At 33.6% G+C, this 72,089-nt stretch overlaps 1 pseudogene; it reads left to right on the top strand.

Moving 5' to 3' along the window:
• The first annotated feature begins 11,757 nt into the window (after positions 1-11,757).
• On the top strand, positions 11,758-44,341 carry LOC149562430 (uncharacterized; annotated as a pseudogene).
• Positions 44,342-72,089: the final 27,748 nt, after the last annotated feature.

Below are 72,089 nucleotides of genomic sequence, written 5' to 3'. Positions count from 1 at the left end.
CACAATAAAACCTTGGCAATGAAGTTTCCTTCACTTCTACTCTACTCTACTCTACTTATCTTTGCATTCCACTCTTTGTGCTTCTTATAAACATTAACATTCCTCTGTACATGATAAAGGAAAATTTATTTCCTTTATACTAAATCCATAAAACAATTCTTTGAGTCATTTTTTACACCTTTTCAATCAATTATTATAGAACCACATTAAGGACATGTTACACTTAGTGATAACATTAATCTTTTGCCTTACAACTTGAATAAATTTCAATAGACATAACATTATGATCAGCAAGCTTAGCCACATTATCACCAACATGTCTTCTTCACATATTTAACTTTGGATTCTTAGAATAATAGCTCTACTAAGAGATATAACAAGTTCACTAGAACATGCCTCTATAAAGTCTATCTCAAAACAATCTTCACTGAAACTTGAATAACTTTTTACAGACTTAATATCTTATGCTTTTGAGGTTAGCTACATATACTAGACACATAGTATAATCTCCCTTCAACCTTGCTACTAAAATTAATCAATGATCTATCCATACCAACTTGATCTTTACCATTATTCTTTTGTTAGATACCACAAAAAACCACTATGGTGACATCAATGACAAACACAATCATGAATGTAACATGTCATCATGATAATGATCTAGTCATGTTTCTACAATACTCCCCCATAATAATATCATTAGCATTCATGCTTCTAATAGTAAAATCCCTGTGTCAAATGTGTTAGTGAATCTGTTATATTTCATATTTACATTTCTAGAGAGTTTTTTTGACCTAGGACAGTAACTTGCAAAGTTTAAGTAGTATATGATCTAATGGATGCATGCATGACAAGGTTTTATGGATATGGGTCTACTAAGAATTGAAATTTTTTATTTATACATCTAGACCTTGGATAACTTATTCACCTGCCCCCCCGCCCCCCCCCCCCCCCCCCCCCCCCCCACCTCTCAGTTATTCTAAAGAATTCCAATAATTGGTATTAGAGCCATAGTGCTTAAGAGGACTAGTTTGAAGGCACTAGAAGAAAAAGATCAAGATGTCTAAAAGAGACATACCCAAGGAGAAATTACTTGCATGGAAAAACTTGATGAAGCTACACCTAGGAGGTCTTGGAGACCATGTACAATATACCATCACCACTAAGCATGTTAAACTTGCTAGAGTCCTAACTACTGATGATCTAAAAAAGAAGAAAGAACATAATTAGGAAATGTTGGAGATTGCCTCTACCCTAAGTTATTTTAAGTTTGATGACATCAAGGGTTGTGATAGTGAAAAGATGTGAGATGCTCTTCACACTATTTATGAAGGAGACACAAATTTTTTAAGAGCCAAATCTAAAAGTCTTAGAAGTAAGTTTGATGACATGAGGATGCAAGAAGGTGAGAAAATTATTCAATATTGCTCTAGAATAAAATATGTTAGTAATGCTATAAGAGGAGCTAATGGTAAGATTGATGATGATACTGTATTGAGAAAAGTATTGAGAACACTATTGCCCATCTATGCTATTTGAGTTTTTTCCATACAAGAATTAAGATGTATACCAGTTTCCAATCTATCTCTTGAAGTTTTAGTGGGTAGGCTTATTGCCTTTGAATTCTGTAATTATGAAAACTTCAAATTTGAGAATGTTGAATCTTGTTTCAAAGCTAAATTTTCATTAAAGGAACATAAAGAGAAGAAGAAAAAAGTAAAATATGTTTCTAGTGATATAAATGAGGAGGATGTAGAATAACTTGAAGTACTACTAGAAAGGAGATTTCATAGAGGCAAAGGAAAATTAAATGTTAAGCTACCTATCATAGGTTTTAATTGCAATGAGGTTGGTCATATTGTTGCTAGATGTCTAGAGTAGAAGAACAACAAAAGTCAAGACAAATATACAGGAAAAAGAGATGAGGACAATGTTGGTATATAGATTATTCTTTTCTTTTACTCCTTGGATGCCCAATATTTGTGAACAATAACTGATTAGAATAGTTGTGAATTTATTACCAAGTGACTAACCTCCCTTTGAATTCTTAGGCATAGCTCTCTTTTGTATTTGTAATTTGCAATGAATTATGTTTGTTCCTAACTCTAAATGGGGTGTGTTCTTAACCCCAGAATAGGACAGGTGAACCAAGCTAGGCCTAAACTAGAACTAATGTAGATGAGGATTAGTTAAATTGTTGGATTCACACATCTTATAAACCCACAAAATTTAAAGATTCTACAATGAGTACTATCTACAACTAAATTGATATTAGTAAGATTCTAGTTCTAGGAATGGAAAAGATTTAATTTGAAAGAAAGCATGGAAAAAAATCTCTCTTGAACTTCCACTAACAATATTATTATCTTCAAATCATTGTTTTGGTATAGGGGAATCAAACTCTATTAATTCCTTGATACAATTCAAACCAAAAGAGAAACATTAAAAAATAAATAAAAAATGAATGGAACCAACTCTACAATATCAACTATTTCACACCAAAAATTAGCTGACCTTCTATTAATCTTTCAATTAGATACATATAGGATTTTGAGATGACCATTACAAAATAGGATTCAAAATGGTTTGTCTCCTCAAAAATTGACAAATGGCAAGGAGCCACTTTTTAGTTATAATCATTAAATCAAAACATAAAAGGGCAAGATAAGAATAACTTATCCTTCTTTCCTTTCTCCAACTTCACCCTATAGGCTTTGGTAGTAATAATGATTGGGGTCAATTCCTCATGTCTATAAAAATTAATGTTAGTGTATCTCAAGATCCACTTGGAATGCTCTCTTGCTAGATCTTTGATAACATTCAACTGCTCTCATATTTCCTCCATAGCTGCATGTACACACCCACCAAACTTTTGGAGTTCTGACACTCTACTTCAATGATTAGAAGATTTCTATGTTAACATATCTAGATAATTGGAGAAATTATTCTGCATGATAGCCACTCCAATTAACCCTTTTCCTTGTCCACTAGCTTGGGAATTTGTATGTGGACCTCTTAACAATTTATAATCTCTATCATGATCCTTTTTAGCTTTAGCTTTGGATTCCTTCAATCCTTCTTCTTCCATTAGGATCATTTTAGATTTGAGTTGCATGCTTTGTAACCATTCAAATAAGGGCTCATCTCACCTAAGAATATTTTCCTCTACAACTTCCTTAGCTTTCATGTGAATGATCATCTTCAATAAGGAAATACAATCTTTGATCTTGGCTTTCTCTACTGGCAAGGTAGCTTGATTAGTTGAGATATTATCTTTCTCTATTTCAAGCCTTAGTATTACATTTCCAATTTTCTCTATGATTGCAAGTCCCTTAGACTTAAGTTTTCTACTCCATTCCCTACCAATTTGTCTAAAGTTCTTGTCTTCCTACAACTAGGAGATAATAGTCTGAATGTGAATGGCTATAGGATCACTGGTGGTTGATATTCCTAAGATGCTTGCCAGTGGAGCAACTAATTGTCATATGAAGCATTTAAGTTCATGAATCTCTTCCTTAATTCTAAATTTATCTAGCTTAAGGCTCTCAAGTTGTCCTTCTATCACATAATTTTTTGACTTCCACATGCCCACCTTAATGTCATGTCTAACTTCTACAAGATCCACAAAATGCAAGGTGAAATCTTCTATAAACATGTCTTCAATCCTCCCTTCTTTAGTGAGATTAGCAATCTCTACAGTCAGATGCCCCATGTCAGGATCTTGTCCAAGAATTGATAGTGTCTTCTACTTCTTGACTCTACTCAATGCTGATCCAAAATGAATAGCTAGAGATTAAAAAAAATTGTTGTGAACTCCCTCTTCTTTCATCTTCCTCTTTATGTCCAACGTGTCTTCTAACCATGATTCTATGCCAATCACCTTAGACGTAGTCCCAAGCATTTCTATACTGAACATCCTTTTTTGGCTGGGGTCAATGTCTTCATAGTTGAGGATAAAGGGTTATTAGAGTCCTAGGAATTGAGTTTTGAAGCTTCAAGACCTTTCTCTATTTTTGTAGTCTTCTATGTGGCTTTGTCAAACTTAGTAGACTCGCTTTCACTACTTCCACTATCTCCAAGGTCCACCACTTATACTTGGGAACTACTTGGTGGGAGTAGTGTAGTACTCATAGATGGGATCAGACTACTATGAGGTGAGAGAGCCAATGTAACTATTTTACCTTTCAATTCCTCTATCTTCTTCTTCTCATCCTTTGTTTCAGTTCTAATTACTAGTACTGAACCATCCTGAAAATTTTTATTAAGGGGGATGTTATTTTCAGGAGGTTGGTCACCTCCACTAGCTAGTTGAGCAGGCCATTGAGTGATAGGAAATATTATGCCTAAGGCACCACTTTGGGAAGAAGATGTTATAGCTACATTTGGAGAAGCCTAAGTAGATGTGCCTTTACTCTAACTTCATCATGTCATGGTCCATTTGACCCACTTTCTATTCCTCTTTTAGATTCAATCAATCATTACATTCATCTCCTCCCTGACATCTTCATAAGGATCTGAGCTTATGGGTGTGCTTCTAAGCATAGTTAGGTAAGTGTTACTATATATATATTGGTCATCATCTTCCACCCCTTCTACATCAATGTTAACTTTTTATATCTTCACCTAATCAATTCTTAGTCTCACAAAGGCTCAATCATGACTCTCAAACTCATCCTTATAGTCAACCTAGTAATCTTCAATGGTGGTGATATGTTTTATCATACTTCCTATCTACAAAACATCCCTAGCATACCCATTTGGGTAGAACATGGGCCTCAAGACTTCATACATGTCCAACTTATACTTATTCTCAAATTCATTCAACATGTTCTTGGCATCAGAGTGGGTGTCACAACTGAAAGCACCCACCTTCATGGGAAATTTGTACCCTTTCTTCTTCAAGCTTCCACTCAATATGTTCACTTGAAGGGCTTTCTGCACAACCTTGATCAACACAAGCATGTCACTAGGATACCTTGGTACTTCAAGGGGAATCCATCGAAGTCTATAAGATGCAAATAAGAGAGGGATGAGAATTGAATGAGATAACTCCTAAACTAGCTAATAGTAGCCATGGCTCTAGGGCTAAATCTCCTCTCTGGGCATCCTTGTATTTCCCTACAAATCCTCATAGTAAATGCATCATTTACTTTCACATACCCTACATAACTATTCTATAATTGTAAGCATGGATAAAACTCATAAGATTTCACATCATCAGGAAAACTCTCTAGTCTTGAAAGGCTTGACCATATTTGCAATGAAGATAACATATAAATCAATAAAGAAGACATATAGAATGTATTATAAAATTTGGCTACTCAGAGAGCATTGGATAGAATCTCACTTATCTCTTGAGCCCAAACAATATATTGAGTGTCAGATTAAATGACTTGTACTAAAAGCAAGTATTGCTCAACAAAATTCAAAGCTTCTACCTCACCTTTCAACCTATGTAGGAGAACTAAGCTATCAATGATCTCTAGTTTGAGGTTGGTCCTAAATAAGGTTTTAGGAACTTTACTCTTAGCACCCTGTGGTTTCTGGAACCATGTTTGCATGATTTCTTTCCTCTAGATCATCTTCTTTGTAGAGAACTCAGAAATGGATCCCCCAAAGGTCAAGTCTAAGAATTCTTCCTATTCTAGCATGTAGAAGCAATTTACTATAGTTTTCCTATCAATTGAAATTAACACTATGTCATCAAGCAGCACAATCTACCTTGTCTCCAGGTTGTAATGATGTATGCACTAATAAATCAGCTTTGGGGTTTGAATTAAAATAAAAAAACCAATGGCTTTAACTAACCCATATCTCTAGAGTTTCTTGGTGATGGGGTGAATCCATTTAGACTTTACTCTCTTTTGAAAATCCTCCATGTCGTATAAGCGAAGAGAAGTATTTGTGAAATTCTACAATTGGGATTTGATTCTATTCAATCCATCAAAACCCATGAACCTAGTTGCCATGATTTTGAGAACAAGATTTGAATTGAAGATGGTGAAAGGAATAACAAATGAAAAAATTACTGATTTTTCAAAAGCTATACATGTTAACAAAATAAAAATTCAAAGAAAAAGTGGTAGCTCATTCAGTTGTTTATGTTTCTATAAATGAGAGCCTTGATTTATCTATTGCTCTTCAAAATTCGTGCCACAGAGATAAAATTTAAGGAAATACCCATTGAGTAGTAAATGTGAAAGCTCAACAAAACTTTTAGGAGTCTTTTCACTATTCTTTTGAACTCAATAGTAACTTTCTATAAACATATTTCTTACTTTTTCATTTTTCTTAAGTTTCAAAAAGTTACCATTAGGGTACCCTATGGGAGAATGTCTACCAATTGAGATACTGACTATCATTTCTTTTCCATAATGGTTTGATTCACTTTAGAATCATTTCAAGATGTTCTAAATATGACTTGTTAATCCAACCTGATCACTATCTTGATTTTCCTTTGAAATTCAGGAAACTACCCTTATGGGTTGAAAACCTGCCGAGGAGAAGATAGTTTCCATTTCTTCGCTATTACTTCCTTTTTCATTTGGATTTTGGACAATTTCCTTTCTTGAAGTCATAAATGTCTAAAAGAGTTGCAAATACCTTTTCAAGAACCAATTAACATCCCTTTTTAAAACTCCAAAGTACCTTTTCATAAAACTAACTTCATGAGTTGAAAACCCACCGAGAAGTTAGATTTGAGTTTTCTACTGAGAATGATTATGTGGGACACAAAGAATCTAAAACATATTTGGGATTCGTAATCATAAATCAAAACATAAATTTTCTACATGATGCCTTGTTACTTGCATGTTTTTGATACACATGCATCATTTGGTGTCCTTCATGAGAAATTGTCCTCATGGGTAGGAAACCCACCGAGGAGAAGACAATTTCCAAATTTCCACTAGCATTAGTCTTTCAAATAGTGATACACCATAAAAAAAATAGAATGTAGTTTATCTTTGAATAAGTAAAATGAATCTCTATTAGACTAGCCACTAACCTACCCATAAGATCACTCAGTAAAATGGAAACCCACTCGGCTATGAATGAGGAGAGGGAGAAAAGAGAAAATCTGATAGAGACTTTCCTAACTTAAAGGGACTTAGACCTAGATTCAAGAAAGACTAAAACTACCCTCTTTCACTTATATACAAGAACTCACTTTTTCCAATTAGTTAGAAAGAAAAAAGTGGGGAAATAGACAACAAAGATTACAAATATATAGGCAAGGAGTCTTGCAACATTGTAGAAGATAAAACCAAGGATGGACCTAATGACCATGATGATGAAGTGGTGTATGTTGCAATGAAGGATGATTCTGATGAGAATGAGGCATTTGCACTAGTATCTTATGTAAAAAAGAGTGACAAATAGATCATTGTTAATGGGTGTTCACATAACATGACTAAAGATAAAATTAAGTTCATTACCCTAAATTATTATAATAGAAATAGTGTAAGGTTTGGTAATGACACACCCTATCTAATAAAAGGTAGATGATCTATCAAATTCATATAAATGATTATGTGTGATAATGCTTATTGTGTTGAAGGACTTAACTATAATTTGTTAAGTGTGTCACAACTGAATAGTTGACATTGCAAAGTTGAGTTATAGAACAAGATAGAAAAGATCTATGACATTAATAGGAAACCAATGAGGAAAGGTAATCAAATAATAAGAAATCTATTTTATCTTTATATGAATGATCCTACTTGTCTTGTTGTAGAATTTGATTAAGTGTGGTAATGGCACAAGAGGTTATGTGATGTTAACTTTGATAACTTAGTTAGTATAAGTAACATGAAAAGAGTTAGAGGTTTGTCTAAATTGGAGAAACCTAAAAATATAATTTGCAAACAATGTTAGTTAGGAAAGATGACAAAATCTAGTTTTAAGAGTAAGACTCACACCTCTAAAGAAATTTTGGAGATTGTTGGTACTGATTTGTGTGGACCAATTGATGTGAAAAGCTACAAAGGTGACAAGTACATTATCCTATTTGTTGATGATTATTCTAGTATGATGTCAGTTATGTTTTTGAAACAAAATATGATGTTTTCCAAATGTTTAAATGATACTTAGCTAGATTTGAAAAGGAGACAGGAAAAATCTTGAAATGTCTAAGATCTAACAATTATATTTACATTAAATGAGTTTGAGATGTTTTGTAATGACAGAAGAATCAAAATACAGACATCTGCAAATAGGACCCCTCTACAAAATGGGATTGCTAAAAGGAGGAATAGGTCTATAATGGACTATCCTAGGAAACTCATTATGGAGAATAATGTTTCTTTGAAATACTAGAGAGAGGTTGTAAGTACATATATCTATGGCTTGAACCATTTACAAGTCAAGAAATATACTCATTTAACACCTTCTAAATTATGGTATGGATACTCACCCAATGTAAAATATTTTAAGGTATTTGGAAGTAAGTGCTACATTCTTAAGGATTTTAGGAATGGAAAATTAGATGCTAAAAGTGAAGAAGTTATATTCCTTGGCTATTACACAAGAAGTAAAGCTCACAAGTGTTGAAATACTAACACTAACAAAGTTGTAGAAAGTGAAAATGTGAAGTTTGATGAATATACAGATGTACATGAAGCCAAACCTATGAAGGAACCTAAAGAGTACAAATCATTTATATACTTTTATGAAGATATGCTTGTTGATGAAGATTTTTTAAACCAAGTTGTAAATCAATAGCAAGTTTCAATGATTTTTGAGTCACATACAATGAATGCCAAGTTGCATTTAGGAACCAAGCTATTCTTGGGAGCCTAGTTGTAGACAAAAGCTAAGGCACATTTTGATTTTGAGATAAGTCTATATGAAAGAGATGTTGAATTACTTGATAGAGAAGTACATAGTGATTCTAAAGTTGATAGACCTAATGAGGAAAGAAGAGCAAAACCAAGATTGTCAAAGTATGTTAAAAGACATCACCCTGCTAAACAAATTATTGGAGAAAAAGATGCAAGACCAATGACAAGAAATATGATGAGAAGTGATAAATGTTTGTTGAGCATGGATGAGCCTAAGAAAATGAAAGATGCTTTATGAAATGAGGACTAGAGTAAAGACATGAAAGAAGAGATTGAGCCCATTGAGAAGAAGAAGACATAGACTCTAGTTCCTAGTCTAGAGAACAAGAATGTCATTAGAACCAAGTGGGTGTATAGAAAAAAATTAGATAAAAATTGTGAAGTCACAAGGAATAAGGAAATATTAGTTTTATAAAGGTATGGACAAGAAGAAGGAATAGAAAATGGAGAAATATTTGCCCCTATTGCAAAGATTGGAAGGATTAAGAACTCTACTTGCTTACTCTGCATACAAAGGTTTCAAGGTTTATCAAATGGATCTAAAGTCAACATTTTTGAATGGTATATTAGAAGAAAAGGTTTACATAGAATAGCTAGAATGATTTGTTGATTCTAACAAAAAAAACATGGCATGTGGACTACACAAAACTTTATATGGTTTAAAGCAAGCCCCAAGAGCATGGTATGAAAGGCTTCACAATTATCTTGTGAAGATTGGTTTTGAGAAGACTTCTGATAAAGTTAATCTATACTTGAAGAAAAAAGGAGGTAAAATTATTTTACTAGCTGAAATTTTTGTGGATGATATCATATTTGGAGGTCAAGATACATTATGAAAAGAATTTACAAATGAAATGAAGAAAGAATTTGAGATGTCTATTGGAGTTAATGAAAGCCAACTCTGAAGATGCCCAAGATCACCTGCATGCAAAAACTTGTCAAAGAGAAGCCAAGGAGAGGAAGAGCATGGAGCAAGGGAAAAACCCTAAACGGACATGAGAGACCACAAGATATTGAAACACAAGAGAAAATGTATTTACAATATACAATAAGTGATGTGATGAAAATACAATGAGGGAGCCCGAATATAAAGAGCTCCAAGAATCTTCTAGAACAAGCTAGAAGATGCTAGGAGATAAGTGTGACAACTAAGCATACATCCACATGAGGTGGAAAGTCCTCAAACAATGTGAGAGGATAAGTATGACTTAGGAGAGAAAAAACTCCCGTATTGTCAACAACTTATAACTAACTCATAGACTACAACTAATAAATGAAATGCATTTACCTAAGTAAGCTTAAGTAAATAGAATAAATAATTAATAATTAATTATTTACTCTAACACCCCCCCTTAAGTGCAACTTAGGGAAATGCCTTAAGCTCACAAAACTAAAATGAATTTAGAATGGGTCCTGGCAATGAGGCCATGTTAGGTACCCAAGTACAATGCAACAAAATGCAACCTTTATAAAATGGGGAAAGAGAGAAAACCACGTGGGAAAAACCCTCCCCCAAAAAGAGGTAAGAACCTAGTGAAGAACTGGAGAAGCCTCCAACTAGGGAAATGTCCCCTAAAACAGGAACAAGGAGTGATCATGAAGAGTATCATTGAAGCATGAAGAAGTCACAAATATGTCAAACTGTTGATCTAAAGAACCTCCATGGAAGAAGAAGGCATGAACTGAGCATGTCTATATGGTAGATGATCCATCTCAACGAAATGCATAGGTAGCTAGCCACTGTAATCGCCTTGTACATAGGATCAACCACTGAATACATAGTTCACACTAATGAACCATCAAACTACAGATGCATTAGAAAAATAACATAACCCCCCCTTAATGCAGATGGGGTGAGATGACAGGCAACTGAGAAGGTGGGCCAAAGTCTCCTGCAGACGAACCAAGAACGACAAGAGAGGGAAGAGGTACAGACACCTATAAAGACACGGTCACACTGAATCTTCATGGGCTAATGTCATGGAAGGGACACTCACTTGACAAAGGGAGAATGCCTAAAATAGCAAACAACTATCCCCCCATGGTGCTTTATGAAAATAGTGCATGTACAACTAACTCAAAACAACATTTATGATCCCTAGAATGTAAAAGTGGCACTTTATCTCAGTGCGATACAAAAAAGTGCTTCAAAATGATAGCTACAATGATCAAAACTGAAAACAAGTTGCAACAAAATAAAGTACAGCTCAAAATAAAGGAAATCATGCTAGGAAAATGATTCTTGGGCCTAAAATACTCAAGATATCCACCATATAGCTAAAATGCCAAAACTATGATAAAAAGAGTATGCACCAAAACTTAAGAAAAAGGACTACATTTTTGAAAAGTACATAGAACTAGCTTTCCAAAAATATAAATTTTTCAAAAAATTGACATGGGACGCAAAAGATATGCTTGTCGGAGTAAAAAACACAACTTCAAACTTTGACTAAAAAAATGAGCAATAAAAAAGCATCAAGACCTAAAAATACCTACATCAATGTCTTTGTCTCAAAACTAGCTTTCCTACACTTCTTTTGGATTGAAAAAATACCTCTATATGCTCAAGTTATAACCAAAAAACCACAAGTAGGTCCAAAATGACCCTAGGAGATGTGCAAGAGGCTTGGTGATGTAGTGCTGACACCATGCTGATGTTAGCATTTCACTGGGAAAAATTTGACAGTTTGCAAACTATCACAGCAAAAAAGGATGCCATGTGGCACACCATGTGGCAAAAAGGCTAATGTGGCAGGGTCCATGTGGCACCCCTGCCATGTGTCACGCATAGGTTGTGGGTGACAAGGCACTAATGCAATAGAAAAACACTGACAAAGTAGGGTGGTGGTAGGTTGAGCAGAGTGTAGAGGTAGAGGTGGCCACAGTGGAGGCTCTACCGGTAGAGTGGCGCAGGAGGATGGCACCGGGGTGGTCCGCAAGTAGTGGTCGGGCTGCAGCGACAACCGGCGAGCTACGCAATGATAGCTGCTGGGTGGCGTGGTAGTGGCCACCTGGCAGCCTTGTTGAGAATATATATATTTTTAAAAATCATCGAGATCATTCGTACGACCGTACGGAAGGGCCAGTGGGAATTTTTTTTTGCCTCCCAGAGCTCTGTCTCCAAAATTGACAAGTTTTATATGAATCCTAATTGCAAACATCCTTCCAGATCCAATGGTGATGTCGGTTTGGTCCCAATGTGCTCCAAAAATTCACTAATCCCCTAATTTGAAGAAAAAATGCAGAAACAAACTAGGGTTTGTGACTTCAAATCACGGCTTCAAAAATCCTTCAACAAAGCTACAATAGAAAGGCTCTGATACCATGTTGGAGTTGATGAAAGCCAACTTCGAAGACGCCCAAGATGACCTACATGCAAAAACCTATCAAAGAGAAGCCAAGGAGAGGAAGAGCATGGAGCAAGGGAAAAACCCTAAATGGACATGAAAGACCACAAGATATTGAAACACAAGAGAAAACGTATTTACAATATACAATAAGTGATGTGATGAAAATACAATGAGGGAGCCCAAATATAAAGAGCTCCAGGAATCTTTTAGAACAAGCTAGAAGATGGTAGGAGATAAGTGTGACAACTAAACATACATCCACATGAGGTGGAAAGTCCTCAAACAATGTGAGAGGATAAGTATGACTTAGGAGAGAACAAACTCTCATATTGTCAACAACTTATAACTAACTCCTAGACTACAACTAATAAATAAAATGCATTTACCTAAGTAAGCTTAAGTAAATAGAATAAATAATTAATAATTAATAATTAATTATTTACTCTAACAATGTCTATGTTTGGAGAGATCAAGTTCTTTATTGGTTTGCAAGTATATCAAATAAATTATGGTATACAAATCACTCGGTCTAAGTATGTGAAGGAAATATTGAAAACTTTTGGATTGGAAGATTCCAAACTAGTTAGCACACCTATCGTGATAGGACACAAGTTTTCAAAGAACAATGATTTAGTTGATGTGAATCAAACATTGTACATGTCTATGATTGAAAAATTGCAATATGTAGTGCATAGTAGATTTGACATTGCATTATCTATTGGGATTGTTGCAAGATTCTCTGCAAATCCTAAGGAGAATGATTTGATGGCTATTAAGAGAATCATGAGATATCTATAAGGAACAAAAAAAATGGTCTACTCTATAGGAAAAATGAAAATTAGAGTTGAGAGCCTACACAGTTGTTGATTGGACTAGAAACATTGATGACATAAAGAGTACAAGCGGTGGAGTATTTTTCTTAGGAAAGAGATTGGTCACCTAGTCCAACAAGAAATAAAATTTCATATATCATTCTATTGCTAAAGCGGAATATGTGGTTGTTGTAGTAAATTGTAAAAATGTGTTATGGTTCAAATAGCTACACAAAGCTATGAAGGAGGAAATCACTAAACCTATGGTACTTTATTGTGATAATACAACTACAATAAATATATCAAAGAACCTTGTGATGCACACAAAAAGACTAAGCACATTGCAATTAAGTATCATTACTTAAGAGAGTTAGTTAAATACAGTCCCATGAAAGGTAACAAATGGGTAAATTGATTAGCCATATTTCCTAAGGTGAAAAAGTAATTTTTCTAACTCATTTAATAATCATGCAATCAAAGGATATGTAAAGGGTTGTCCATGCTTTATTATTCTATCCCTAGGTTTTAATCTTCCAAATCCACATAACTATGGTTACACAATTTTTACTATAAGATTCGTATTCAGCAGGTCCCATTTGTTATAAAATCAAAGGAACCACGAAGGTTGTTGATCTTTGGTAGATTAAAATTAGTCACTTTGTCACCAATAAAAATTGCAAGTACTTTAACCATAGAGACAAGGTAAAAAGTGGACATGTGGCATGGTGGACCCTATTTCCATGGTTCTGGAAGAATGAATCATGCATCTTCAAGGCCATTGATCTTCCTAGGATTGATGGTGCTTGCTATGTCATCACACAAAGCTGCAAGGTATTTATCCAAAGTGATATAACAAGCACTTGCCAAGTGAGTATGCAAAGGAAAACTTTAGAATGTGGGCCACAATATGACCAAAGTAATGTTAGGATAGGTTGGAATACATACACATTCCTACTGGCCAATTTTTTTGAGAAGGATAGAGGATATTCAATGACATTTTCTACCATAGATCTCTAGCAGATCTACGGTGATTGCTTTTTCACCAAGAGAAGTTCCAAGATCCTTATCTATGGGGATAAGGTGAAGAAATAACACATGTCTAGGTTCTAATGTTATGGTTATAGTTTTTTTGTAAGATCATGAATGCCAAAATGAAGAGGCTCAATGGCATGACAAAGAAGTGTCATAAGATTATAAGAGGTAGGGCAAGGTTGGCCAACAAACATTAAGAGAAAAAAAGTGCATGTGTTATTTTGAAGTCCCGATACTACAATAGGTAGTATGCCATGAGATCTTAGGCACCATTCGCATGGGTTATGATCTTATGATACATGGTTTATCATAAGATTGTGAAGGATAAACATCAAGTTGTCAATGTTATGCTAGTGAAGAAAAGAGGTGGTTGTAACATCATAAATGGCCAAAAGAGGCATGTTTTGATGCTATGATACATGGTTGTAGTATGATCATTAAGCTATTTGCATGGGCTCATGACACTAGGATATCAAGATAATTTCTAGTGATCATAGGATCATAAAGCCAAGATTTTCATGGTGAGGGTTCCTTCTCTCACTATGTCCTAAGGTTGTAATATTGAGTGATTAGGGGTCAAAGTTAACATTGAATTTTCAATTACATGTATGGCCTTGATAGATTAGCCAAAGGTGGCACACTTGACCTATCATGTTGTAGTACATGGATATGTCCTGGCACTTAGTTAAGTTTTTCCCCAATGTGGTAGACTATTAATGCAGAATGAAGTGGTGTGGGGTGGCATCGATCAAGCAGATAGGTTGGTGATCCAAATGAATCACTTTAATGAATGTCTAATTTGAATTTGAGTATGGGGATGGTGAAAATTGGATTAGATCTCTTCTATGGGACAATCACCAAGAAATATATGATCTTTTCTTAAATATAGTTGTAACTATTAATGCTATGTTAGTGAAGGTGGTTGTGGATTTTAATATTTGAATGCCACAAGAAGAAAAAAGGCAGTTAAGGTACTCCTGTAGCATGCAACACCTAGCTTTCTCATGATTTTCCTCCTAGTGTTACCCATGATAGGAGCTGTAAAAAACTTAATGGTAAATGTAATTCTCTGAGATATCTATACTCTTCCATTGATTTTCCAATGGGTACCCTTCCCATCTAAAGCTTGTTGCAATCCTGGTCTATTTAAGAATTCCCAAGATGCGGAGAAAGGGTTGGAAATTTTGAAGTCTTATGCAAGATAACATTGTTGAGATCTCTTAGGAGTCCTTCATACCTTTCTTGGCACATCACTTTAATTTTATAGTTAGTTTGAATGAATGTTGTCAATGACCTTCAAATTTTGAATGAAGGAACAATCTTTGAACCCTTATTATGTCTGCTTATGGTTCAATTTCTATTTGGATAGAATTTCTTGAGATTTTCTCTTTGAATCCCTGTATTTTCTCTTAGTTTTAACTAAAAGTTGAAATTTTATTATTCATGTAGGATACAAGTATAGATACTCTATTCCCATTCAAGTCGTGAAATTGTGAATGTTAGCATTCCCTTTAACATCTTATTTGAATTGCATCCTTCTAGTGAAATATTTATATGTGAATGATTCTTTACAATATTGAGTTCTTGTCAGCTGCCTAGAAGTGTTTCATCAATTTAGACCAGCAATATCTTCATCCTATCATTTGGTGTATTACCCCTCTTACTATTTTAGTATTTACATTCCAAGCAATCCTTCTATCCCTTTTCCCTTCAAGTTTATTTTATTGTTCAAAGAAGTATATCAGTGAAACATCAAGAGGAGCTAGCCTATAACCTGAAGATTCACTCCTATTTTTTAGGTATTTCCCACTACCTAGGATTGTTTCCATGTTACTCAAAGTTGACTGGGTTAGATTCCAGTCATAGGAACAAATTTTAGAGATAACAATTCTAGAACACTTGGTGGGACAAGGAAAGAATTTCCAATATTTTCTTGATATTTTCTTGTTGTTGATTGATGTGTACAATAGTAAATCAACCTTTGCAAAGGCATAGAATATACACATCTAGTGACTCTAACCATGGTAAGAGATAAGTGCATATGATTTATGAAAAAAGTGTAGACAAGAAGTAGCTCTACAAGTTTTGAATATAGAGAACTATCCCCACCTTGGAGGAAAGATAGAATAGCCAAAAGAATTCAAGATACACTCATTCAAATAGGAAGTGCTTGATCTACCCCTCCAACATCAAGTCTTGTTGTTGTGAGACAAGTCATTGTCCCAAAAAGAAAGATCTTTGAAATACCAATGGCAATACAGTTCACTTTTGTTCCTTTCCACCAAGGTAGTCCATTACTCTTTGCTCAACAAATAAATATTCTCCTAGGTGCCTTGAAAAGCTTACCATACTTCACTAAAGATGACCAAACAATAGCATTTGAGCATATTAGAGATGTTGCTATACTATGTAACATGCATCATGTTATAGAAGAGGATGTTGCCATGAAGTTGCTTGCAACCTCATTCAAAGGGAAAGCTTTGCAATGGTTTTGAAGCCTTATTGTAGACTCTGTCACTTCTTGGGATGCATTAGGAGATGTCCTAACTAAACAATTTGAAGACAAGTTAGACATTTTTTTCTAGTTGAGCAACTCACAACCATCAAAAGGGATCCTCATGAGCAAATGATAAACTTTAATTATAGATTTTAGAGAACATGGAGTAGAATACCAGTTTAGGTAAGACCTTTAGAAGGACATGCTTTTCTATATTACTTGAGAAGCTTGAATATTGATATTTATGTCATGATAAAGTCTATTGGAGGTTACTCGTTACCAAAAGGTTATGACATAGCCATAAGAGCTAAAAATAGTCTTATCCAAGTAGGTAAAATTGCTCCTACGCCTCTAATGCCTATATATCCAGACATCCAACCTAGTACTCCCCTAGTTGTACCACCTCTAAATTCAATACCAGCTACTCCATGCCATGAAGTAAAAATTGTAGCTCCCTCATTAGAATTGCAGTAGCTAAGAGATAGCAAAAAAAGGATGGAGAGTCTCATGCAAAGCCTTAGGTGAATATTAAAAAAGGAGGATACTAGGCTAGATAGCCACCCCAACCTCAAAATCAAACTTCAAACCAACCTGCTCATTAATAGTTTGAGTCAATATCAACCTAATAGGAAAAACTATAATCAAAGACCTCTTAGGCCTTATAATCCAAGCCCTCTCCTCCAAATACTACCAAATATATGACCCCTACTCAAAATAACTTAGTAGTAGAATACGAGTGGTCTTACCCTTGTAATCAACATCATAATAAAGCTACATGCTCCAACAAAATGATGAATTAGACCTTGATGGTTCAAAATGCTCTTGGTTTACAACCTACATCTGATGCTAATGTTGAGAGGAAATCAAAGGTTCCTCCTATGGATACTACATTCATGTACTAGCAAATGGAGGAACAATTTGGTGTGAATAGAGATAATATCACAAGTGGGGTTGACACTAGAGTAAAGAAGAGAGCCCCAGAAAGTGATGCAAGGAAAAATAAAGATGTATCAATTGAAGAGCCATCCTCAATTTAAGTAAGGAAAGAGAAACAAAGATGCATCCCTATTGTCACTCAATAACATTCCCAACAATTAGTAAATCCAACTACTTTTATGACCCAAATAAGGGTGCATGCTACTGTACCATTTAACATTGTGGAAAAAATGAAAATAATTAGTATCACCATGTCCATGTGGGATTCTCTATCCATTCTAGGACAATCTAACTTATTAAGGGAAGCTTTCACAATAGTTGTTCCAAGCCAAGTTGTTGATGAGCCTTCAAAGGCTATATTTACAAATCAATGAGCTAATACTCAAGATGACAACTAGAAAAGGAGTCAAACCCAAGGTAAGGATGTTAAGCCTCCACCATTTTATGTTTCACTAATTATAGGAAATAGTTTGGTACATAATTGTATGGTAGACAATGGGGCTACAAGATCTGTCATGCCCAAAAAGATATAAGATTAGCTAGGTTTAAAATATGAACCCTTAGAAAATGGTGTGGTACAATTAGATGGTTCATGTGTCAACACCTTAGGTATCATAAAAAATGCATGCATAACACTCCATGCATGCCCTAATTTTTCTATTCCCCAAGGTATCTTTGTGATAGATTTACCCCTATATTTTGCCCTCTGCTTATCAAGAAAATTCACAGCCAAGATAGGAGGCTATTAATTAGTAGATTGGTCCCATATGCTATTTAGGACCAAGTATGGAATCAAAGTAACAATTAGGTTTGAATTACTTACCAAAGACCACATTGAACCTTACACACCCAGTGTGATCAATGCTAATTGTATTTCACTTGATCAAAGTGAATATCTTGTTGCCCAAGATACAAATACTCAAGTTGATGGTATCACTGACATTTTACTAGATAAGTGGGTGATATAAAACTCCTCAAGAAATGAGACCAAGAATGTTAGCATTGAAAATATTATAGATGTTGGTCTAGGGAATTATATCTTCCAAGAAGCTGGGATAATAACAAACCTTGTCAAGGATACTATTGATCTTGACAAGAAGCATAATGAAGTATGGGAGTTATATTTTGATGGCTCTAAAATTGAGAATGGGTTAGGTGGTGGAGCAATGTTGGTCTCACCCAATAAAGACAAATATTATATAGCTTTTCAATTCAGTTTTACATATACCAATAGTACAACTAAATATGAAGGGCTAATCCAAGGATTAGAATGGGCTAGGATGAGAGGTGTCAAATGCATAAAAGTATTTGGTGATAGTGAGTTAGTTGTCAACCAAGTGAGGGGGTTGCACATGACCAAGAATGATAAGTTAAAGGGCTATAAATAGAGAGTTTAGGATTTAATTGAGGACTTTGATGCTTTTAACATAGTTGTTATCCCTAGAAAATTGAATCATCATGTTGATAGGTTAGCTGCTATAGGGGCAAAATTTGATATAGTTGGCAACATTAGTAAAGAAGATGCACAAAAACATATCAAAAGTTGGTCAAGCCCTACATACCTAATAATGACATCAATTGGCAAGTCTTTGATAGTGATGAACAAATATTTAACTTTCTACTTGAGGAAGACCTACACTCAGCATTTAATCAACAGAAGGTGCAAGAGCAATATAGTGATCAAGTTATAAAACTAAGCTCCAATAGATTTCCTAAAGGATTGGTCACCCTAGAGTCCATCTTTAACATTGATGACCAATTCAAGAAGAGTAAGACCAAATTGGTAGTCTAGCAGGATCATTATGAAGATCTTGAAATTGTAGAGGGAAAGAAATTAAATTTTGGTAAAGCAATTCCTATTGAAGAAAGGAAATCTTATGTCCAGCTATTCCAAGAATATAATGATGTTTTCTCTTGGGGATATGCTAATCTTAAAGGATTTGATACACACCTCACCCAACATATAGTTTAGTTGGAACCCAATTCCAAACTAGTAAGGAAAAAGCAAAGGCTTGTTAATCCAAAGCTAAAACCCCTAATGCAAAAGGATATTTTCAAGATTATTGAGAGTAGAATAATATTTCATATCAAATATACCAACTGGGTATTAAATCTAGTCCCTATTAGAAAAAATGGAGAGTTAAGATTATGTGTTGACTTTAGAGACCTTAATAGAGTGTCATTGAAGGACCATCATCCTTTTCCATCTTTGAAATAGATGCTCCAATATGTTTTAGGTTCAAAAAGGTTTTCACTCCTTGATGGATATTTTGGATATAATCAAGTCATAGTTAAAAGGGAAGACCAATTCAAGATTGCATTCACCACCAATTGGGGTACCATGGATTACAAGAGGATGCCTTTTGGCCTATCTAATGCAAGAGAAACTTTCCAAACCATGGAGATGGCTTTCAGTAATTTGATATACAAATTTGTGCTGATCTATTTCAATGATATCAATGTTTTCTCTAAATGTGTTGAGGAACAAATCAAACATTTGAGGCAAATCCTAGAGATGTAGAGAATTTAGCATATCTCTCAATCCAAGGAAGTGTGTATTTTTTGTCCATGAGGGGAAGTTATTGGGATATGTTGTATCCAAACAAGGCATCACCATTGATCCTAAGAGGGTCATAGAAATTGAATTACCTTTGCCACAACATAAGAAGAGATTACAAAGTTGCATTGGGAGAATCAACTTTTTTAGACACTTTATTTCAGATATTGCTAACCTATTGAAGTCATTAACATCAATGCTTAAGAAAAATACTATTTTTAGCCAGTCAAAGGAAGCTAGACATAGTTTTGAAGTAATAAAGGAAGCATTGTATGTTGCTCCTACTTTGGTAAATCCTAACTTTTCAAAAGATTTCATCTCGTATGCATATGGTAGTATGAATACAATTTCTATAATATTGGTTTAGCAAAATGAGCAAGATATAGAACAACCTATTTCTTTCTTTAGTAAAGGCTTAGAAGATTATGAGTAGAGATATAGCTTCATTGAGAAGCATGTGGTTGTAGTGGTAAAAAGCTTTAAAAAGTTTAGACATTTGGTGTCTAATAATAGAATTCATCTTATGGTGGCCCATCCTTGTGTGAAGGAGTTCTTGTTGAGAAAAGTCCTATATGAAAAGAGAGCCAATTGGATAACTAGGGCCATGGAATATGATGTAGACATTCAAGTAACCAAACTCATCAGGAGAAGAGGCTTATGTGAACAATTAGCTAATGAGAAGACCCATATCACTAATGATATAATAGAGATTGTCTATGCTAATTAAGACATTCCCCAACAAGGTCAACAAGAGAGCTAGCTACAAGATATGACACATTTTCTACAAACTAGAGTATGTCTCCATTCACTTAATAGGGCTAAAAGAAGATATTTTAGGTTGCAGTCTATACCTTATATATTAATGAATGATATTTTGTTTAGAAAGGATATAAATGGTGTCCTCCTTAGATGTATTGACAATGATGATACTAGAAAGTTCCTAGAGCAATTTCATGATGTGGGAGGTCACTTTTCTCCAAAAACAATAGCATATAAAGTCATGAGGGTTGGGTATTATTGGCCCAACCTATTTAAGGATGCTCATGCCTAGGCAAGAAACTACAAACAATGTGCATTATTTTTTGGAAAGGAAAGGGTAGCTGCTTTACCCCTACATCCCATTATATTTGAGCACTCATTCATGAAGTGGGGCATAGATTTTGTGGGCCCCATTAATCCAGATTCTAGTGTTGGCCATAAACGGATACCAACAGCCAAAAATTATTTCACATTTTGGATAGAGGTAGTATCTCTGAAAGAGTCCAATGAGACTTCTATTTTGAACTTCTATGATGATCTAATCTACATATTTGGAGTTCCCGACTTCATTATATCTGAAAATGCCTTAGCATTCATGGGAACAAGAATAATTGAATGGGAATTAAAGAATGGAGTATACCTCAATACTTCATCAAACTATTATCCCAAGGAAATAGTTTGGCTGAAAGTGCAAATAATAATTTGTTGAGGATCTTGAAAAGGGCTTTAGAAGGTGCAACAAACTTGATTGGCATTCTAAGTTAAAATAAACTTTGTGGCTTGATAGAATCGCCCCCAAGAGGATTCTGGGTAACACACCCTATGTTCTTGTGTATGGGAAGAAAGATAAACTGCTTATTTCTATAGAGTTCCCATCATTAGAAATTTCTAACTGTCTAATGCTTTTCAAAGAGGATGATCCCCTAAAGTTGAGGTATGCTAAGTTCATGGAGCTTGATAAATAATGGAACACCAATAGATGCAAACTAAGAGGGTGTTCAAAAAAAGGACTAAGCTTAGTGTTTTCAAATAAAGAGATCTAGTTTTAGGGTTGGATGTTCTTATAAAGTAGACCTAGCCATCATAATAAGTTTGGTAATATGTGGACTAGCCCATTCATGATCTCAAGATGTAAAGAACACAACACCTATTAGCTAAATACTATGGAAGGAGAAGTCTTGCCCTTCCCCATGAATGGGATTCACCTCCAGTGTTTTTTTGAGGTATGAGCTCAAGTTCTTGCTCTACATATTCCATGTTTTCATTTTCCAAAGTGAAATCCAACATAAGTGTTTTTTGTAGTAGTCTTCCCTACTTTCAATAAGTTCCTAAGGTTCCAGAGGCCTAATAAATTAAGCTATTGCACACCCACTAATGTAGAACACCACTATTCTTAGCATCCTTCTCTAGCAATATTTGATCCAAGTGCATATAGTCAAGCATGTGTGACCACTATTTTAAGCCCATTATCATTCTTGTTTTGACTTTTTACCCAATATATTGATAAGACTGCTAGCTTGATGTCTACCAGAATGCCATTCAATAGAAATCACCAAAAGTGTTACCCATTTTTATCACCATGCACAAATGGGTAAATTCATTAACCATATTTCCTAAGGTGGCCAAAATAATTTTTATAACCCATTTAATAACCATGCAATTAGAGGATATGTAAAGGGTTGACTACATGTTATTATTTTATCCCTAGATTTTAATTTTCCAAATCTACATAACTATGGTTACACAACTTTTATTATAAGCTTCTTATTCTATGGGTCCCATTTGTCATAAAATCGGAGGAATCATGAAGACCATTGATCTTCAATGGATCAAAATTTGTAGCTTTATGAATGTACCATTTTTGTAGTTTTGGTAGAATAAACCATGCATCTTCTAGGTCATTGATCTTTCTAGGATCAATGGCGCTCACTATGTCATCACACAAAGCCACAAGATATTTATCCAAAGTGATATTGCGAGCACTTTCCATGTGGATATGTAGGGGAAAATTTAGAAGATGGGCCATAATATGACCAAAGTAATGTCAAGATAGGATAGCATATAGACACATTCCTATTGGCCAAAGTTTTTGAGAAGGACAAAGGAGATTCAATGGCATTTTCCATCATAGATCTCTGGAAAATCTAGGGTGATAGCTTTGTAACCAATAGAAGTTGCAAGGTCCTTATCTATGGCAACAAGGCAAGACAGTGACACATTTTTGAGTTCTAATGTTATGCCTATAGTTTATCATAAGATCATGAGTGCTAGAACAAAGAGGCCCGATGCCATGACAAAGAAGTGTTGTAAGATTGTAAGAGACAGGGAAAGGTGGGCCCAAGAATATTAAGCAAAAAAAATTGCATGTGTTATTCTAAAGCCCTAATACTATGATAGGTAGCATGTCATGAGATCTTAGGTGGCATTCACATGGGTTACGATATTACGATACATGGTTTATCATAAGTTTGTGAAGGATAAACATCAGGCTATTGATATTACAATAGTAATGAAAAGGGGGGGTTGTAAGGCCATAAATGGCCAAAAGGGGCATGTTCTGATGTTGTGGTACATGGTTTTCATATTGTCATTGAGCTATTTGCATGGGCTCATGATGTTGTGATATCAAGATAATTTCTAGTGATCATAGGATAGTAAAGCCAATATTTTCATGGTGAGATATTACAAGGGGTTCTTCTCACAGTATGCCATAAGGTTGTAATATCGAGTGATCAAGGGTTAGAGTTAAGGTTGACTTTTCAATTACATGTAAAACCTTGCTAGATCAATGAAAGGTGGCACACTTAGCCTATCATGTTGTAGAATGTGGATATGTCTTGGCACTTAGTTAAATTTTGCCCCAAGGTGGCAGACTATCAATGTAAAATAAAGTGGTGTAGGTTGTCATCAGTTGAGGGGATGAGTTGGTGATGCAAGCAGCTTAATTTAATGAATATTTAATTTGCATTTGAGTATAGGGATGGTGAAAATAGGATTAGATCTCTTCTATGGGATGATCACAAAGAAATATATGATCTTTTCTTAAATATAGTCATGACTATTAATGCTATGCTAGGAGGGGTGGTTGTGGATTTTGATCTTTGAATGCCATAAGAAGCAAAAGGAAGTTAAGGTACTCCTGTAGCATGTAGCACCTGGATTTCTCATGATTGTACTCTTGATATTATCCATAATGGGAGGTGTAAAAAACTTAATGGTAAATGTAATTCTCTAAGATATTTGTACTCTTCCATTGATTTTCTGACTGGTGCCCTTCCCATCTGAAGCTTGTTGTAGTCTTGGTCTATTTAAGGATTCCAAAGATGTGGAGAAAGGACTAGAAATTTTGAATTCCTATGAAAGATGACAATGTCAAGATCTCTTAGGAGTTCTTCATGCCTTTCTTGGCACATCAGTTTAATTTTATAGTCAATTTGGATGAATGTTGTCAATGACCTTTAAAATACGAATGAAGGAATAGTCTTAGTTCACCCTTATTGTGTCTTCTCATAGTTCAAGTTCTTTTAATTGGATAGAATTTCTTGAGATTTTTCCTTTGAATCCCTAAATTTTCTCTCTATTTTAACTACAAGTGGAAATTTGATTATTCATGTAGGATATAAGTCGAGATACAGTATTCTTATTCAAGTTGTGACATTGTGAATGTTAGCATTCCCTTTAAAATCTTGTTTGAATTGCATCCTTCTTGTGAAATATTTATATGTGAATAATTCCTTACAATATTGAGTTCTTTCCAGCTACTCAAAAGTTTTTCATTGAGTCAGACTAGCAATATCTTCATCTTGTCATTCGGTGTATCACCCCTTTTACTTTTCTAGTTTTTACATTCCAAGAAATCCCTCTATTCCTTTTCCCTTCAAGTTTATTTTCCTATTTAAAGAAGTAAATCAATGAAACATTAAGACGAGTTGACATATAACCCAAAGATTCACTCCTATTTTTAGGTATTTGCTACTACCTAGGATTATTTCCATGTTACTTGAAGTTGAATGACTTAAAATCTAGTCATAAGCAAAAACTTTAGAGATAACAATAACAATAGCACCTAGAGAGAGGTTGAGTTATTTGATATGTAAAAGAAGCATTAAGACCAAGTAAGACATTGATACTATAGTGTATTTTTTATCTACTTAAAGGCTAAAATGAAATATTACTCAAGCTAAGAGTGGAAGAAGATCAAGTCTAAAATGTGTCTGCTAAGCCTTGCTGAGTAGTCAATGCAAGCCAAGTAGAAATCAATGGAAGTCAAGTGAAAATTAAGAGGTGCCAAGAAAAGATGAAAAATAGTGCAAGGCAAGTGATTTTTAGTTTATGCTAAGTAAAGTTTAGTTGGTATCGAGCATCAGTAAACTTTAGTGTTGCTGAGTGAACTAGTGTTGGTCAAGTGAAAGAATAGTATAGATGTTGAGTGACAACATATTGATGTTGAGTGTCAATAAATGTGTTAAATTGAAGATTTGATAAATCTGAGCTGACTATTTTGTTTTCCTAAATTATTTCAAGTGTGTGGAAGATAACTATGATGAGATGGTGGTAGAGAATTTAAGGTAAACCATTTTGAGGAAAATTTAAAGAGGATTGTAGAAGTTTCTAGAGGAACAAAATGGAAAAGTAGGTAGATTCATTATATCCTACCTAATCCCACCTAACCCTAAAATTGATGATTGTGATTAAGTGGCAAAAGATCTAAATTCTCTATTTATAGAGATAGTTGGTCAGAAGAAAAGGTTGTCATGTGCAATAACCTAAGGAAGACAAAGAGTCTAGGCTATTGCTTCATTTAGTGGCCAAATAGAAGTGATTACAATTGGCATGCAAAGAAAGAAGGCTTAAGAGTATGAATTCTTGAAGGGTGAACAAGCTATCAGCATTAAAGTGTGTGAATGCCAAGGAGAATGGAGGACTAAAACAAATATCTATAATCTACAAGTGAGTTGTAATTTTTTATTAGATCAAGTCTTACTATTACTTTCTAATCATTATATCAGTCTAGGGTAAATCCTTTGGATTAAGGTTGACCTAACAGTCATTTGTACATCCTTTAGCTAGGAAACATTCTAATTGAGTGGTCTAAGTCTTCTAACAAGGCTCACTCCTAATAGGGTGAATGAAATCCTATAACTAAGTCACATTTAATAGTGTGCATTGTAACCTTTAACAGGGTTGGCCTTTCATAGGGCATCACATCAGAAGAGTGAGAATTAGTAGCATGTTACTAGTTGTTTTTCCCAAATTGGATTTTTAAATAAAATCCTTGTGCCAAATGTGTTATTGAATTTGTTATGTTTCATATTTACATTTCTACAAAGTTGTTTTGACCTAGGACAATAACCTACAAAATTAAAGTATTGTATGATCTTATGGATGCATGCATGACAAGATTTTCTAGATATGAGTCTACTAAGCATTGAATTTTTTTATTTGTACATATAGACCTTGGATAATTAATTCACTCCCCCTAGTTATTCTAAAGAATTCTAAAACTTAGAAGATGTTTAAAATAATATGTAAGACCTCCTAACATCTAGACACCTAGTCCTAGCATAAAAAAGTCCCTAGACTCAAGGTAGATGACACGATTTATAATTCTATCATGTGTCCCTTGGTCTTACACTTAGAACTTATTACATGAATCAAATGAAGAAGTTTAACCACATTATTTCCCTAATGAAGATGCATTTGAATGTGTCACTACACTAGTAATGCCAAAGGGGGAGATTGTTGACCTCATGGTCAAATCATTTATCTATTAGTGATTAATACTTAGTTATTTGGTTGCATTGCTACCAAGTTCTAAAATTTCTACCAAGCTTACCATATTGGTAGTAGTGTTAGCCAAGTGTTTCATTTCTTATCAATCTAATCATACAAATTATAGTTTGTGACAAGCTTCATAGTGTTTGTCGAGTATCTCAGATAGATTTTAGTGTTGGCCAAGCATTACAATGTCTACCAAACTATAGTGGAAAAGTGTAGTGTTACTCAAGCGTAGTAGAGTCTACTGAGCCTTTTAGTATAAATAATGAAGAATGTAGCATTGATTGAGCATTGCAATTTGAACTGAGTCTATTGAGTTCTTCAGTGTTTGTTGAGTCATCTAGTGCTAACCAAGTTCCTCTTACCCTAAGTGATTAGTATGGACTAAGCATCTACATCAACTGAGAGCCAGAGTTTTTTGAGTCTTACAGTGTTGCCAAGTGTTACAACATCATAGAATGGTCTTCAAAACCCAAGTTATAACATGTGAGCCAACTTTGTGAAGATTTTTTGAACTAGATATTGTAGCCAACTTTAGAAGGCAATGAATTGGATTGGTATATATGAAATCTATTGTATCATATCCAAATGTAATCAATGTGAAAAAGTAGAAGAAGAAGATGAGTGTGAAATAAAGAAGGCTACAAGTAGTATAAGAAAAAATAGAGACATATCTATCACAGCCAGGTGATCATTGTTATTCAAAGGAATCTCATTCAACAAACAGAGTTGTAGATCAGAGATAAGCCACTGATTCATCTTAAAAGGTGTATCAGTCAAATCCTTTAACAAGGTAGACTTAATAGTCTCATTCCAAATCTCCTAACATAGTGCATACTTCATTTTTATGTTGTAAATCCTTTCACAAGGTGGACCTAACAATCCTTATTGCTCCTAATAATACAAATCACCAGAAGTGATCAATTGTAAGCTTTAACATGCTAACTTTATACTACAGTAATAAAGCTTGTGGGTATCATCCCCAACCCAATTTTACTTTTTATTTGGAAGGTTTTTGGGTTAAGAAATATTGTGTCGAGTGTTATGAATATTTTATTTCTTCTAGTCTTTCATGCATGCAATTAGATTAGATTACATGGTGAATGTTTAATTGGTGAATTAAAGTATAAGTTTTACTAAATCCTAATTCATCCCCCTCTTAGTCACCCAATCTATATTACATTTCCAACATAAATAATATATAAAGAAATATAACTAGATATAAAAATAAGAAAGGGGCATGCACTGGGTTCACATAATTTTTAGGTGAAACTCATAAAAAATAAGAAAAATCAAATGATCTAACTCCAAAATCAACAAGAAGGGGGGACACATTAGGCTCACCAAAATGTTTAGGGGGGAAATGGAATCTCTCAATAAGATGTGTATATCAAATGAGATTTCTACTCTAAACACTCAAATATAAAGAGAAAGAGAGGACTTCGAAGCATAACTAGGGTGTTTTTTAGTGATGAATATTCATAATTTTTTGAATTTTTAATTTTTTTGCTATTAATATGCCTAATAATTTAAGATTTAATGCAACCTAAATCACCACATTTTCATTAAATTTAGTTCTAAAATATTTAAAATCACTCAATAATTTATTGTATTGAAAAAATTAAACTCAAAGATTCACCACAATATTTGATACATGATTAGATTTGACTCACCTAAACATTATATACTATCGAACAAGTTAAAATTAATTCACTAATAATTTTCGTAATTATTAGTTTTTGATAAGGTAAACAGGTTTTAAGGGGTCCTAAAACCCATAAGTTTAACAACAAGAAAGGCTGAAAATAAGCGAAAAAATGCCCAACCAAAACATAGGCCTTACGGCTGAAAATAAGCCCAAAGGCCCAGCCCGAAACAACTACCCACTAAAAAGGCTAGAGAACCAACCAAAAAAATAGAGACCAGAAAAAAAGCCAAAGCCAGGAGAAACAAAAACCAAAGGACAGAGACCCAACCTAGCAGACTACTTCTCCATCTCGAGCATGATCTAGGCAGCTTCGGCGCACTCTTGTTGCTCTTCTGCCTTATGATCCTGGGCGTTCATCAAATCCTTCTCCATAGTGCTATCCTTGGCTTTATCCACATCCAGCCTATCTTTGTCTCTGTTCTGTTTATCATCTTCCTCCATCTGGTTCCTATCTTTGAGATTTTCCAAGAGAGAGAGGATGTTGTCGTTGATCGAAGCGAGGAGGGAGATCATTTGACTTTCCAGGTTGTGATTGTAGTTCTCAATATTTTTTACTCTCCTCTCCATCAGAGTCTCCCAGCTGTTTCGGTCACCTTGGCTTTCTGCACCTGTCTTGCTCTTGACTTTTTCCATTTGGGAAACCCTATCTCTGACATCCTCAAGCTCATGGAAAAACCATTTAATTGATCTAAAGTTGTCGATCATGCTATTGTGGGCATTGTTCAATAGATTCATGCTCGTTTCTCTTGCATTATCAGAAATAGCCACCATAGCCGGGTTAATTAGCTCATTGAGTCTAGGCTTCTCGAGGTCATCCACCAGGAGTTGGGGGTTCATCGCCTCTCTGTAGATTCCCATAGTGGCCATTCTCACATTGAAGTTCTTCCAAGCCTTCCTTCTGTTATTAACTTGCACTTCCCCCTCAATCTGTCCAGAGTTGTCATTTTCCTCCAAAGGAGGCTGAGGATGTATAGGGGAGAGGGGAATGGGCAGAGAATCCTTTCCCTGACTACTGGAGTGCTCCATGCTCTCTCCCTCCCTCTTCTGTCTTTTTCTCAGTTTCTCCTCATCCAGCTCCTCCTTCGAAACCTTGTCAGAATCATCAGTATCCATTTCCTCCTCCACCTCAGCAGAGCTAGTTTTAGCTGGGGTATGACCTCTAGGGCTCTTTCTGCTGGGTAATTTGATAGAGGGGTAATCCTTCTTATGGATTTTAGTCTTCTTACCTGAATGCTCAAAAACCTCATCAGAGCTGATGCTCTCGACATCGTCAAAAATTGAGGAAAAATTGGAGCTGCTCTTGTCAACATCCACCCCCTGGATAGGGTTTTTGCTAATGGTTTGAGCATGGAAATGCTCATGAATCAGAAGTAGAAGACCCTCATACAGGGTCGGGTTGACGGTAGCTTTCTTTTTAAAACTAGAAATGGCCTTGTTCATCGAGTTAAAAAGATAATACGGGAAGGAGATCTTACTACCATGGCGAAAATGATTCAGAATCACAAAATGGTGAGTCCTAACCCTATCAAACATGGGGTCTAGGGTTATATATTCAATGACAGCGTAGAGAACATACCTCCAGAGCTTCTTTATAGTATCCGTTACAAAAAACGTCTCTTTCTTGCCCAGCTTGTTCAGCTCTTCAGTGTTTTTCACAAAATCCTTGATTGCATTAGAAGACATCTTCTTGTCTCTGAAGAATTTATGCCCCTCCATTGGAATCCCCGTGACTTCAGCAACCACATCCTCAGTAATTTGAAAGTAGACCCCGTTCACCTTAACCTTACCATTATTCCACAAATTCACCATGCTGTTAGTGATCTCAGGATCTGAGCCATGAAGTTTCTCGAAGAAATTAGTAACCCCACCCTTTTCCAGCTCTCTCCAAACTTTGGCCTTGTTCTTCCACTTCTGAACTTCCCCCACCGGCTCCTTTCTGCTCCTCTCACCTGTCATGTTTACCTGATCAACTTCCACAATTCTCATGAACTCTGAACTATGCAAGTTATTTGCATTCGAAAAAATGGTGATGTTTCTTTTATGATACCCGTGAATATACCCCTTTCTGAAAATAATGGTATCGTCCTTTTGAACGTGTCAAAATGTCAGAGGAAACCCCTTTTGCTGGTGAAAATCACGATGCCAATAATGGCACTTAACATTTATTAAGCAATCTTTATTATCCATAATTACATTGGATTTGAGTCATCCTTCCCAAGATTTTATCTTGGTCGATAAGCAACTTTGCCTCCATCGGAAAATCTTTTCCGGCATGCCAGGTAAGATTATTGGTGGCGTTAACCCCTTTATTAGCAAACCAATTAGCGACTGGGTTTGCCTCTCTGTAAACATGAGTGACGTGGACCTTATCAAACTTTGTGAGAGTGGCACAAGTCTCAGCAATTATGTTCGCAATCGTCCATGAGGGAGGGGAAATACCATTAATGGTATTAATAATGTTTTTGGAGTCCCCCTCAAGCTAGAGTTTAGTAATCCCGGCTTCAAAAGCCAACTTGACCACCTTACTCGCAACTCTTGCTTCAGCCAGATGAATAGTCTGGATTCCCAGCGGGGAAGCAAAGGCAGCTATTCCCTCCCCATAGCTATTTCTTATGATTCCACCGCAACCTGAAGGGCCTAGGTTACCCTTAGAAGCCCCATCAAAGTTGGCTTTTGATCAACCATCTGGGGGGAGAAGCCAGCTAGCATCCTGCCTTTTGAGGTTCCTATCTTTTTCTTTAGCTATCTTTCTGTCCCCTTCTTCTTCTTCTTCCTCCTTCAGCACTTGGAGATTTTCCTTTATATTCTTTGAGACCTTCCTGCCAAGGATTATAGCCGGCTCCTCTCTGTCTCTAAATATTCTATTATTCCTTTCCTTCCAAATTCCCCAGCAAAAATGGGGTAAAATCTAGTCCGAGTGATCCTGCCGACCAGCAATCTTACAAAGACCTTTCCACTAATGGAAAAAATCCATGAGATTATCCGGTTTGCACCAGAGGGTTTCATTATCATGTGTGATGACATTCCACACCTCCCTGGCATAGTCACATAAGATGAAAATGTGATTTCCGGTCTCAGCCTGATTCTTACACAAGGGACATCTACTGGGCATAACATGTCCTCGCTTCATGAGATTGTCATGAGTAAGGATTTTGTTCTGAAGAGCCAGCCAGTAAAAAATGTTGATCTTTGGAGTGAGACCCGGAATCCAAGCCTCCACCCAAGGGGCCTTCTCTTTTAAGCTCCAAAGGGAATTATAGCCTGAGGCAACAGAGTATCTTCCATTGGGATTATCCCTCCAGACCAGCTCATCCCCCAAATTGATAGGAATCATGGAATTGAGCATAAGCATTATAGGAGTCAAGTCCTTAGAGATGAGGGATAGGTCACTCCATTCCTGGCCATTCCAATAATCACAAACTTTGGACCCAATTTGATCAGTACAAGCTTGCATCCATCTCTCAAAAACAGGGTTATTGATAAGTGGATCTTGGGAAAGCCATCTATCCGACCAGAACTGGATGTCCTTCCCATTTCCCAATTTCCATGATATCCTGGCCTTAGCCAGGTCCCTGGCTTTCATGATCCCATTCCAAATGTTCGATCCTTTTGGGATATCTTCATTAAAAAGGGTGAAAAGAAGAGTGGGTCTTCTAAGGTACTTGTTTACCAGGGTGTCCCTCCATTCACCGGTGCTACTGAAGATCCGCCATATTTGTTTAGCTAGGAGAGCCTTATTGAGGTGGGTGATCTTTCTAATGCCCAGACCTCCGTACCTCTTAGGGAGGCAAACCTTCTCCCAAGCAACAAGAGGGTATCTTTTCTTCCCTTCATTACCATTCCAAAGGAAGTCTCTCTGGATTTTCTCCATTCTTTCAGCTATTTTCCCCAGAATTCCAAAGAGGCTCAGGGCGTAGATTGGCAGATTTTGAAGAGAAGATTTGACTAAGAGGCATTTCCCCGCTTGAATAAGAGAGACCCCTTTCCAACCAGCCATCTTCCTGTTGAATCTGTCCAGAATACCATTCATAATTATTAGTTACTTTAAGTATATATTACTAATATTTAGTTTTCACTATTGATTTAAAATATAATGTAATTATCCTCATAATTTCCATGACATAAAACATGTTCAATTTTGATTTGTAATATTCCATGATGATTAGCAAACTTCCTTTTATTATTGAGATTCACCAATATTTCCTACTACAAATTTATGATTCCAAAATAATCACCAATGTAAATAATATATATATTTTTAAAATGGAGAGCTTCACTGATAAAAATAATTTGGTTTTTTTTAAAATAATGAATTATTCGCCAATAATTTATATATTTTCCTAGATGGGTGTTTCTTAAAGTTTAGTCTGAGTGTAACCCTCAATATAACTCAACTTAGATTAGAAAGGCCCAAGAAAGATGAAGAAATGATAATGCACAACTCAAATTATACTAATTAAGTATGCAATAAATTATCTCTCACATAATGCACATTAACCTCAATTTTGTTTTATAAAAGTACATTGATTAATTTGAATTGAAACCTAGATTGATAACTTGCTTAAGCTTAATGGATTTAATCACAACAAATACAACCACAATTATGAAAGAAATCAGATCTGAAATATGAATGGACAAGAAAGAATTAAACTTATCTTGAGAATGTGAATATTTAGACACTTTTAAGGTTGGAAAATAGTTTAATGCAAATATCAGTGATAAAATAGAAATCAAATCTAGAACCAGGAAGTCAAGAGGAACAAAACCTAGAAAGAAATCTATTAACATTATCAGATTTCCACAATCCATTAATAATGAGAGCAATGTTTCTAGATTAGATTGTGTGAGTTTTTTTAGCATCACTTTGACATCACTTTGACTCAATGTATACATCAAAATGATCGGTATAAGTTATTTTTTGAGGTAAGAATCGTCTTTTTTTTATACCTATGAGTGAAACTTCAATAGATCTCAAAATTTCTATAAAAAGGGTACTTAGATATGTATCCTAAACTCTAATCTTGAACCCGCATATAAGAGAAAATTTATTTTTTTTGTTGGGAAGGCATTTCTTAGGTCAAGAACTAGTTGAGGAATCAACCTTGTAATTAAATTAAATGTAAATCATGTAAGAAAGAAAGATAATCTATAAATAATTCACTTCACTTTATGGAACCCTTTGTATGAAGCATTTTATAATACTTGATACTGTTGATGCCAAGCCTTTAATATGAATGTATGTAATATCCACAAATGAAATGGACATTTTCAATACAAACTCATGGATCCATGAATGTAAATGTTCTTAAAGGAAGAATAATAATATTAATGAATTCAATGGATGAAATGTAGATCTCCTCCATTGATGACCAAAAATGGATGTTAGATCTTGAAGAGGAAGTGTTCTCAATGAATCCTTAAATGCTTTGAATTACTGAAGTTGCTAATGTACTTTATCATAGATATATCATTAATATCTTATTATGAATCTATTTAATTCTATATGATCTCTTGTGTATGAGGTGTAAAAATGGAATGCCCAAGATCTCTTAAATACTAGTTTTGTGGTTGAAAAAAAAATGAGTTGACCAAGGCATTTGGAGAAAGAATTTGGGTAACTTGAGAAGAGATGAGATCCAAAAATATTTTGACCCTAGGTATAGGTCTATTTGGGTTGACCTATACCAAGTATAGGTAAACTTAGGTAACCCTATACCTATGGAGATCCTAGGGTCCATGTTTTCATTATCTTGAGAGTTGTGAAAAATAATTAAGAAATAAATACAATTGGAGAAATAAAGAAAATTCTTTCAAGCACAAATAAATCCATGGTCTATAGATTCACTAAAGCGAGGGATATAATTTTTTTTAAATGGGTGCTTTTATTTTAAGATGCTATAATTCCTAAAATATTTAAGGCTATGATGATCTATCTTAACATTTAAGTTTCTTCCTATTAGATGCGGCCTTCATTTTTCACTACATGAAGAATAGATAAAACATTATTTTCATAAATAGGATTTATTTGATTCTTACCCTTTAATTTTTAACTTCCAAAAGAAACAATTCAACCCTATTGCATGTGAACCACTCCAATAGTATTACTTAAAGCATCACATTCTACACTAAAATCATTGATGAAGTCAAAAGTAGTAAGAAATAGAGAAATTTACATTTCCTCCAACCTCTCAAATTTCACATTATCTAACACATTCCATAGAATAAAATCCTTTTTCTAATAGAGGTGTGTGATTTCATTATACAACCATAGTTCTTAACATTTATTTTTTAGTACCTAGTCAACCAAAGAGACTGTACTAGTATATCAACATGATGCAAATGATCCTCCCTATATACACTTAAAAATGATCAAAGAGAAAACCATGATAGTTCATGGTGGAATTAATCACATTATTGTAATTATAATATGAAAAAGTGTCATAAGACAAACAAATGATGAGGTTGAAACATGGCATCCAAGACATAATTTATAATGGTACAATTGAGATAAATGGGCACAAATACAATGAGGATCACACAACATTTAAAACTCATTTCTTGAATCATGAAAAAAGGGAATCCTCAAATATAGCCCAAAATAATAAAAAATTTGATAAGGTTAAATTTATCATACCTATGATAACACTATCAATATATTGCCAGGTATTGACAACCCCATTAATGTCATAGTTATCAAGAGTAAGAAGAAAATGAACTCACTAATATAGTCACTAGAGAGAAAACAACCAAAGTAACCTTGAAAGGATACATAAAAAAAGATTCATGAGATCTATTCTATATTCTTCAAGAAAATATATATTTTTAGATTAAATTCAAAAAACACCATCACAAATCTCAGTATTAGAGTTATTAGAAATTTCGTCATCGACTCACAAAGAAATATTGGAAAAGGTGTGGGTTGATATGATGGTTCCTAATAACTCAGATGTGGATTAATCCCAAACTATGGTAGATCATCTCATTGCACCAAATTATTTATCCTTTTTCAAAGAAGCTAACATATCATTAAATCACTCTTAAAATTTCCCATTGCCTATCAAAGTCCTTATTTAGAAGAATAGAGTTAAAAAAAATCTTATATGTTGAGGGAAGGCCTTAACCATTTGTAATTTAAACTTGGTTAAGGGTTTATGCTTTTTTAAAATTTTTGTAGGTCTAAAAATAAAGATTAGAATCAAATCCTATGACAACAGAGGAATATCTTCCAAAGGTATTGTTGTTCTACCAACTAGAGTAGGTCCAATCCAAAAATAAGCACTATGTCAAGTGCTTGATCTCATTTTTTCAATAACACATTGTTGGGTAAACCATGGATTCATGAGATTCTAGTGGTTCCTTCAACATATCTCTAATTTTTGAAGTTTCCCTATCTTGGTCAAAAGATAACCATTGGTGGTGACCTCAAGATTACATTTGGTATCATAGCCCTAGCTTCCACCAGTGAGAGCTATCAAGAGTCATAAACTCATAAGAGTTTCATATTTTTTAGTGCAAAATAAAAATAAATCAGAGATAAATTGGTGAAAACCACCATTTGGAAGTTCTAGATCATGAAAAAATAAAAAAATAAAAAATGAGTTCAAAAGTGAAAACCTCATCAAACCACCTAAAGATGAGAGACTTGACACACTCCTAGATCATTATCAGGAGAGGTCATGCATCTTGATTGAATCAAAATAAAAATTCAACATTGGTATAAGAGGTACCAAAGATTATAAATTTGGAAGTGTCTCTATCAAAGGAGAAATGAAAATAATTTATTGAATTTTTCAAAGAAATGAGAATTATTGTTTCTTGGTCCTATGCCAATATTCATGGGTTAGATCCTAATTTGATGATATATTTCCTCACTATATCTCCAATATACAAACTAGTGAAATAAAAGTTTAGGAAAATGCACTCAGATATAATATTGCTAGTAAAATTAGAATTGAAGAAACTCTTGGATACTAGTTTCATTTGGTCCCTAGATTATGCCAAAAGGGTTTATAAAATTGTTTTGGTATCTAAACAAAACAAGAGTATTTAAGTGTATTCCAAAGTTTAAAATACCTTTATAAGTCATGTTCAAAAGATGACTTTTCACTTCCAAACACTAATACAATTGAATATTCAACAATTGGGCACTCAATATTATCCCTAATGGATGGATTCTCTAGGTATAATCAAATAATGTTTTTATCCAAATATAAATATAAGATGACCTTTACATAACCATGGGGTATATTCTATTGTAATTTCACATTGTTTGGTTTAAAAAATATTAAGAAACTTATCAAATGATAATGACTACAAATTTTTATGACCTGAAGCATACATTATGAAGGATTCAATAATTAAACCTTTCTCCAATTTACACACAATAAAATAACATCTAAAAATCTTGAATAACATCTTTAATCATCTTTAAAAGTTCAAGGTTAGGCTAAACCCAAAAACTATGCATTTGGAGAAAAATTAGGAAACCTTCTTAGTTATATTATTTTAGAAACTTTTAGGGAAATTGAATTAGGCTCATATAATAAAGTTCATTATGGTAATGGGAGATCCAAGATATATAAGATAATTAAGATCACTATAAGGAAGATTAAAACCAATAAGAAGGTTCATGTACCATCATAAAATGGATGCACTTTCCTGTTAAGACATTTTAGCACCCTCTCCATAATTCCTTCTTTAGACCATAGATGTGCTTGTGCTCAATCCCATTTTCTCTTATTTTCTTCCTCTTTCCACCTTATTTCTCCTAGTATCTATCTCTACTTTCTATGGCACTCTAGACTTGATCCCTAGGACTAGATCATCCCAAGTCAACATATTCTAGACTAGATCAACTCAGCTCAACCTAGTCCTTTATGGTTTTGGGGCTCGAGACCCAAAAGGGCTTGGGGGTTTAATTAGTTTTATTTCTCTCTCATGTCAGTTTGAATTATTTTCCCACCCAAAAACCCATATATAAAGAGACTTGGAGGATTCATTTTCATATCTCATTAATTCACATGCTAAAGTGATCTAATATCTTTCTCTCAAGTCAAGATTTGTGCTTGCATTCAAGGAGTTCAAGTATTCAATATTTTCAAGAATTTAAGCAAGGAGATTTCTATCTAGCATTGAAGGATCCTTTGTGAGAATTTCATCTTTCAATATCTAGTTTATTGTTGGTTGTTAAGGGAGGAGATCCAAACTAATGTATTCATCATCTTCTTTATTAATGCACATTTATATCTATAGAACCATGATGGGATTATGGTATATCTATTTCAAAGTGTGGAGAGACCCTACATTCCTATTTCAAGATCTACAATGCATTTACATACAAAATCCTTATCAACAAGGATTTCAAGCAAGGTGACTCCTAACATTTATCTTGTCTTTCAGTTATTTACATTTACATTTACATTTCTCAATTATTGTTCATTCCTTATTGTAGGGCTTGACCAAGAAAATACCTCATCAAATCCCAAACACAAAACCTTGTTTCTCTATGTTTATTTGTAAGATACTAGATGAAGCTTACAAATCTGGAACTTACTCTTTGGGAGCTTTTAGAAGAAGTTTGTTGCAAGTCATCAAACTACATCAACCTAGTTGTAGGGTGCCCTTCCAAGTTGACTTAGACCTTCAGTACCATTTTTTGAGGAGATGTATAGGTTTTTTTCCTTTCATCATTTTATTCCAAGATTTGCAGATGGATATTCATAAAATAGTTCAGATTTGTGACTTTTGGAGCCAAAATACATCTTCCTCTATGCATTTTAAGCTGAGTCTTTCATATTTTATTTCCTTTCATATCTTTACCCTAGATCTATATCTTAATTAGGCTTATTATATATACATAGCATCTAAATTTATATTATTTAATCAATTAGTTGAATTTTACATTCAAATTACCCTATTAAGGGCCAAAGAGTGCATTTCCTTGTATTGCATTCCTCTCTATAATTAAAATTTAGTATTGGAACAATTCTTTCTTTGTGTTCTAGCTATTATAATTTGGATAATAATTGGATTCATATTTTGAAATTCCCCTCTTTCCCTTTCATACATATTTGAATGGCTTAGTGGCCAGGAAAATAGGGAGACCTATAGTCCTATTAAAGTGCCTCCCTTTTCCCCCTAAATAGTTCATAGCCCAACTAGCTCAAAGGTGCCACTCTTTTATACAACTACCCCTTAAGGATACTTCTATTAAGTGGGATATTAAATGTGATTAAGATTTTGATCTACTAAAGACTAGATCAATGCAATGAAAAAGAAGATAAAGAAAATTGAGAATAACAACACATGTAAACTAGTATAGAGACCAAAAAACAAGAATGTAATTGGAAAAAAATACATATTCAACAATAAGACAAGTGAGAAATAAGAAATTGTTAGAAATAAGGCTAGACTTGTATGTAAAGGTTATGTACAAGAAGAAGGAATTGACTATGGAGAAACCTTTGCACCTATTGCAATACTAGAAGGAGTTATAACTCTACTTGCATACACATCTTACAAAAGATTTAAAGTCTATCAAATGGATGTCAAGTCTATATTTTTCAATGAAATTCTAGAGGAAGAGGTCTACATTGATCAACCTGAAGGATTTATGGAACATAATCAAAGGTATATTGTATATAAATTGAAAAAATCCCTAAATGGATTAAAGAAAGCACCAAGAGAATGGTATGAAAGATTACATTCATATTTGATAAAAATTGGATTTGTTACAAGTGAGAATAATAACCTGCACTTGAAGAGTGAAGCCAAAGATAAGGTCTTGTTTTCTGAAATATTTGTTGATGATATTATCTTTGGTGATAATTATTTGTTGTGCAATGCCTATTTTTGGTGAGATTAAGCTCTTTATTCTTTTACAAGTTCATCAAACCAAAGGAGGAATATACATTACCCAGTCCAAATACATAAAGGAGATATTGAAAAAATTTGGTATGGATGAGTTAGAACTTGTTAGTATGCCTATTGTTAGAAGATGTAAATTTTCAAAGGAGGATAAATCAAAAAAAGTGAATGTGACACTATATAGATCTATGATTGGAAAGTTGCAATATGTAGTTCACATACAATTTGATATTGCACATGTAGTTGGTACATTTGCAATATTTTCAGCAAATCCTAAAGAGATACACTTGATTATAGTAAAGAGAATATTCAAATATTTCAAAGGGATAGAAAAGTATGATTTATGGTATAATATGGAAGGTGATTTTGTGATAAGAGTTTATACCAATATTGATTGGGCGGGAAATGTTGATGAAAGAAAGATCAATAGTGGTGGAGCTTTCCTTTTAGGAGAAATGATGTTAACATGGATAAGAAAAAAATAGAGTTGTATTTCTCAATCAATTATGAAAGATGAGTATGTTGCTACTATAACCAATTGTTCAAATATTGTATGGATCAAATAACTATTAGAAGGTATGCAAGAGGAAGTAATAAAACCTATAATTATCTATTGTGAAAATATAAGTGCTATAAATATGTCAAAGAACCTTGTACAATGTATACAAAAATAAAGCACATATCTATCAAGCATCACTACTTGAGAAAGAAATTTTAAGGAAAAAAAGTTAGATTGGAGTATGTGAAGTTAAAGGAGAAGTTAGTAGATATATTTAAAAAGTCATTACCTAAGGGTGCTTTTGTGTATCTAAGAAGTAAATTAGGGGTCCTTACCCTAACCAATCTTTACTAAGTAAAGATGCATTTTGCATCAATTTATGGATGATCATAATATCTTTGTAGAGTTGATGCACTAGTTCTCACTTTGGGATCTATCTTAGAGATGTGAAGTTGTTTGTAATGAAGTAGATGAATCAATACATGCAAGATACAAGGTATAATGATAAAGTTTAATAATTTTCTACTTGAATCTTATAGTTACCTTTGGCATTGTTGTGAAAGGGAGAGAATATTGAATGAAGATATTTTTATGAAACAAATAGTAGAGTGTTGTATAGTCAAAAGGGGAAATATTACTATATAGAAGAGAGATTTTTTTATGCAATGGAGAAGATTATCTATTGGGGGAGAGATTTAGTAAAAATTATTAATTTATGTACTAAAGAGAGATATAAGTAAAGAGATTCTATAAGTATCAATCAAAGGGGTAGGTGTTAGAAATTATTGCATAGTAAAGTATATTAAAAGGAGGAGCAATTGCAAACCAAGAATAGAACTTGATGTAGAGTTTATTTAGTTGTAGAGTACTTAATGAAGTCAGAGAGCTAAAGACATGTTGATATCTGATGCCAAATTATTGCATAATGTAATGTATTTTGATAATGAATTTCATAAAGGGCACTAGTACATTTGAGGCTAGTTTTTCATAGCTAGCCATCAAAATTTGGACACCTAGCTATTACAAGAGAGACACAAAGAGACATTAAATCCATTCTGTGGAAATTTTTTACAGTGACTCTTGTCGTCAGATGTTCGATGGAAAATGTCATCACAATCCATGGCCAAGCTGACCAAAATATGTGGGGAGTCATAAATTATTATCAGTGATCAATTTATTCAATAGATGACATCATCACAAAAATGATTGTATCTCTTGGCACCAATTTTTTCTCAACTCAAATTTTTAGCACGTACATGATGATGATGTTATTTAACCAATGGTTGGTCATTAAAATTTACTGATGGCTCTCTATCAAATTTTTTGTCAATCATATAGAATGGCCATCAATATTATTGTTGGAATTTTTAACTTTCATTGATATATCAATCGCTAGGCATTATTTAAAAAAATAAGAGCATTGAAGATTAACAGATCATTATTTGGAATGCTTATTGCATGATCATGATGGGAATGAATAAGACTAGGTCTAGTAATTATTTATGATCATAATATCATCTTTCCCCAATATAGTATGTTACAGTTATTACTACTAGTAATGGTAGAAAGTAAGTGAATGCAAAATTAGGTCAAGGGAAATAGAAAGGAGTTTTTGGGATTGTATGTAAGATTGATAAAGGATTATTTGAATTGCATGTTGCATGATCATATGATAGGCATGAAGAGGCCTATCCCTAGTTATTATTTATGATCATCATATAGTATTTACACAATATAGTATGGTATAGTTAGTACTATTACTCATATTGTGCATAAGCAAACTATACTATACCATGTAGAGACTATACTATGACAATAAATAATAACTAGGCCTATTCTTGTTCATTCCCACCATATGATCATGCAATAGACAATCAAAATAATCCTTTATCAATCTTACCTATAGCCCCACAAACTCCATTATGTTCTCTTATGACCTAATTTTGCATTCACTTACTTTCTACCATTACTAACACCTAATTTTGGAGGATAAAAAATCTTATAGAGATAAATCAACATCTAAATGAAAAAGAACATTGTATATGAAGTGATAATGTTACTTGTGAGTACTAATGAACTATGGATTAGTATACTATTAAAGGATGTGATCTTTGGAAGAGACACAAATATTTAAGAGTGTCTTTCTGACAGTATAACTTAGAAATTCAACACATAATTTAATTTTCTTTGCTAACATCCTGAGTCTAAGGTTATGGATTTCTATTTAAAATCTTGGTGATTACTAGTTCTCCATTCATTCCAAACACTTGTGGAACTTGTGTGGTATTGTCATTTACAACAGTATAAGTGACTTGAATTAAATATGCAATCATATTGATTTATTTTAAATGCTCACCGATCATTCCTATATGTTCCATGATCTCCTCCATATATGTATCAATGGGATATGTTGAAAGATCAAAAAATCCATTATCTCGTTGATATTTAATCCATGTTATTTTCTTCACTAATAATCAAGTAATCCAACAATGGCATTAGTGCAAACTTTTTTTAAATGATAGGAAAAGAACATTATGCTAAGAATAGAGGCAAAACAAGAAAGGAATAAATGACATGAAGAATTAACACCTCAAAGAGAAATATATAAAACAAGTTAACTAATGTGATTAAAATATTTTGATGGTTGGCACTCTAGAACGATAAAATAATAGAGAAGTGAGGTAGTAGATATTTTTATTCAGTCACATGTGTTTCTGCTTCAAGTGTTCTTTCTATTTTTCTCTTTTCCATTTTTTATAATTTTATACATGAATAAATTTTCATGAGATGAATTTATATGATACATTATTCATACAAATCAAATAAGAGAATAATGATTCTTAAACCCACTCAATCACTTGAAATCTAGACCATTTTTTGAGATGTCGCATATTTTTGAGTTTGTTGGCATCAGAAAAAACATGTAAATTTATCATAAACTTGAATTCTATAAATGAAAGGTCTTGGAACCTTTCTAGATTTACAAATAGTCATTTACAACTCAAAAAATAGTTTCCAAGCTTCGACCAAAATAGACAAATGTGATTCAATATTTTGAACAAAAATTTGTAAAAAAATCTTTCCTTCACTTATTGATAATTTCTCTTCATTTGTTGTAAAAAACTCCTCTAATTTTTCCCTCTATGAAGCATAAAGTTTTCTAGTGTTACTACTTAAAAATTGAGTGGTCAAAGGGTTTTCTAAGAATGGTGACATATTTTTTGAGTGGGATCAAGGGCAAGGAAAGTATAGGAGAATGTTTCATTGAGGATTTCATAAGTTAATAAAATAATTTATGGTTGTAAAGAATTTACCCTAGGTAAGTTGTTGATTGGAAGGATTGTAGGAATGTGGAATAGGACAATCACAATAGTTATAAATGTATTGATAGAGTTAGTTGGATAAATGTAGAAGATTAATTTTTGAATGAAGTATTTATTTGATGTAAGCAGAGAGAGAGAGAGAGAGAGAGAGAGAGAGAGGGGGGGGGGGGGGGGAGGCGTAGGGAGGGAGGGAGGGAGATCCTAGTCTTGGGTTTTTGAAGGATAGGATACATGGTTTTTGTCATAGAGAATAGGAGAATAAGGATAGCCAATTAGAACTAAGAGTGCATACTCATTTTGGAGAAAGAGAATAAAAAAGGAGTTTGTGAGGCTATAGGTAAGGTTGATAAAGGATTATTTGGATTTTTTTTGCATGATCATGTGATGTGCATGAATAGGCCTAGGCCTAGTTATTATTTATGATCATAGTATAGTATAGTATGGTATACTTAGTACTATTACTAGTAGTGCATAGAGGTAGAGTATACTATGATCATTAATAATAACTAGGCCTAGGCATGTTCATGCCCATCATATGATCTTGTAGTAGGAAATCAAAATAACCCTTTATCAATCTTACCTACACTGCAACCCCACAAACTCCATTATGTTCCCCTGTGACCTAATTTTGCATTCACTTACTTTCTACCATTACTGAAAACATGTGCATACAAAATCAGGTCATAGGTAAAATCCATAATATTTAAGATGGGAACTGATTGTGGGTATTTAGCTATTATAATTACTTCCAAGATTTCAAATCCTAGTAGCAAACTGGTCTCCACAGAAATGAGTCCAAGTAATTACAACGTTGTTAAGGAAATAATAAATCATGTAGGTAAGATATTCTAGTGTTTATTCTCCTTTGGATGTTATTGTAAACATGAGGATGCTCACAATGTTTAAAAGTGTAAATTTACCCTCAAAGATCAAATGATTTTTCTCTTAGGCAATTTGTTTCATTTGAAGTTATAGAGAAGCATTGTCTTTAACATTTTTTTCCTTTTGCATCTTTTATTTTGGTTTAGTTTTATAGCTTGCATCAAAGGTGGAAATCATGGAAGGAACTTTGAGTGCCAAAATGGATGACTTGTGTGAGATCTTAGATGATAAAAGGGTTCCACACTTTGATTTTATATTGATAGATCACTTAAATCAAAGTTATTTTTCATATTTCTTGATGCTTGAGGAGAGAGGGATGATTATGAGAGAAAGTATCATTGTGGCTAATAATGTGGGTTCAAATTTTCCAACAATCTAAAAACTTAAACTAATGAATTGGAGAGTGAAGAGAGAAAGTGTGGTGTAGAGTATTTGAGTTTTCTTCCATCAATTATCACAGTTTTAACTTTAAACTAATCTCCCCATCACTATAAGGACATAATTTTTCTATGTTAAATGTGTTCCCAGTAGATAGTGAGTTCTTAAAATAAAGCTAAAAGTGGGTGTTACTCCCATCATTTTCTATAATTTATAACATGATATTTTTCATTTTGTTTCCACCCTTATAAGGAAAAAATTCTAGCTTATGTAATTCTTTATAAACATTTGCAAAGTTTACATAACAATAAAAGAATTGTGTTGCTTATGAAGTGCAAAGACAAACTTGATTTCTTCAAATATTGTAATATGAGTAAGAGAAAAATAAAATTAACATTCATTTTATGCTTACCATTTTTAACAATTCTCATAAATCTTCTAATTTATTATGAGATCTAAATCTATTGCAATTGGTATAATTCTATGTTTTTAGTCAAAGTTATGATTTTAAAATGTTTAAAAATAAAGCCACTATTAGTTCAACCAGGCACCAAGAAAGTTTATTATATATAATTTTATCATTTTTTAAAAATATTAATCATCGAGAGTTCAAAAAAATTTCAAAGTACATCAAAGATCCAAGGGAAAATAGCGAGCCCAAAGGATCAAACAAGAGTAAAAAATCTCATGGTAAGCATCACGAAGTTACAAAAAGAGGAGCAGCTAAGATAGAACATCATCTTGATTTTCCAGCCAAGGCATCCATCCTTGTGATCCTTCCATCTAGACAACCTTCTTCCTATCCAAACATTGAACATACATATCTAGCCTATCATAAGAGGGAGTACTAGTGTGTCTAATTTCTTCTATCAGGCTATCCAGGGCTTTGTCAAAAGCATTTTTGTCTTCTATGATTCTGACCCATTCAAATCCATGCTTCATCTCATATATAAACATCTCCACATGCCCATCCTTAAGAAATCTCATCAGCTTATCATGTTCTAGATTCATAATACAATAGACCTGCAAGGCAATCTTAAAACATGTGAGTATTCTATAAAACCTAGTAAGACTTCTATCATTGCTTTGAAATTTGGCTTCATTTCTAAATTTCCAAATGAACCAAAGGATGAGAGATGAAAGAATATGCCAAAAAATGTTAGTGTCTTTTTTCAATCCCTATATACAACCAGTAATAATTTCAAAGGTATAAACATATTTAGTAATAGATAATCCAAACATTAACTAGATTTCTTTAGCAAAGTTACACTCAAAAAAGATATGTCTCATGGTTTTAGGAACCCTACATATAGAACATATATCAAATCTAGTAAGGTAATTTCTAGCAGGAAGTTTATCAAGAAGGACCTACCATTTAAAACATTTAACTTTAGGAGGAATGGAAGATTTCCATAACTTGTCAAGGGCTTTTTTCCATTCAATGGAGCTAACATTACAATACCAAATCTTATTAATATGAGGTCACAGAAGCATCAGAATTAAGGAACTTATATATGTCTTTGGCTTTGATTTTAGTAAGCACAGATCCATCTCTCCATCTAAAGGATAAATAATGAAGAGAGTCCACATCAGTACTTCTAGGAAGATTTAAGGAGGCACATGCATTTTTAATTAAATTATAGGTTCTAATTTGAGAAATAGGAAGATCAAACCTTCTAGCTAGACTATTCCAGCTTATAAGAGTATTATGCTCCATGATGTCCATAATACATTTAATGCCCTTAGAGTTCCAAGATTTAGCAGAGCAACTTTTAGTGAGAGCAAGAGGCTTATCAGAGTTGCTGAGATTCCACCAAATAGAGTGCTCCCCATGGATGGCATACTGGTAATCAAAAGTGGTGTTATCAATGAAACCATGGATAATCTCCCAAGCTTTCCAAATGGATCTAAAGACCCAGGTCCCTTGAATGGAAACAACAAATCTTCCAACCACCAGGTCACAAAAGGGAAGACCTTTCTAGGACTTGGATTTTTTAGGAACACCACACAGGATGTTATTTCTGATAAGGACTTTGCAAGGCTCATTACCTTCAAAGGCCTAGAAGATCCATTTGGAGGCAAGTGAAATACCTTGAAGTCTGAGGTCCTTAAGACCAAGGCCACCAGATTTTTTATCTAGATGACACCAATTCCACTTTACCATGTGAGCTTTTCTTTTGCCTTTACCATCTGACCAAAGGAAATTATGAATAGCTTTTTGAATTTCAAAAATTTTATAATTACTAAACATCCAGGCAAAAGAGTAATAAATTCTATAGGATGATAATTTTTTTGAAAAACTTGAACCCTTCCAACAAGGGAGAGAGCTTTATGATTCCACTTGTAAATTTTATAAATAATCTTATCTTTGACCCATCCCCACATATCCTTGAGTGAAGGGGCTATAGAAAAGGGGATGCCTAGATATTTGACAATCTTATGAGGTCCACCCCAAGTATAACCAAATTGGCCTAACTAGTTAGGAGGAGTATCTTTGTAGCCAAGCATAGTATATTTAGAACTAGAGATACAGGCCCCCAAGGCTTTCCCAAAGAGCTCAAGCTTTTGATTAAGACAATGAATATTATTCTAAGAAAGCTCCAAGAAAAGGGAGGTATCATTGACAAAATAAATTTTTAGAAGTTTAGAATAGTCAGGAAGGGTAATCCCCTAAACTATCAGAGAGAGAGAATCATCAAGAAGGAGGTAGAAAAGAGCATAAGAAGTAATAACAAATAGAGCAAGAGCAAGAGGGCATCCTTGTCTAATGGAGCAAGAAAGAAGAATGGGTTGAGAAAGAGTACCATTAATCTTAATAAGAGTTGAAGTATTAGCAACAATTTTATCATTTTGCAACCAAAATAATCCTTTATTGATCTTATCTACATCCCCACAAACTCCATTTTTTCCCTTGTGACCTAATTTTGCATTCACTTACTTTCTAAAATTATTAACAATGTGTGCATGCAAAATTGTGATGTAGAATCATCTTGGGTGTTAGAGCATTATTGCATTAACCAAAAATATTTCATTTTAGTTGTTTGAATAAGGGTTGTCTTAATATAGAGTTGTTTTTTGTGGAGGCTTTCTACTTAGTAAGTAAATCATACATGCTCAAAATATCCTAATTTTAGATGTGGATATTCATCTTGGATATATCAACCTACTAATTGAGGCTCAATGCCATACCATGTGTATTCATGGATTTATTGGGGATTTTTAGTTTACAAGTTTGGTATAAAAAATTTAGGCTCACCTTTGAAGGCCTAAATGTGCCTGAGTAAGACCCAAAAACTTGACAAATTGGCACTTGCATCAAGCTAGGCCCGTGGATCAAAAGCCAAGGTTTTTGAAAAGTGGTTATAATAGCCAATTAGAGCAACAATTTGAGAGTTATGGCCTTATTAAGTTGGTCCAACCAAAACTTCCAAAATAAATATAAAAAATGTATTTGGCTAACTATATATGTATTATTACGATCTTTTGGCCCTCGATATTAAGTTTGAGTGTCTAGAATCTTCTTAGGTGGCATAAAATTTCCTATTTAAGAAACACCAAAACATTGTTTAGGATAGCTTTAGGTGATAGTTCATAGCTTTGTCTTTAGATTATTGTAATGGATGCACCCATGTGGGTTAGCATATTGTACTCCTAAATTTTGTAAATCCATATTCGTGATGATAATAAGAAGCCCATATTTTGTTCTCAAAACTTCTTGTTATTTCTTTGTTTTTGCTATGTCTTTATGGTATTAAGGGGAGCACCCTTCATCAAATTAGGTCATTAGGGAACATAAATGAGTTTGTGGGGTTGTAGGTAAGATCGATAAAAGATTATTTGGATTTCTTGATGCATGATCATAATGGGCATGAATAGGCATAGGCCTAGTTATTATTTATGTTCGCAGTATAGTCTCTGCATGATATTAGGAGGGACTTCATGTTTTTCCTATTCATAAGCTTATATTAAAGGAGTTACAAAAAGTTACTACCATGCATGATAAAGGAAGTTGTACCTTTTTGTACACACCATAATTCATGATCTTTTCTCAATTGCACATGACCTCCTATACAATTACAAATAAATCATTAGTATAGTCAAGAATAGAAACAACCAAAATAAAATAGGAATTGCTTCCTCTTATAATGAAACTCCTAACATTTTAGGTACATTTGAGACCCTAGATAAGGAATAACCTTATTAAGCTTCCCTTTTTTGAAGAATAATTTAATATTTTCTACTAAAAAAGGTCAACCATGTAAAGGTAGAATCTCATCCCTCCCCCCTAACATCATTGTAAATTCCACTTTGACATCTAAATTCATTCATTCATTCATTAATAAAATGTAACTTTTACTAATTATCACATGTTAACATTCATTAACACATAAGATTCATTAACATTCATTTACACACAATGGTCATCAATATTCATTAACACATTATATTAATCATGAACATTAATTAGCATTTAATTAAATTAATTGAGACATAAGAATCATTCATTATCATTTAAATTTAATAATTGACAATAATTTCTTTGATTGTTTTGAATTCCTAAATTCTTGAAGAGGAAAATCCATGTCATCAATATCATTTCACTAACCCTCAACGGTAAAAAATAAAAGGTTAATTTGAAAATATTCTATTATAATTTTTACAAGTATTTTAGTACTTCAAATAACATAATCATGGTGCTCTTTACCTGATCTAGCCACACCATCTTGCCTGACAATCTCAACCTCAAGGTGTTCATCATGAACAGAGGCACGTACATCATCAAGAGCAGCAACATGTATGTCCTTTGCAACTACAATGTAAAATGTTACATTAATCCAAACACCCAAAAAAATTAAATTTTTATTAGTACACCAATTTAAATTTAAGATATAGTATTTGCGTTAATAATTACATATTAAAAAAATATTCTTGGCATAAGTGTGAGGATGAAAGAATGGTGGGGTGTAGGGTTTAATGACTAGAAGAATGGAGGCTACAGTGCTCATGGCAAAAATAATATGGAACAAAGAAGATTTGAGCCCTTCAGGAGGCATGATGGTTTGACCTACTAGGGCCACAAGAATGGTGGATGGTAGAAGGATGGAAGAAAAAGTTAGCAAAGAGCTTACTAGAAAAAAGTAGGGAATACTAGAGAAGGTGGATGACAAGATGGGAGTGGGATTATTAGAAACTTTGGAAATAGTAGCCACCCAATGTAGTCTTTTACATCCTATAACATGGGGGGAAAGGTGAATTTTGGGAAGATTTCTCAATGATTGAGGAAACCACAAGTAGTGGAAAACTAGGAAAAAAAGAGGATTGAAGACCGACTATAGGGGAGATATAAAGTAGAAAAGGTAATAATAGAGAAAAGCTCATTGAAGGAGAAGGTAAGATTTTTAGAAAGTAATGCTTTCTTTCTAAAATGGGGAGGGTCATGGCCTACAATAGGAAAGCTAAAAAATTGGTGTGATGAAAAGTGAGGAAGGGTTAAAGACTTTAAAACATTGGAAAATGGTTTTTTCATGGTAATGGTGAACATAGACCAACATAGAAATTTGATTTTGAATGGAGGACCATATTTTATGGAAGGCTTTGGCATGGGTTCCAAACTTTGATCCAACAAAGAAAATCATAAAAAAAGTTCCTATTTGGGTGGGGTTGTGAAACCTCCTACAAGAATGTTGGAATGATTATTGTTATCAATTGATAGGAAATAAATTGGGAGCCTATGTGAAAGTTGTGAAAATTGTAGATAAGGAAACCTTCCAAATGTTTCCAAGGATCTACATTATTTGGATTGATTGTCACCCTTTACCAAAAATTATTTAGCTATATTCACATAGTCCTTAAATGCAAGAAACATAGATAAAGGGAGAGGATCTTGTAGGTATTAAAATAAAATTTGTAAAATGGAGAAGTGAGTGGGCTACTACTGTAGAAGCTTTAGGGGGTGTTTGTGTATTATGGAAGGAGGACTCAGTTAGTGTTGTGGTGATGCAGTAAGAAAGCAACTAGAAATGGTTAAAGGTAAGATCAAAACAACTTGAAGTTGAATTTAATGTGATAAATGTGTATTGTCATGCCCAAAATTTACTATAAAAACACAACAATTTTTTTTTTCATCTTTTTATTTCTTTATTTCTCCTTATCACCCACAAATTTCTTAGTTCATGATTAAATAAATATGGTTCAATAACTCAATGTGAATTTCCATGATTGAAATATGAACTAATTATAAACCTTTTGTTGACTTTTCCATTCATATCATGTTTTATCTAAAGGTCGATTCAACAATACATTCAACTAGGTAGCAAGGTACTTATCATAATCATTATCAAAAAATCTAATCCTTACATTAAGGTTACATTCAACCCATAATCGAGTACTAAATTAACATGTTTTCTAATTGTATATGTGAAATCATGGCCCCCTAAACATATTCACATTTACCTCTTATGATATACATCATTACAAAGCAATAGAAACTTCTTACATACATGGCAATATGAGGAGTTTAAGTAGGTTTTCTATATAGACTTTATATCCTTGTCAGGACAATATAGATATCTTACTAGTTTATCTCTCTTACTAATATAAATGTATAATGGTATCTTCTTAATGCATTGCTTATATATCCTTTTGTTTTTAGTTTTATTTATTTTATTATTACTCTTACATGTACACATCTCTTCACTAGTATCTATATGTATAGGTGAGATCAAAACACTAAAATTTCCTTGTAATCTATTGCCTAGACAATATAACTTTATTACTTTAAAATTAACAAGAAATGCTTAGTTATCCTAGTTAATAAGTACATTCCTACTTACTTAACAATGATTGCATTTTAATTTAATATACATTTCTAAACCAAAGTATATACTCCTTATTAGTCCACTATTATTTCTAGGAAGGACATGATTACATACTACTTTTATAATATTACCACTTGCTAATCCTTAAGATTATCTCAAAATCAAATGGTGCTAAGACTACCTATATACCTACTTATGTACTAATAAGTCTAAAGCTTGAAGACTAAGCTGGATTCTCCTCTCAATATAATATACTAAAATTGAGAAGAACCTTTTCCACAAAATCTACCATACTTCCCCATATCTGGCACCTAAGTCTTGGTTAGAGCTCCTACTAACTTTTTTGGTTCCCCCCCCCCCCCCCCCAACTACTTGCTGTCTAGGCCCATGTGACAAGCCTAGGAACACTAGTTGTAGTCATTTCATCCTAGGTAATAATGGTTGGATGAATTTTTGTTGGAGGATATTACTTTATCCTTAAATTAAAAAGTTTCCCCCTAGTTTGAATATTTCCTTAAACATTCCACTAACGCTTGGTTCCCACATGAGTGGATAGGTAAAATGTGATGAGGAGGCTCCCAAGGTGGTTGGCCTTGGGAAGTCTCCTCACTACTATATCTTTTTTTTTATTTTCTTTAAAAAAAAGGTGCTCTTGTGACAATGTTTTAAGACATGTCTTGTCCTCTTTTTTTTTCTAGGAATTGGAATCCCATGATTATTTGTGGGATAAGCATAGAGTACGCCTAGTATTATAAATAGGTGTAGAGTCTTTGAAAATAAGGTAGACTTAGTGAGCCTATAAGTATGTATATATGTATAGTTTTTTTTTCTTAGGATGATGACACAAGGTTTGAGGAATATTTTTCCTATTATTTTATTGATTTGTAATCATAGGGAAAGAATTATCTTCCTTTCCCATACAAATTCCAGAGAGGTAAAATGTATCTACAGCAAGGTTTCACTAAAAGTTTTATTGCATTTCCTTCTATCCTTCATTTGATAGGATATGAGTATGGGTTTAAATTTGGCTTAACCAGGCTATCCTATTTTATATGATTATTGGTTCTATTGATGCCACTTGAAATAGTAGTAAATAAAACTAGAATCTAAAGAACCTTCCATACTATTGGCTTGATATATTACATCAACTTTATAGCTTGCATTTGATCATGTTCCATTGCAAAATTTTACCAAAGTATTCATTATAATGAAAACTTAATGAGAATTCTAGCTTCAATCAAATGCATCTTAAATTTATTATTCTAAGATATAATTATGACTATTCCTTATCATGAAACTATCTCTTATATGACAGAGAGGATAGTCAACTCCTTATATTCCAATAAAGCACATAAAGATACAATGCATTTAGTTAAGAGAACCTCCAAATTACTTTCTCTGCCCATGAACCCATACATCACAGTGGTATATTCAAATGGAGATTTGCTTTTATAGCTCAATAAACAAAGAAAAAGAGTAGGAACTATACTTTTACAATTACAACATTTGATGCCATGAAAGAAAACAATATTTCCTTCCAAACAAAAGACATATCCCTTCTTCTCTACTATGCAATCATTCATTGCAACCACATGAACAATATGGAGAGTTCACCTTTACAGTTACAAAGAAAAATGACAAGTTTTATCTTCATGCAACATCCATAGGATGATCATTCCAAGCTTGTTTCCATTGCTCCCTTGAGCACAAAATTTGTAAATGCATCACAAATAAACAACAAGGACCATGGGTGCTTTCCACCCAACCATAGGCCTCCAAAGAGACCACCCCTGTGCTAGGGGAACAAGGCTCAAATCGGGTTACATACATCACAAAATTTTGCATGAAGACACAACACATAACACAATCAACACCCTTCCATGGCTTGCACAATGATTCACCATTGGAATCATAAAACGTTGGGTGAAGGTGGGCTCTTCAAGGAGGAGAAATTCATAAATATCATATTGCCAATACATTTGGCCTCTCAAGGTCACCACAACATAAACAACATATTACCACTACATTGCCTCTCAATGCCTTCAAAACAACCATCTTCTCCTCATCCACCAAACCTCCTTGTACCTCCCAAACAATAAGATTCATGGCCATGAAGGAGCCCATGCTCCATAATAACAACCTCATCATGAGGTAAATACAAAATTTTCTTTCTCACCTGAAATGTCAAGCCCAACTTATGCCCTTCACCCAAGGCTTCTCTGCCCTCCCAAGGGTGAGTGAAGCCTTCACACCCATAATCACAATCAACACTCACATTCAAACAAGAACAATAGCAAAACAAATTAAGAACAACAAAAAAAAACCAAGAAAGGATCTCCAAAAGCACAAAACACATTCACTTTCCATTGCAACAAAAATAAAACCAAGAAGGTGAACCAAGAAATTTACAAGAACATCACACATTCTCACATTGTCACAATACATAATCAATGCTCATAATGCAACAAGAACACCACACTTTCACACAATATCCAAAAATCCATATCACAAGATTTACAATGCAAATGCATACTCTATTAATGAACTCTCACGCTTGCAGATTTGTTTAACCATGCTAAAAGCAAGAAATGAGAAAGAAACAAGTTTTGAGACACCAACCTTGGTCCAAGCTATGGTAAGGATAGTTGTAGTATAGCTCCCTTAATCTCCCTCCAAAACCTAACAGTCTCTAAATTTAGAGAGTGGGTAGACACCCCACTAGTTTGGCCAAGACCCTCTAATAAAGCCTTCTCACTAACTTATTTTAGCAAAAACACTAAGCCACTACTTCTTACAAACTTGTCTCCTCTAACTTTTCTATTTTTGACTAAGTGGGAACATGGATATGACAACTTCAAATTCGAATTGATGGAAGAATGCATGGGTAAAGGGTCCCTCTAAGCTGCTTAGGCACTCACATGGTCAAAAATAGGTTCCTAACTTGATATAATATCACATGGCTATCTTATTCTCACATAAAAGACACTTTGGGACCACCTAATGACCCCTAAAAACCCTAGCCAAGTCCAAATTCGAATTTCCTTTGATTAAGACTCCTCATGGCATTTTTCTATGTGGGGTTAACTTGGGTACTACATTGGGGTTAGGTTTAGGTTAGGTTACTTCTTACAAAACCCTGAATGACATGGCATCTCCACATGGACAACACAAGTGTCAAATGACACACACAAAACAACACATTACATTAAAAGTGACTTGACTCCAATAATACATGAACTAAGCTATTACACACATATACAATTCACATACACGAAATAAAACACATTATAATGAGGTTTGAATCTTTTCCACTAATTCAACCTTGGCTATGTCATGTTTGTAGTAGTTTGAGCCTTAATTCCCCTTTAAACCCATGGTCAAATTCTTGCACACTAAACTCAAGCATCAGTAGTCCAAGAAAATCATGTAAATAATAAGTACATAAGTGAAATAATCATTATCTCATTCAACATTGGACTTGCATATATTTCATCATCTCAATTTAACTTTCCCTATCTCAATCATTTCAAATATAACCTTCAAAATATTAAAATATCAAAACTTACATATCACATTTTGACATTTGAGTTCCATACCTCATTCTTTTTAATTAAATTACTTTTTCTAATAATTTCCATGTAAAATGCTCAAATTACTATAACATCAAACTTTACTTATCAACATAACATGGTCAATTTAATATTCTAAATAACTTCATAGTCTATTTTTTTTAATCATTGCAACAAGATGCTAAATTTCACAACTATTGAATCCCTAGGCATGCGGGTTAGGTCTAAATGCATAACAAAATTTATCTTTTAACTCTAATTTCAACTTTAAACATTACATTATTACATTACAAGCATTTCTACCATTCAATTTCTATTAAAGCAATTTCAATAGCTTAAAACATGAACATAATCATTAAATGCATCAATTAGGTCATAATATGCAAAGGTAATTGCGGATCATCAAAATGCAGATATCTAAATGACATAACCCTATAGTCTCAAAAGTGTATAAATACATAGGATTAAAATCAACATAATGCAATTATCTCATTGGTACTATGACAGATCAGGTGAGGCCTCACATCCTCCCCCCCTAGGCATGAACCTCCTCCTGGAGTTCATCAACTAGGTGTCAATGTTGTGTTATTGCCTAGGTTGTATTTACTAGAGCTGACCCACTTGAGTATTCTATTGTTGGTGCCAAGTAATCCAATCTTTACCTTACTAAGGTCTAACTATTAAATTTCTTATGTCCTTTCTTAGGGTCCTCAACATAACATGCATCTATAGTCTTAACCAATTTAACATACATTATATACCTATGGTAAAAGAGGTTGGTTCATATTCCATAATTATGACATACAAAGGGCAGTATCTTAGAAATCTTGTGTAGCATCTTTACAATGGATAACCAAAAAGTTTATAGGTACTTTAATTCTCTAAATGGTTTGTAAAGGATCCTCCTTGGTATGGCCCTTTCAATACAATCTTCTTACCAACACAATTCACAAGAAATTGCCTCAAAAGTATCTTAAATACAAAAGGAACACTTTTACAGAAAACAACATAGATGCGGCCACATTGGTAAATCCCAAATAACACAAGACATTTCCCTGAGGATCAATAAGACCAACATCAAAAAAAACCTAGAAAAATAATAAGTGTCAAATTGTCGATAAGAAAAACAAAAATTGCAAAATTTGAACAAAGGACTAACAAAATTTTACATTGAATAAAAATTTCACAAGCATGACGTGGCCGTACCAAGGTTCCTTGATGTTGAAGAGGATAAATGTGTGCTTTATGGAACTAATGGCTTAGTAAGAAGTCTCATAGCCCATATGTCTCTGAGTGCTTTGTCCATAGATTGTGGTTTAATTGGGTGCACTGGTACATCTTACACCAGGTTGTCATTTATTGCATATGTTGAAATGTAATGGGTTAGGCTCCTAGTGTTGAAACTAGACTCTGCTAATAGTTGATCTCTGAAGGGAACATATTATTATGTGACCTAGCCATAGAACTATTCTTTATCAATGATTTAATTTAACATCATATCCTTGAGGGTAAGCATGGTATCTATAAACTATCATGTAATTTTTTTTTTCGAAACCTAGATTCCCAATTTGAATTGTGTCCAAATGGATGTGCCTGAATAAGTAATTATCCATATTATTCAACATGTACATTGAAATCACAACTCCTAGACGAATAATATTTACTTAAAGTTAAGAGTTCTATATGATGATGTGATAAGTAGCAATCATACTAAGGAATCCAACTATTGATTACATCCTATAACTAATATAGGAAAATCACACCTTGACATTTACAAATTTGACTATACCACACAATGGTGTCTCAAATGGATTATTATTTACTATCATAGACCCCTAAAAGAAGATAATAATTCCTTACTCTATTATGTACTCCATGACCATCTTAATATCAATCGTTTTGGGGTCAATTTTCACTTCTATCTACATTGTAACAAATCTTAATATTACACTTGTATTTACATCCAATATATCATTCTATAGTTTAATTCAACATGTTTTGATATTGTCATATGCCTTTCAACTATTATCATTTTCCACACTAATTTTAGATGCTATAATTTTATGACACCTTGACCCTACAACATTATTACTATTAATGATAATCAATTATAATTGTCACAGATAATTAATCCATAAATAGTTAATGTTGTTTAGTTATATGAATAATGCTAATTGGATCATGAAATATATATATAATGGATATTATACCTTGTACTCATATATTTGTAATACCCTAAAATTGGTCTCAAAAACTAATTTGCTCCTCATTTTTCAACTGAGCTGTCAAATCCTAACCCTATGCACAGAGAAATTCCTCTATAATTTGGTGGATTTATTATAGTATAGGTGCGCAACATAGTCAAAATCTAGCCACATAACTTCAACTACACTAATTAGTGAAATAATCTAGCAGCACTTCCTCACCACTCGGCCCTCTACAAGCGATAACCAAACCCACGCTAAGACCTTTGGTATGTACTCAATGGAAATAGGTTTTTAAACACCTTGTATTCCACAATCCCCATCAATGTGGAATCTTTTACTATAATCCAATAACGTGTTGGATCACTGGCCCACAAAACACATAAACCACCAGTACACAATTAGCGAATATTCTATTTATGTTGATCAGTTTTCTGGATTAGATTGTGTGGAGATTTTTGTCATCAACGTTTCGAATCACACTACATGATCCATCATCAGGATGAGAGAGCAGGAGATGTCAAATGAAGTTTTTTGGCCTCCATAGGTTTTTTAAACTTTGGCTCCCATGTGTCATAGTTTTCTAGCAAGTGCTGACACTAACGACTTTTTTTAAAAATTGGTGTGTGGTCTTCATTCTTGGCATACTATCTAATCTGGCATCATGCATTCAATTCTGGCAAGGTTTTTAAATACTATCGATTGCACTACTTTCTGATCATCCAGTCTACTAAATGGTAACTGTTGTTTTTATCTCCAATCATGTAGCTTGACATGCCACGCCCATGTGGACTGCTCACCTCCCACCACATGCCACATAAGCTGCCATGTAGTACCACTATACCTATTGGTACATGGTCATAATGATAGGTCTAGTCACTTCCCTAAGAGACACCCACTCTCCATGTGTCATGCTAGTCAGTGACCACATGTTGCCTACATCATCCACCAACTCAGCCTGGAACCACCATGTTTTCCATGTGGAATCTAGACACATCACTATCATACTCCTTGACATGTTAGCATCTATATGGTTCCACCTCAACCACCATGTGTCACATTTGTATAGTACAGATGCCTAGTCACCCTACCACTTCAGCCCAAGGGACTTTTTTGCTAACATCATCTTTTTGCTAGGTTAAAATTGATGGCCATCTAATATTCAAAACTAGGCATTTTACAGCTACAGTGATGGCTATTTGACCATCAAATTTAAGCTAGTAGTTTTCCTTCCAAACCCCTCTCCAGATTACTTTTTGATTTGGTAGCCTGACTTTGAGAGCCCATAACTTGGTCATCCAGACTTCAATTTAGGTACAATTTTTTTAAAAATTGGGTAGAATTTCATAAACTTTCTAGTTGTTGTGTTATTTTCTAGTTTTGGTTGCAAAGATTTTTTTTAAATTACATATTTTGGTGACTGTACCTACATAATCTTGCATTTTGCAACTTGAAACACTTTGTACGAGCTCATCTAGACTCAAAAATAGGTTTTTTTTTTTTGAAAGTGTGTATTATTTTGTTTACTTTCTAGATCCCTAATTAGATTCTAGGTTTTTGTGGACAAAAATCTCACTTTCAGAACTAGGGCCTTTTCTGCATTGTATTGCTTTCATTTCTTTTCAAAATTATTGTATCTTTGAGCTACAGTACTTAGTTCTAGATTTAGGCTTCAAAAGGTAGTTGTAACAGGCAAAATCAGAAGTTCACTTTGTTCATTTTAAAAGTGGCCCATTGTACATGCACTACTTATAAAGTGCCAAAGCATCTTTTTCGGGGGGGTTCTTTGATTCTTTGGGGGTTACATTGACTAGTCCATCATGAAAGAGGCAGATTTGATTTATTTGACCCCAAGAAACTATTAGGAATGGAGTCAATTGGCTATCAAATATCTCAGTCAACATAATGAACTACCATATGTGAGAGGACTTGAATATGATGTTAAGACTTCTTCACTCATTGGTACTATTCTCTTTCTATATATAGATTATGAGGTTTTGGATTCACTTACTAACCTTGAGAAATCTTATCATTATGATAATTGGATGTATCTTTGGGAGATGTATGGAGATCCAAACATTCCTCCATTCCCAAAAGATCTCATACCTCTAGTTGTAGCTAACTCCTCTTCAAATGAGATTACACCTCTAGATACTCTTGTTGTTCCTATTGATCTTGTTCCAGCCACAGATGCTTTGGATTTAGTGTAGCATGACCCTTTATGTCTTCCTACTCTACCTTCATGCGATGACTTCCTTTCTACCATTCCAAGCCTGCTTGTGGAGTCTCACATTGAAGGTGTGGGAGACACTATTGATGATATTCATCTTCTTTTTGAGGAAAATTCTTCATTAATTTCTATAGTGATAGATTCATGTACTTTAGCACAATAGGGTACACATGGTCTTCCAGCCTTGGGTGATGACTTCTTACCAAACATTTCAGCTCTATTCTTGGAGTCACACACAATTGATTTGGAAGACTTCTTTGATGATCTATCACTTCTCTTTAATCCTTCTATAGTTGTTGCGAGAACCCACTCTAACCTTCATGTCCATTCTCTACATGATTAGTCTTTTTGGGTTGATGTGATTGTGGATATTTATGTACAACATCTGCAAAAGGTCTCTTTGTCATTTGAGAAGACTGCTAGTTTTTTGAAATAGGTTCTACATCACTCCTTGTTTGATCTGCACTTCTTCTCAGCAATTTTGGAGGAAGCCACCATCAATATCAACATAAGGAAACTTGAGTAGGTTTCAGTGACACCATTCATCATACAGCTTCCTTCTCCATACAAGGGACACATCTCCTTTGTACCCTTACATTCAGTTCTTCCAAAGAGGAGGAACATCATTCAAAGGTCATGCATCAACTTCTATAGCAGAGCATTTCTAATTGATCAACACACTAATTTTAGGGGGGGACTACCTCATCTCCTTCTTCTCCTTTTTGAGGTGGATTTTTTCCTCTTAGAGGGTTTTTTCCTTCTCCATTTTTTTCTTGTATATACTTGATGTATTTTGTAATGGGTGAGTCTTGATTACTCCATCCATCCATGCATCCCTTTTTATCTCTCTTTTTAGGGGAGGGTTTTTCCCATAAGGTTTTTCCTCTTTCTCTGCTTTATGAGAGATTTTCATATAATTATGTACATGGGTACCTAACATGGCCTAGTATCTGGGACCCATTATGCACATCATCCTAGTTTTCGTAAGCTTAAGGGCATTCCCCTAAGTTGCACTTAAAGGGGGGTATTGGTGTAAATAATTATTCACTATTTACACTTAGTTAAGTTTACTTAGGTTAATGTATTATTTTATTATTTATTTATTAGCCACCTAGGAGTATGCATACTCTTGTGAGTTTTCATGTTGACAATATAGGAGTCCGCACTTCTTTTATGTACATGGTGTCTCCAACATAGGAGTTAGCACACTAATTAAGTACATGGTGTCTACAAACTTGTCATTCTTATCCAATCATCTAGAATGATGGATAAGGCATATGCTTAGTTGTCATGATGCTTATCTTATCTCCTAGTTCTTTCTAGAGACATTCTAGGTGCTTTCTAAGAGGCCTTTATATACAAGCACTCCTGGTGTGTTTGAACATCATATATTGAATAGAGCAATGTGTTAGGACATACTCTGATTAATTGATCATATCCATTTTTGGTCTACAGTTGTGCTTGTGTTTGAGTTCTTAATTTTGGGGTGAATTTTTCCCTAAGAAAAATTCTCACAATTTCAAAAGTAATAGAAAATAGACTAGAGAAGATGTCAAATGTTGTGATTTCAAAGGAACAAAGTGGGTTTTCTCCAAGAAGATCCATTTTTGAAGGTGTCATAATGGCTCTCTATTAGAGTAAAAAAAGTAAGTAAAATTATGGCAAAGTTAGATATAAGAGAGATTATGATGAACTTAATAGGGACAATTTGCTGAAAATTTTGAAAATTTTTGGCTTCAATGAAAGATGGCTAAGATGGGTCGATGGTTGTATGGGTTCTACAAGGTTTTGTGTCTTGGTTAATGGAAGTCCACAAGGTTTTTTTGAAATGGAAAAAGGCATAAAACAAGGGAATCCCTTATCCCCCTTTCTCTTTATAAGTTTAGGGAATTTTGACTATTGGTAAAAGAGATCAAGGTTAATGGAAAGGTGTTAAAGTTGCTAGCAAAGTAGAAGTTGTGTCTCACCTTCAGTTTGTAGATGACACTTTCCTAGCAGGGGATACTTCTAAGAGAGAGGTTAGCTTGATGAAGAGGACACTAGAGCTTTATGGTAAAGTTTTAGGACAAAAGATAAATTGGCTAATATTTGAGATTTTCTTCTTTAATACACCTATAAGTTAAAAAATGGCTATTAGTATAATTCTAAATATTAAAAGTTGTTACTCCCAAGTAGATATCTAGGGATCTTGTCATTTCAAGGAAGTATTACAAGAGAAGTGTGGAAGTGTTTGGCAAAAAAGTGTTTCAAAAAGATGGAAGGATGGAAGGGGAAATGGATATCTTTGGCAAGAATACTTCTGATGTTAAAATCAGTAATGTCTACTATCACAATTTTCTCGATGATGTTTTAAAAATACCTAAGGTAATATGTAGTGTGGAAAAAAAATGTGAAGGTTCTTTTGGAGTGGAATAGGGGAAAGTGATAAAATCCCTTTGTTAAGATGGGAGAAGATTTGTAGGCTGAAAAGGAATGGTGGAGGAGTTCTAAGAGACTAGATTCAAATAAATGTGGCTTTGGGTGAAAATTTGGTGTGGCAAATAGTTTCAAACATAGAGCAGTTATGGGCTAAAATTTTAAGAGTCAAATATTTAGATTCTAATGATAAAATAAGGATATTAATAATTTAAAATCCATTAAAAGGATCTACTATATGGAACTTTATTATCTCTTGTCGACATGTTATCATGGATCACATATCTTGGAAGATTAGAGATGGAGATCCAGCAAATTTTTGTGAGGACTTTTGGAATGGATATAAGGTTCTTGATGAGGAATGTCAAGATAAAGACCTAAAGAAAAAATTGTGTGATTTGTAGGGCTTTAGGGTAAGAAACTACTTGATAGAGTCTAATGGACTATTGGATAAATCTTGTGTTTAGAAGTTGTCATGCCCAAATTCATAGGGCATAAACACAACTACAATTTTTTTTCTTTTTTTGACAAAAATTAAATTATACATTAGAGATTTTTAGTGACAATGATAATTAGCTAAGAAGTTCATACTGGAATTTAGGTTAAGGTTATCTTAAAGGTATGATTGTTATTATTAAGTGTACAAGTATCAAGTTTTTTGAAGACTCAGTGGTCATTGATCAACCGTCTTCTAAGAACCACAATTATTCTGTATATTAAACTGGCTGGTAAGGATCCCTACCAATTACATCACCGAAGAATCAAATGCTTTCCATAAATATGACTATGATGGCAGCGTAATTCTCGTATGGTACTTTTCAAATTTGTCCTAACAAGGATAAGTTTATTCATTTTTCAATAATGTCACTACTTACTAATTTCACCATATATATAACTTGGTAATGGTTGGTTGTTCCTTTGTTTTACATTGTTCATTAGATGAAGGTTGTATCCTTATCCTATTATAATCATACATTATAGTCCTAAATTATGGAACAATGTAAATGACTCAGACTCGATGACATAAGAAGAAGATATACCTAGCTTACTCAAATTATGAGTATACATATAATGCACAACATACTTTTAAGGCTCTATTAGGAACATACCCAGGACTCTACTCGAATATATCTATGTAAAATTTGATTACAATGGAAAATTTACATATATAAGTATCATCATAACCATCTACTATTCCAACCTCCTAACTATTCAATGAACCCTCTAATCCCATCATATCTCATTATGTAAACTTCTATACCCTGACATACTTCTTTTACTCCAACTTATTAACCAACCCATTTCTGTCATGCCCTAAATTTATGACATAAAACACAACCAATTTATTTATTTTTTGTATTAACATAGTAGCAATGGTTCTAGGGTTTATGAGTGTGGAGATGATGCACTCAAAACATATTGCTCTTCTACATACATTTCTCCCCCTTAAATTTATCTTTCATATTCATTAAATTGTATATTAGTATCCTCTTAATGAACTTCTTATGTATTATCCTTTTTTCTTTTTCCGCTTGAAAATTTTAGAAATTTCTAAATAGACACTCCAACTAGGCTCCAAATATTAATTATTCATTAGATTTTTAATTTAATTTTGTTTTGTTTTGTTTTATTATTAATTTTACATGTACATGTCTCTTTACTAATTTCTATATATAAGTTAGGTCAAATCACTAAATTTTATCTTATAAATCAATTGTCTAAACACTATAACTATATTACTTTATAATTTATTAAATAAATTGTAGTAATCTTAATTAGTAAAATACATTTCCACCTTACTTGACAATGGCTTCACACTATCTTAACACTTTTTTTTTTTTTTCTAAACCAATATATTTATTCTTCAGTTCACTATTATTTCTAAGAAGAACATAAATGCATACTACATTTATAATACTTACGAATTACTAACCTTGAAGTTTGTCTCTAACTTATTCACAAGCTAACTTGTAATTAGACTAACTTACATTAATATATTTCTAACTCATGCACCAACTAATCTAAAAGCTCTAAATCTACGACAAAGTTGACATCCCCTAATTAATTTTCTTAAAGCAAATACTTTTCCCTTAAATATACCTAATACCATACTATTTCTTTCTCCCCCCAAATATGGTGCCTAAATCTCATTTTCAAAGCTCCCCACTAATTTCCCACCTCCTTCCTAGGTCCATGTTACATGGGCTTAAATGACACCTTGTTGCAAATTTGTTTGTACTTGGGGTTGAATAATGATTTGGTTAAAGGGTAAAAGTTGGTCCTTTTTAAAAGCAAGCACCTCTTGTCTAAAAAAAACACCAAGGAAGCCCTTGATGCCTAGTTTCCCACATGAGTGGATGGAGGGTGTGATGGGGAGGCTCCCAAGGTGGTCAGCCTTGGGAAGTCTCCCTAGTCTTTCATTATTATTTTTTGTCAGTTAAGTACACATGTGATACAAGGTAAGTATCATGCAAATTATGAGAAGTCAATTCAGATTTGTTTTTAATATTATTATTTTTTAAAAATTTGGGATTCTATTATTACTTTTTGGGGTTATTCATAGAGTACTTCTAGTATAACAAGATAGATGGCTAGAGTCCTTGAAAAATATAGTCCTAGTTAGTGAGTCTATATGTGTGTGTGTGTGTGTATAGTATGTTTTCTAGGATAGTGTCACAAGGTTCTAAGAATATTCCTCTTATTGTTTTAATGGTCTGTAATCTTGGGGAAGGAGTTAATTTCATTTCCCATACAATTGCTAGAGAGGTGAAATGCACACTTACAACAAGACCATCAAAATTTGGTCTAAGTTTATACTTTTCTCAAAATTATTCTTTTTTTTTTTTGGTTTGTTTATCCTATTGTAAAATTTAAGTAAATATATTTGTTGATAGGATGTATTGTCTTCCTAGAAAGTTTGTATGAACTTTGTGAACCAATGAGTAAATAATTATGCATATACAACTAACTATCAAACATTGTGGTCTTCTTCCAAGTTATGAAATGCATGGCATATAAATTTGTAATGAAACATATATATTCAAAATTGTCCGACTCTATTCATAATGTTTTCTTTTTTATAGTTATCATTTATGAAATCTATCTACCAAATGAGTTACAAAAATTTTCAAAAGAAAGTTCTAATACATGATTCCCTCCTAATACATCAAATTTTACAATGAATAATTTCTTGCCAAAAACTATATATACAAATTCTCAATAATATCCTTACTCCTATCATCAATATATAATAACCTAGAATTTTCATTTTACATCATATTGAAATAACAATGGAGACTTTAGAATCACCACACATTTAAGATGAAAAATACATTACTCCCTCTCTACACTTAAATCTTTTCCACTTCATCAAGGGTGAAATCCTAATGTCTTCATGGTATGTCTCTCCACAAAACCTACACATGAGACACAACTAGGAATGATGGAGGCTCACCTCCCATCCTAGGCTTCTATTAAGCCACCCACCAAGCTAGGGGAAACAAGGCTCAAATGGGATACATCCAAACAACATCACAAGACAAGAAAAACATGAATACAACATTTTTACAACACATTTATGGCACCAACAAAGGTTTGTGCAATATTTCACAAGTGGAATTATAAACATTGGATGAAGGTGAGCTCTCCATAAAGGAGAATGCCATATCCTTATGCCTTAACAATATTGCAATTGCAATATACCCAACAAGGCTTCCAAGAAACACATGTCATTTAAGACTTCAATAATCACATGCCTCAACAAGGCTATCCATATATGCTTCTTTCACATATCCTCACTTATACCTCCCATAGAACAATAGAATGGAATATGGCTTTCAATGGAGCCCATACTCCATGAAACTTTCCCATCACCAAGAGAAGGATTTCTCAACTTCAATGTAAAGCCCAACTAAACCCTTCACCCCAAGGCTTCTCTTCCCTCCTAAGGGTGAGTGAATCCTTCACACCCAATACAAAATTTAATACAAATCAACAATTCAAGATAAAAAACCAAATGCAAATGGATTCAACATGCACACTCACATACCCAAACATTTACAACCTACACCATATACAATGCATAAATCTTACAAGAACACTCTTACAATTTCCATCTTTCAACCTTTCATGATATGAGAGAAAACATGGCATGAAGCACTAACCTCATTCCAAGCTATGGTTATGAAATGTTGATGAAGATCTTTCCTTCCTTGGCTTCCAAGCTTCTTCTTCCAAAACCCTATCTATCTCTACAATTAGAGAGTGGGTGAATAAGTGCTAGGTTTGGCACAAGCTCCCTAAAAAGACCTCCACTTCCATCCTCACCTACCCCTCTTACACCCTTCTACCTTTCTACCAATAGGAACTTACCCAAGTGGAGGGATGAGGACGAAAGTCATGTTACACTTTGATTTTAGAATTGGCTTGCAAATGACTAGTTTAGATGGTCTCCTAAGTCCCCTAGTCCAAATTATGGATATATTTAGACCCCCACCCTATACTACTACCATGTGAGTGACTTACTTTCACCAAAATAACACTCGAAAACCACTTTTAGGCTCTCTAAAGTTCTTATCAAACTAAATTTGAATTCCATCATGAAGGTGATTCATCCTAACACTCTCCAAGGTGGGTTAAATTAATTTCATAATGGGATTAAGTTTAGTTTAAGTGACTTCATGCCCAAAAATCTTGTATGACATATCATTTACACATAGACAACACAAGTGTAAAATTACATGCACACACATTAAATACAATACACATCACGATGACAGGTTGCTAATTAATCATGATCTTTAAACTTATAACACCCATGCACAATCACATTATGGAATAAACACAATACAATGAGGTTTTGAATCTTCCAAAGATTCATCTTGGGTTTACCATGTTCACATAGGTTTGGACCTTATTTCCCTGAATAATTTCCATGGTTAAAGTTTCCTACACACTCAACTTAAACACCAGTAGTCCAATGGAATAATATAGAAATACATGCAAATAAATATGTAATAATCTATTATCACATTAACAAACACAATTGATTCCCCTTTCTAATCATTTCCACAAAATATTTAAAACATTACAATATCAAGATTTATCTTTCTTATCATAATGAAATTACCATTCTTAACACTATCACCATACTTATAATCATGAAACACTGACGTCATATCTACTAAATCATTAAAACATATAAAATGGATCTTAGTATATATGTCCTAAGTAAAAATCACTAATATGTAGACTTGTCAACTAGTATCCTTTCAATGAAGTTAAATATAGCAACATTCCTAGCAATATCCCTTTATCACATTATGAAGGATTTGTTTGTGAGTTTCTAGGGTTAATTCCTCAAATTGTTAGAATGTTTCCATAATTATGTCATCATAATTTAAAACCAATTTCTAAATGTAACCATATGTCTAGTTGTCATTATAACCTACATTCGTTTTTGTTCTCACTAGAGTGAATGTTAATTTATCTTTCCTAATTTCCTTGTAGATCATACCTTAAATCTTGTGACTAGTTTCTCAGCTCAAACATATTGAGTGTCATTTTCATGTGGTCTTACCTTATTGACCTAATGTTATTGGATAGGGTATCAACCTTATAATAATCAAAATCTACATCAGTCTCTAATAGAATCTCATAAATCATTATTAATATCAAAAAATTTGATAATGACCTAATTAACTCCTAATCATATTCATTCCTTATGGTTTATAATAGGGTATGAGTGTGGGCCTTACATCCTTCCCCCCTAGCTATCAGCTTCCTCTTAGAAGTCTCATGTAATCTAGGACACCATTTCCATATGTAGGGTTTACCTTGATTTAGCATAAGTGTTCCACTCAGGAGCCTTTCCTTAAGATCACCACACATTCCTAATAGTTTTACATATATTCGAGATATAGACTATAAAACATTGTCCCATAGCTCATAGAGGGATGGTTCTTCTTAAAGTTGATTAATTCACCATTTGATTTGTTTGGGTATCATCCCAATTCAGGGTACCTACCAATACCTAATGTAAATATATTTTTTTAACTTCTTCCTAGATAGGTAGGCTAGCTATCATTTATATCTAGAATGTTCAGGCTCATTGCAACATTCCTAGTCGCTTGGTAGTTAAGAATCATTTATCATGAATAATGTATTCAATAGCTATTTCTGTAATGATACCTCTTTGGTTGTTAGGTTAGTCCTTTTCATGGTGTAGTCTCATTACCTTTTCCAACTTTTTTAATTAGTGTCATTTCCATTTACAGGTCAGTGTTACTTGTCTACCTATCTCCTCCTATGTTGTACCTTAGTTGGTGTACTTACTTGATTTCCTCCCTCTCACTTGGTTATTCTTATTTTAGGGTTTTCTTTTTATGTTTCTAGCTTGTGATCTTATATACTATGTCTTTTTTAGGTAATTATTCATTTACCAATGTCATAATATTCTTCATTAGTTCTTATTGACTATCTTACTCATTATTTTTTGAGTCACTCACTCACTTAGCACTAACAAGGTCTATGATGATAGTCCAAGATCAACTTATTAGTGAAGGATTGATATCTTTAACATCAAGATCCACTTACAAGTCCTCAATTGTAGATACTTAGTAGTTACAATGTTCATTTGGTTACATCTTAATTGAGAAATCTGGCCTTTACACGATTGGTTTGGTATACTTATTAGATATCAATCAAAATAGCATTGCATATCCTTCAACTTTCAGTCCTTATAGTCTTATCACTTTTGGTGCCTTTACCTAAGGTCCTTACCATGGTGTGCTATTGGGATCTATTCATTTGAGGGTTAAGGTATTTCCATGTTTATAGGGTTGAATGAAATTGCATCATATGATAATGAAAAGGATGGTATTCAATTTTCCTCATGATTTTTGTCAAGAATTCTCCCTAATATGACCAACTTATAAATCATAATATAACACACTTACATAAAAATGCCTCATAAAATAACTTAAAACAAAATTAAATCACCAATTAAAAATAAGTGTGGCCACAATGGTAAATCTTTTGCTGAAACAAGTCACATCCCAACGCAAAGGGGACCATACCAAGAAATTATCATAAATGAACATTTCATAAAATTACCAAAATATGCAAAAATCAAAATCAATAACAAAAATTCATAACAATTCAAATTCTCAAAAGCATTGCGGTCATACCAGGGTCTTACTAATGGAAAGAAGAGGAAGGCTTGTCCTATAGTTACATTGTAAATCAATGATATGTAGGAATGATTCCCTTGTATTATCAGTCCTTTCCGAGGATAGGTCACAAGAGTGATCTACACCCTTTTTTCTTATGGGTTGTTGAGTCTTAGAAATTTATTCTTCAATTACCTATGTTTCCTTACCTACCTACCAATTACTATTAGGAATTGCTAAATGTAGTCTAGGGCCAGAGTTTTCACTCACTTTACACTAGTGGCCCTTTAGATAAGAATAAGATTATAATCGGTGCCACTTACGTAGAAAGAAGATATAATAGGTTGTTATTAGAAAGATTGATGGGGTATCTCTTATACACATATCACACCTTCTTTCCAGCATTGTTCAGGTGTATTGATAACTCTTAAGAAGGGTCCTACCATTCAATCTCATGGCAGATTGGAATTCCTTAAAGTATTGTTGATGTGGTGAGAACTATTCAGTCTTGCCAAGCTTTTGTATCTCTCAAGCTATAGTGTAGATTGAGCAGAATTTTGATGATAGAGTGATTGTTTTCATCGAATTGCAAGATGTTGTTGAATAACAACAATGTTTTGAGTGGAAAACTTGGCTTATAAGTTCCATTGGCCAATATTGAAAAACCTTAATGTTTTATAGGTTACCCTAGCTGGTAAGTATATATGGTCATGTTGCCCATCCTAATATGATGGTGTCATAGGGGGTGAAGAGTCCTCTTTTGTGTGGAAATTATATAATATAAATGAAATCAATGAACCAAGTTATATCTAGCATTATCGATTCTAGTTTGTATGGTTTTTTTTGTTATTTACATATTGTCTCTAATTACCCTCTTGTTTGTTAAGTAGGAGGCTTATCTTATTGGTATCACTTCCAATGGAATCCTTCATGTGTGTTTACTATCACCTAACTGTGGAGTCTATATCAAGATAGTCATAGCATAAAATATTACCCTTTATTGTATAACATCTTAGTTATTGCATCACTATACTACAAGGTGGGGGGATTTTCCAGTCAAAATCTTATAATATATCTTTTTTATCATTCTTTTTTACCCTAATTAAGAGAATTACCTCCTGAAGGACCAAGGTCTATATTTCAAAGGGTCTTTGAGTTTCTATCAATGCCTAAACATCATCGAGATGAGATACCACCCATTTAGTCTAGAATGTTGGTATGGTTTAAAAAGACATATTATCACATGTGACAAGGTTTGGATTCATTTCGTCTCACAGCTATTGAGAGGGGGTTATATAGAGATCCTTTTATAATTGAATTTCCACGAGGTTGAGATAAATATCTTATCATATCTTAATCCTTAATAGTTCCAAAATGTTATCATGGCTAATTACGATTATCCATTTAGGATGCTCAATTCATTGTCAATTGAGTAATAATACTTATAACGAGTCAATTCTCTAGGAGGCCTATCTCCCTTGCAATATGGTATTATGATATTAATATAAATTATAATTGTACGTTCATTTGTGGGCTTATTAACACCCAATGTTGTATAACCTAGGGCTCTAATACCAAAATGTCATACCCAAACTTATAGGGAATAAACACGACTACAAATTTTTATTTTATTTTATTATTTTTTTGTGAACAATTAAATTATACATCAAAGATTTTCAATGACAATGATAATCAGCTAAGAAGTTCATACTGGCATTAGGTTAAGGTTATCTTAAAGGTCTGATTGTTATGACTAAGTGTGCAAGTATCAAGTTTTTTGAAGACTCATTGGTCATTGATCAACCGTCTTCTAAGAATCACAATTATTCTGTATATCAAACTGGGTGGTAAGGATCCCTACCAATTACATCACTGGAGAATCGAATGCTTTCCTCAAATATGACTATGATGGCAAGGTAATTCTCGTATGGTACTCTCTAAATTTGTCCTAACAAGGATAAGTTAATTCATTTGTCAACAATGTCACTACTTACTAATTTCACCATATCTATAACTTGGTAATGGTTGGTTGTTCCTTTGTTTTCCATTGTTCATCAGATGAAGTCCATATCCTTATCCTATTATAATCATACATTATAGTCGTAAATTGTGGAATAATGTAAATGACTCAGACTCAATGACTTAAGAAGAAGATATACCTAGCTTACTCAAATTACAAGTATACATATAATGCCCAACATGCTTTTAAGGCTCTATTAGGAACATACTTAGGACTCTACTCAAATGTATCTATGTACAATCCGATTATAATGTGAAATTTACATATATAAGTATCATCATAACCATCTACTATTCCAACCTCCTAACTATTCAATGAACCCTCTAATCCCATCATATCTCATTACTTAAAATTCTATACCCTGACATACTTCTTTTACTCCAACTTATTAACCAACCCATTTATATCATGCCCTAAATTTGCGAGATAAAACACAACCAATTTTTAAAATTTTTTGTATTAATGTAGTAGAAAAGGTTGTACAGTTTATGAGTGTGGAGATGATGCATTCAAAACATATTTCTCTTCTACATACATTTCTTCACCTTCAATTTATCTTTCATATTCATTAAATTGTATATTGGTATCCTCTTAATGAACTTCTTCTGTATTATCCTTTTCTCTTTTTCCACTTGACCATTTTAGAAATTTACTAAATAGACACTCCAATTGGGCTCCAAATATTAATTATTCATTAGATTTTTTATTTTATTTTATTATTAATTCTACATGTACATGTCTCTTTACTAGTGTCTATATATAAGTTAGGTCAAATCACTAAATTTTATCATATAAATCAATTGTCTAAACACTATAACTGTATTACTTTATAATTTATTAAATAAATCTTAGTAATCCTAATTAGTAAAATACATTTCCACCTTAGTTGACAATGGCTTCATACAATCTTAACCCCTCATTTTTATTTTTATTTTTTCTAAACCAATATATTTATTCTTTAGTTTAGTATTATTTCGAAGAAGAACATAAATGCATACTACATTTATAATACTTACCACCTACTAACCTTGAAGTTTTTCTCTAACCTATTCACAAGCTAACTTGTAGTAAGACTAACTTACATTAATATATTTCTAACTCATGCACCAACTAATATAAAAGCTCTAAATCTAAGACAAAGATGACATCCCCTAATTAATTTTCTTAAAACAAATACGTTTCCCTTAAATCTACCTAACACCATACTATTTTTTTCTGCCCCCCAAATTTGGTGCCTAAATTTCATTTTCAAAGCTCCCCACTAACTTCCCACCTCCTTCCCAGATCCACGTGACATGGCCTTAGATGACAACTAACTACAAATTTATTTGTACTTGGGGTTGAATAATGATTTGGTTAAAGGGTAAATCTTCGTCCTTTTTAAAAACAAGCACCTCTTGTCTAAAAGAAACCCCAAGGCAGCTGTTCATGCCTGGTTTCCAGTGTA

The sequence above is a fragment of the Cupressus sempervirens genome, chromosome 4 (assembly GCF_028749045.1).
Source record: "Cupressus sempervirens isolate cs-2001-9-10 chromosome 4, ASM2874904v1, whole genome shotgun sequence".
NCBI lineage: Eukaryota > Viridiplantae > Streptophyta > Pinopsida > Cupressales > Cupressaceae > Cupressus > Cupressus sempervirens.
The sequence above is the reverse complement of the archived record's forward strand: the minus strand, read 5'-3'. Positions and strand labels throughout refer to the sequence as shown.